The sequence below is a fragment of the Vulpes lagopus genome, chromosome 5 (assembly GCF_018345385.1).
Source record: "Vulpes lagopus strain Blue_001 chromosome 5, ASM1834538v1, whole genome shotgun sequence".
Classification (NCBI taxonomy): domain Eukaryota; kingdom Metazoa; phylum Chordata; class Mammalia; order Carnivora; family Canidae; genus Vulpes; species Vulpes lagopus.
In genome coordinates, this window is record NC_054828.1 from 3,791,684 (window position 1) to 3,861,291 (window position 69,608).

The 69,608-nt window shown below is 60.9% G+C and overlaps 1 protein-coding gene across 9 annotated transcripts; it reads right to left on the reverse strand.

Moving 5' to 3' along the window:
- Positions 1–17,486: 17,486 nt before the first annotated feature.
- LOC121490802 (translation initiation factor IF-2-like) lies at positions 17,487–49,021 on the reverse strand. Of its 9 annotated transcripts, none has more exons than XM_041754831.1 (6): positions 41,219–49,021; positions 37,399–37,511; positions 29,313–29,386; positions 28,877–29,009; positions 20,139–20,192; positions 17,487–19,635 (listed from the first exon to the last, which is right to left on the reverse strand). In XM_041754831.1, the coding sequence occupies exon 1, from the start codon at positions 49,019–49,021 to the stop codon at positions 47,936–47,938; it is 1,086 nt and encodes a 361-aa protein (XP_041610765.1). In that variant the 3' UTR covers positions 17,487–19,635; positions 20,139–20,192; positions 28,877–29,009; positions 29,313–29,386; positions 37,399–37,511; positions 41,219–47,935. The 9 variants fall into 9 exon arrangements, with proteins under 9 accessions (XP_041610765.1, XP_041610763.1, XP_041610761.1 ...); XM_041754829.1 differs by adding an exon at positions 23,043–27,818 and having other exon boundaries at positions 17,487–21,365; XM_041754827.1 differs by adding an exon at positions 23,043–28,549 and having other exon boundaries at positions 17,487–21,365.
- Positions 49,022–69,608: the final 20,587 nt, after the last annotated feature.

Consider the following 69,608-nt stretch of genomic DNA (forward strand, 5'->3'; position numbering starts at 1 on the left):
TCCCTTTTGTCACATAAGGTAACTTATTCACGTTCTGGGTATCGGGACGTGGACATCTTGCACCCACCCTGGACGTATCGGGACGTGGACATCTTGCACCCACCCTGGACGTATCGGGACGTGGACATCTTGCAGGGGCTGGGCGGTTGTTTTATGCCACCACAGTGGTCAAAAGCACGGCCACTGGAACAGACTGACTCTGCCATTTGTGGTGCGACAGGTGAATCACTTCGCCTCTCTGTGCCTCAGTCTCCCCATCTGTAAAGAGGGAATACTGATAGTCCTGCCTCATCAGGCGGTTGGAAGAATCAGTGAGGTGGGGCGGGGCTCGAGAAGTGGCGGGTGGAGTCTTCCATCTGTGTGGCCCTCGGGATGCCCAGGGGTCGTCAGGCTTTACTGCATGTGGGCCTGGGGACAGGGGCCTTGGTGTCCCCTTTGCAGCCCAGCAACCTGGTCTTGACATGTCTCCAGGCAGCCTCCCACCACCCTGCTCCTGGGTGGTGCTTATGCCGCCCTGGAGGGGAGGCCAGCCTGTGCCCATAGCCTACGTGCCCAGCCTCCGGAGGAGCTTCCCGGGCCCGGGGCCTCCTCGTGTGGGTGGCACTGCAACCACAAGCCCCAGGGACATGCCCTGGCTCAACACCCCTCTCCCCATTATGCAGGCGAGGAGATGGAGGCCCAGAGTGGGACCAGCCAGCTGGGGAAGCCTCCGCTGCGGCCGGGCCCCCACCGCCTGGCTCGCTGCTGTTTCCACCGTACCTTCTGGCAAACACCGCGTGATGTGGGTCATGGCAATGTTTCCGGAACCTCCAAGTAGCTGAGGGGGGCCTGAGCCCCTAGGACTGAGTACCTGTCTGTCACCCCTTCCTGAATACAGTGTTTGTTGTACACGCGGAGGGGGCTTGGGTTCAGCCTGGCGGTGGGGGCTGGGGGCTGGGAGCTGGGGCGCGCTCACCTCAGTACCACCAGGCCTTTCCTTGGATTTCACAGATTTACAGGAAAGAGACTTGAGTTTCCTGCAGTGTCGTGTCCTCCACATCCAGGGAGGTCGGAGGCTCTGAATGTGCGCTCATTGGATAATGAGTCATCCATTGGTCAACTGGTGGACTAGAGTTGGAAGCTGAATCTTTCTCCACTGCCTCTCTCAAAGCTTCCATTTGTCTCTGTTAAGGTATAAATGGAAGGGGTTTTTATTTCAAAACCATAACAAGAGCCTTGGCCTCTGCTGTGTGACCTGAGGGTACCTGCACCCCCAGGGTGGGCACAGCCAGCCCCCAGCTGTGGGTCGAGCTGCCCCTGGAAGCCAGGCGGTGCACCTGAGGGAGCTCATCCAGCCCCCCAATGTGTGTATATGCGTGTGTGCATGTGCATGCAGGTGGCCGTGCACACACGCATGTGCTACCTGGGGGACTGTGTGGCATATACCTGAGTGCAAACATGCACGTGAGTGTCTGCCTGTGTGTACGTGCATCCGTATGCACGCAAGCCCGTGTGCGTGAGCAGACACACACGTGTGCATGTGTGTGTTTGCCTCCTTGAAAGCTCCGGTCAGTGGGCCTGTGCACAGATTCATGTGAGATGTGCATTCACACCCATGTGTGTGAGCCCGTTTGTGCACGTTCACGTCTTTGTGTGTGCACACCAGGGGGTGCTCCATGCACTGGCAGGGGCGGTGCTGGGGGAGGTCGAGGCGGGGCGGAGGTGGGCGCCGTCCTGCCCTCCGCTCCCCTGGGCCGCTCACATCAGAAGCCCTCGTTCCTGCTCTGCAAAGCCAAGGTCGGCGCGGCAGGAAGCTTCTAGGCCCGGGCTGCCAGCACCTTTGACCGTCTCTGTTGCTCATTTCCCAGCTTCCCACTTGAGGGCACCTTGCCTGCGGCTCCCGGGTTTCTGGCCCATTCTAGGAGCGGCTGCCACGCCGTCCCAGGAGAGCTCCATCCTCCAGCTGCACAGGGCAGCGTCCCCAGCGGCGAGGGTGCCAGGTGCGGCCGCTCCTGGTCAGCCTCTGGGGGATGCCCTGCGCTGATGACGAGCCCCCCCACCCCGGGCACCGAGCTCACGCCTGGCCCTTCCCTCCCGCCACCCCCACCCGGCTCCGGGGGGCTGCTTTTGAAGGCCCCGCCGCAATGCGAACAGAACAGCCCTGAGTTTCTCTATCATTTGCTTCACCGGAAACAAAGCCAGAATTGTAAGCGCTTTGTGGGAAAGGGCAGCAGCTTGTGCGGCACAAAGAATTTATTTTTTCCCTCTTGCTCTGAGCCCTATCTGCAGACCCGTGGCTGCTGGGAATGGGGAAGCTCCTTCTGGGAGAAGGCTGGGGCAGGTGGTGGGGGTGGTGCCTTGGGGGCGTCTGTTCTGTCCTCGGAGACCAAGTGGGCACTCATGCGAACCCCAGCACCCCCGCCGGGGGGTTCAACATCCCCAAACCCCGCTGCCCCTGCACAGGCCCCGGCCCCAGCCGGGCTGCTTGGGAGTGCCTCTCATCACCTCCTCGTCTTGCTGAGCCACCGGCAGCTCCCCAACCCGCACCCCTCCTCTGAAAGCACCTCTGATCCATCTCTGCTGTCTAACCTGTTCTGGAATCTTCTGTGTTGCGCAGGAGACAGTCTGTTCTCACCCTGACGTGCCACCCCAGGGCGGGGTGGCATGCAGGGGATTGAGAGGGCAGGGGGCACCCGGGGAGGAGGACGGCTGGGAGGAGGGTGACCCCGAGGAGATGAGAGGAGAGCCGGGCAGGGAAGAGCCCACGAAGGCTTGGTCCCCACGTGAAGCTAGGAGCTGGGGTCAGGAAAGTTCACCCTGGGAGGAACTTTCCAGGTGGAGGAGACAGTGCTGTGAGGCCTGGGGCCTATGTGAGGCTGGCAGCCACCCGGCAGGGCAGGGGCAGGTTTGGGCTTTACAGAGCTCAGGTGAGGACCGTCAGGGAGCAGGGCACCTGACGCAGGGGACAAGAGGCAGGGAGGGCACTCTGGACAGAGCAGGCAGCAAAGGGCCAGGGGAGGAAGGCCCAGAGCAGACTGCAGGAGAGCCAGCCCCTTCAGTCCCCACGGGCCCTACGCATGGTGCCAGGGCCTCAGGCTGCAGGTAGGGACACAGGCAGAGGGGCCACAGCGCTGGGATTAGAGGGGGGCTCCCGGGCAGCCCCTCTGCCTCCCACCCACCCTGGAGAGCTGGGGGCGTCCTGGGCTCATGTGACCCCCTAGCCACCCCACACCTGGGGCCCCAGTCCGACAGCCAACACAGCCCAGGGCTGTCCCAGTCCTGAGAGCTGCGGCCTACCACGCAGGAGAGGGCTTGGCATGGGCGAGGAGCCCTGGCTGCTGGCCCTAGCCGGCCCTGACCTTGACCTGCCCTTTGGACTCATGTGGCCATGTCACACAGACACCGAGTGAGGCCCTGGGCCCGGTGGCTCCAGGGAAGGCTGTTCCCGTAACAGTCTGCCCGCATGACCTCCCCACCCCACTGCTCCCCTGACCCCGAGCATCTCCAGCCCCCCACCCAGGCCCTGGTCAGCAGCCAGCTGTTGGCCAAACGGCTCCACCACGAGGCCGGGTCAGTGGTGTGTGTGCCCCCAGGGCTGTGAGAGGCCCAGATCCTCCTGATGACCCCCCTCACCCCTCACCCCCAGCTTCCCCAGGTGCCCGGGACCCCCCAGCCACAGTCAGATAGAGGGCTACTGCTCACAGCACCACCCAGCACAGACCAATGTCAACCCAGCACAGAGAATGTCAACTACAAGTTGAAACCCCAGGTTGGACCTGGTTGGAGGTCAACAGACCGAGGTGTGGAGCCCCTCTGAGGGGGAACACTCAGTGCACCCCCTCCCCGTGTGCAGCCTCACGGGTGATTGGGATCCAGAGGTCAGGGCAGAGGGTGTGCAAATGTTGCTGTCCTGAGAGGGTGGCTGCAGACCACCAGGCCACCCACGGGTCTGGATCCTGCTGCCGGGCCAGAGGCCTTGGGTGCCAGACACACACAGGCCAGATGCTGACGGACGCCCCCAGCTCAGGCACCTTGGCCTAGCTTCCCAGCCTGCCTGGAGCTGGTCGTGGGTGTGAAAGCATGACCCAGAAGCCACACGAAGATGCTTCTGGCATGGGCCCTATCCTGGCCACCCTGGCCACTGGGGCCACTTCACACCCTCAGCTCCTGTCATGGGCCATGCCTCCTAGATTCGGGACCTGGTCCTGGACCCCAAAACCATAGTCATGCTGGACAGCAACTTCTAGAAGCATCTAAGCCCCAAATCACGTACCCCTGCAGTTCCAACGGGCCTGTCCTAGGACCTTTGCACTTTTACTCCCACTGTCCTCTCTGCCTGAAGCACCCTCTACCCCAATACCAGAGGCGCTCATCCTCCAAGAGGCTTCCCTGGACCCCAGCAGAGGGGAAGCCGTGCCCTGCACCCCCTGGTGAAAGGTTAGTCCCTGAAGCCAGCCCCCACGCCAGGCACCGGAAGCTGCTGGCTGGCCTGCTGTCTGGTGGTCTGGGCCGTGGGGTCGGGGCGCAGCCCCTTCAGAGCCAGGTCTGCAGGCCCGGGGAGCAGGAGCAGCGGGAAGGAGGATGAAGCCACAGGGCCCCACAGCACCTGGGGCCGGGGGAGGGGAGAGGAGGGACTGCTGCTGGACCCTGCCAAGCGCCATGGGCCGGGGCTCCCCCTAGCGGCCGGGCCCTGCCTGGAGCAGCCCCCCCAACCCCACCAGCTCCCATGGCCTCCCAGCAGCTGCAAGGCCACCAGCACTTCCAAAACACACACCTGATCTGTCATGAACCTGTAAAGCCTTCACTCGCTCCCCGTGGCACTCCAGGACCCCAGGGCCTTCACGGCCTCCTCACTCAGCTCTCACCTCCAGGTCCCAGGCCTCCCGGGCGCCCCCTCACCTGTGGACGCCACCTGCTTCTATCTCGGCTCTTTGTCCCTGAAGACTTGGGTCACATCACCTCCTCCAGGAAGCCTTCCAGACTCCCAAGCCGGTAAGGGCACGCCTCCCACGGCCCCTGTATGCTCTCCGCAGCTGCTCTCTCCCTGTGAGAGGTAGTGTCTCCCAGATAGAGCTGCACAGTCCCGGTTCGGGCTGGACAGACAGACATACCGTCTTGCTCGGGGGGTGGCGTGGAGTACGGAGGCCCACATCCATCCAGAGGCCGGAAGCGCTGGCTTTGAGTGCATGACCCAGCATGACCTCAGGGGCTGCTCCTCCCTGGGCTTCAGGCTCTTGACCTGTGACACGGGAGCCGTCTCTGCGTGTGGGGGTCGCAGGTGCTTCCAACCCCCGCCCCCCACTCACCACCATGTGACCTTGGGGTGACCTCGCCTCACCTCCTGGCTGTGAAAACACCCAGAGCCTGAGAACAAGGGGGCTGACTCGGGGCAGGAGCACCCAGCTCCCTGGGCCGAGTAGCTGGGACAAGGTGGGCCCCGGGGGAGTGGGGACGACCGGTCAGGAGCCAGCAGACCCGCTTCCGGCCATCGCCCGCCCATCTGCCCTGCAAAGCTCACCGGGCCCCGGAGCTGACTGCCCCTCAAGACCCTCCTGCGGGGCTGGGTCCTGCCCCTGTTGCCAGGCCTGGGTGTCCGCCTAGCAGCCCAGCTGGGCCTGGGAGCTGACCGCAGGGATAGCACAGGGGGGGCCTGCCCCAGGAGAGAGCGGGAGGGCGCAACCACGAGGAGTCCCGGGTGCTCTTCACAGCTGCAGGCGGGCTCAGAGCCCCTCTAGCTGGGGCAGGTTCTGGGCGACACTCGACCTTGTGGACAGGTGGCCATTGGGGATGAGCACACCTCATGGGGCCCAGGGTGCCCCCCATTCCCCGTGGCTTGGTTTTCCCCCCGTCCCTTTCCCTGCTCCACTGACTGAGGAATTTGTCCACCAAGCACCTCCTTGGCCCCGTCTAAGGGGCCCCATATGGTCCAGCCAATTCCAGGATGGGCCAGTCCCTGCCAGGGGGTCAGGGGGACAGGGAATATGGTGCAGGGGGCACGAGGGGAAGGGAAGGGAGCCACATGTGTGGTCTGGGGCCAGAGACCCTGGCGACTTAGCACCGAGGGACAAGGGACACGTGGGGCTTGTCCCCGGTAGCTGATGCACAGAAGCATCACTGGGCCACCTTGCGCTGGGCTGTGGCTGGTCACTGCAGCCGAGGCACCCCACCTGCTCCCATCACCCCCACCAGGCACGTGGGCTGGGGGCCTGGCTGAGAGTTCCCACTCACCCTGGGGCTGCCACTGGGGAGCCTGGGGGGCCTGGGAGGGCTGCTGCACGTGGCTCCCAGCCTTCTAGGGCTGTGGTCAGGGAGGTGGGACAGCATGGAGAGCCAGGGGTGGGCATGGGGGGGCCCTCCGCAGCTGGGTGCCCGGCCTCCTGACCCTTGCTTTGGGCCCGACCTAGACCTGTGCTCAGGGAGCTGCCCAGAGACAGCTGTGCCACCGCTGGAAGTGCTTGGGAGGGTGGGGGCATGGCACGGTGGCCACTAGCCCAGCCCGGTGGTGGGGAGAGCGCCCCAAAGGGCCTCAGGTCCCCACTGTATGGGGACAAGCAGGAGGGGCGGGCTGGCTGGGTGGGGCTCTCCCCGGGGGGGCTGCTGGGCTAACGGCAGGGGTCGGGGTGCTGGGGAGCTGGCGGTCGGGTGTGGCCCGAGGGCACAACATGGGATGGTGGCCCAGGCAGGGGACCGGTCACAGGGAAGCAGTGACCACTGTGCAGGAGGGCTGAGGGCCACGGGGGACACGGGAGCGGGGGAGCCGGCTTTCTCCTTGGAAAGTCTCCTGCAGGCCTAGCTAGGGGAGAGGCCGGAGCCTGGGAGTGGGGAGGGCTGTGGGACAGCCCAGCGGGGGTGCTCCTCAGGGGGCCTGCGGGCCGCAGTCTGGGGGACAGGATGAGGTGTGGGGCAGCACTGGGGCCACCCGCCTGCATCATTCACCAGGGTCCTCCAGGCTCAGGCCCCGCACAGGCCTGCAGGAGCTCTGTGTCATGTTCTCAGAGTCAGCCTCAAGTCTGTGGCCGGGGATCCCCCACATGATCCATCCCAGCTGGGGGTGTCACTTTGGGTCACCCCAGTGTCCTCATTTGTCCAGTGGGTGCTGTCCAGCCCATGGGGGGGGGTCACACGGGCTGTCCAGGGCCCAGTACAGGGGGCCGGAGTGGCAGGGTAGGCAGGGAGTGCCACCAGCCCGTGCCGGGGAGGCCCCCTGGAGGAGGCAGCTGGGGCTGGGAGATGGAGGGGAAGCAGGCCAAGGCCCAGGGGCACCATGAGGCCAGGGGCAGGGAGGAGTGGACATTGGCTCCTGGAGGACCAGGACCTCACCTCCTCCTCCTGGGGCCCTCCACCTCTTTCGCAGCAGCAGAATACACAGAGCTCCTGCCCACCTCTGGGCCTCTCTTCTTTCCTTCCCTCGATGAACTCCTACTCATCCTTCAAAGCCCAACAAAAATGTCCCCTCATGGGTCTGTCTATCTGACAGAAGCCCTGAGTGCCAACTTTGTGTGGGCCCAGGGCACAAGGGGAAAGGGCTCGAGCTCGGGGGCACCGCCTTCCTGCATGGACCTCACGTCGGGGCTGGGCTGATTAGCACCTGTCCTTGTGGGTCCCACCCTCTGGGACTCCCCAGGGTGGCGCTCAGGATGGCAGCACGGAGATGCCGAGTTTGAAGGTGAGGGAGTGGGGGAGGGGCAAAGGGAGGTGCTTCGGAGCAGGGAGGGGAGCCCCGGGCCAGGCTCTGGGCACCCCGTCCCCCAGCAGGCAGGTGTGTGGGCTGACGCCATGGGGCCTCTGCTGGCTCCTCCTGGGCTCGGCCTGCTTGCCGCCCCCCTGGGGATCAGAGAAGAATGAAGAGATTTCCCGAGGAGGGTCGGGGAGTGGGATGGGGGTGCGGCCTTCTCTGCCTTGTCAGGAGGAGCCTGCCCGAGAGGGGTGGTACGGGGAAGAAGGCAGGCGGCACAAAAGGGCAGCGTTCTCAAGACACCCTTTGACCCAACCATGCCTGACACTGGACCAGCTCCTGGACTTTTGGTTGCCTCAGCCTATAAACCCCCCTGGGCCTACACCGGTTTGGCTTGGGTTTCTTTTTCTTTTTTTAAAGATTTTATTTATTTATTCACAAGAGACGCAGAGGGAGAGGCAGGGACACAGGCAGAGGGAGAAGCAGGCTCCCTGCGGGGAACCCAATGCGGGACTCAATCCCAGGACCCCGGGGTCATGACCTGAGCCGAAGGCAGACGCTCCACCCCTAAGCCCCCCAGGTACCCCTTGGCTTGGGTTTCTATCATCTGAAACTACAGCTTCCTGATTCATTCTGAGACTGGTTCTAGGAACGACCTGCCCTTTCGGGCATGAGTGGTCCCCAGTGCCCGCAGAGTGTTCCTCAGCCTTCCTTCACATCAGCACACCACGTAGTGACTCCCCAGAGGCCCCCATAACCTACACATATGATCAGAGTATGAGGGTGGGGCCCCTCATCCCTTTCCTTGCTCTGTAGCTAGCAGACTCCTATGCATCCTACAAAACCCAACTCAGGACTTCCCTGCCCGGGGAAGCCACTGTGAACCCTTCTCCACCGAGCCCTGCTGTTTCTCCTGGGGCTGCTCCTCCCGGGGGGCTGCAAAGCTCCCGCAGCCCTTCCCCCAAGCCTACTGTGTGGCCGCTGCCCGACCCAGGTCTGTCTCCCCGCCGGAGAGAACTGCATGAAGGACAGTTTAGACAGTGGCACCAGCAAGGTGGTGAGCGTCCTGTTCAGGCACGTCTGCAGTCGAGGCTGCCCTGGACCGTGAACCGCTCCCGCCGCCCCCTCCCAGCCATCCGTAGTGCCCGGTGCAGGACCAGAGAATGTCTGGGTACAGGACTGCTGCCAGGAAGGCTCCCCAGAGGTGGAGAGGCCGGACCCTGGCCTCTGGGGCAGCTGGTTGAGGCAAAACCAGGCCTGCCCGTGTTTGTGCAAGTACACCCACGGCCCCAGGCACCATTTGTGTCTGCCAGGCTGTGGGACCTTGGGCAGACTTCTCATCATTAAGAAGTCTGTTGTGTGTTGGGGAGACGGACACCCACAAAAGGGTCGGATGACACGGCAGTGCCCGGCTTGTGGCAACAGAGGCTGGGGGTATAATGGAAGGCTCGGGGGATGGGGACGGGGAGAAGAAGCAGGAGGGGCGTGCTCGGCAGAGGGCCCCCCCATGAGCAGGGGCTGGGCACCATGCACTCCAGGGTGGCAGGGACCACTGTGGCTGCAGGTGGGGGGTCAGCCTTGCTGCAAGTGAGCTCCCAGGTGGGACATCACCAGGTGACATCTGGCCCCCCCTCTGGGAGGCAGGCCCCATGCTGGGCAGGACAGTGGTCTGGCCTCAGCCTCCCCCAGGACTGCCAGGCCCAGGCCCAGTGAGGTTGCACAGCCTGTGACCTCCCCCAGGACTACTGGGCCTGGACCCGTGAGGTCACACAACCTGTGGCCTCCGCCTTCCCCTAGGACCGCAGGGCCCGGGCCCAGTGAGGTCACACAGCCCACGGCCTCCCAGAGAAGGCTGCCCAGCTGAGCCCTGGCCTGGCCGTTAGGGTCTCTGGGAGCAGCTGAGCCCACCTGATATGGCCCGGCTCCCATTCTGCTACCCTCACAGCCACCAGGCTCCCCCAGGCTGGCAGCCGCCCCCGCCCCCGCCCACTGCCAATGGGGCAATCTCACCTGTCGGGCCACCTGGGCCTCACCGGGCCATGGGCCAGCTGGGCTGGAAGGGCCTCGGTCTCTCATGCGCACGTGTACCCAGCTCCTACCAGCTGCCAGGGGTGGCACTTGCCCAACTGTCCATGGCCATTCCCACACTCCCTGCCCACTATGCCACCGGTCTGTCCTGGTGAGTCTGCAACTTTGGGGGGCGAGCCTCTGTGAGGCTGAGGGATTACTCCGGGATTCCCTTGGGATGGGGCTCCCAGAAGCCCTAGGGGAGCGCTGACCGCCCAGGGGCACCAAGCAGTGACCATGTACATAACGGCAATCAGTGTTCACTGCTCAGTATGGCCATGCTGGGCTCAAGGGACACAGAGGGGAAAGGGGGACCCATGTCCCCAAGACACTGCACTGTGTGACCCCAGACGTGATGCTGGCATCTCTGGGTCTCAATGTCCCTGTCCCAGGCATGGAGATGGGAAATCTGATTCAGCCCCTGTTGTGGGATCAGATGAGACCAAGCCCCCCCTGCTCCCCCGCCCCCTGCCTTGTGCCACCTGGCAGGTGGTGGATAACGGGGGCTTCCCTCCTAGACCTTTCCTGCCATCTCAGACCCTGAGAGCTGTGACCTCAGGCCACAGGGCCTCCTGCGTGGAAGGGATGGCCAGCCTCACCCACCCAGGGCTAGCTTCTGGTCCATAGAGGGGGAAACTGAGGCTCAGAGAGACACAGGTGATGTGGCCCAATGCCACATGTGGGGGTGAGTCCAGACAGACACAGGGCTGGGCTTCAGCCCTGGAGTCAGACCCCCCCCCGCCCGCACAGTGCAGGGGAGGGGCAAAGGGTGGCGGTCCTTCTGGGGCTGGAAGGGGGGCCTCCCGTGTCCCTCCCTCCCCTGCCAGCCACCAGATCGCTGACCCCCCACCCTGGGGTGTTTGAAGGGAGAAGGGGCCCTGCCTCCCTTGGTGGTGGCCCGGCTGGTGCTGCCTCTGCCCCACGTCCATCCCAGCCCTAGTCCCACGTCGGTGATCCTACAGCCTGGTGGGCCTTGGGGCTTCAGGGACTGTGGCCTCCCCGATCCCCCCAACAGAGGCCAGGCCCCAGGGCCACCAGGCCAGCATGGCCCGTCTCTGGCTCACGTGGCACTGTTTACTGGGACCGGGTGCCACCTGGTGGTCACCCCAGACGGCAGGCCGGATAGTGCCATCCCACAGAATCAAGTTCAGGCCCTGGTGGTTGTGCAAGCAGGGAACCGAGGCTCTCGGAGCGCTCTGGGAGGGACAGAGGCCCAGGCTCCTGACAGCAGGTCATGCCCGAGCCCCTGGTGGGGGTGGCACTGGGTCACAGCGGCTGCAGGCCCGTGGGGACCCCAGCCTCGCCTGGCAGGGGCTCCAGGCGCAGGGGGTCTTGCACAGGCCCCAGCCGGTGGGTCTGGCCTGCGGCTCCAGCCAAGCCAAGGCCCTGCCTGCTGTCCTGGGCAGCCTCCCAGAGCCCGCTGCCCGCCACACCCTAGCAGGACACCCGCTCACCTGTGACCTCAAGTCCACAGGAGCGGGTCTGGACGGCACAGACCACCTCGCCTGGCCGCCCCCTGGTACTTCACAGTCTGCCTCAGCCAGAGACACGTGGCGGCTTCCCCTCCTCGGGGTGAAGGCCTCGCCTGAGCACAGAAGCACCTGGAACTGGGGGTCCCGGCCCCGAGCCTGCCCGGGGCCCCTCAGTACACTACGGCTCACTGTCCGGCTCTAAACCCCATCCCAGCCCCCTCCCACCCCCCAGCCTGGTTCCTGGGAGCCTGCTGCCGTTCACAGGCTGGGCCTGATGCCCATGGGAGCGCGTGGGAGCTCGGCTTCTGACCCCGAGGGCCCGGGGCGAGTGAGCGAGGAAGCCTGAGGGCCTCTTGGATGCCCCTTGGGCAGGACACTTAAGGAGCGGGGCAGGGGGGTGTATAGGCCTGGCCTCCAGCCCACGCGGGGTCCCCAAGTCCTCACACGTGGCATGTCCTCAACCTCACCTGCTCCGGGCCTGTTCCCAGCCTGGCCCCTCTCAGTGACTGCCCGCCTGTCAACAGCCGAGGCTGAGGCCACCCGGTCCCCCTCCAGGTCCATCGCATGGTGTCACCTCCCAGTGGTTCTCCCAAGGTGCCCCTTGGTTGCCATAATGGTCCAAGTGTATCTGCTCTGGCCTGAGCCTGGTGGCCGCCACCTCTTGGGGCCCTCTCTCCTCTCGGTGGCCACAGGGAGATGCAGAGTTGCCAGGCCAGGCTGGGCTACAGCTTGCTATGGTGGCCCCTGTTCTGGGGAACGGCCACTAGTGTGACTTGACCGGCTTGGTGGGTGTGGTCAGGCCTGAGAAACTGTGGGTTAAACTAAGTCTAAGAGCCTGTGTCCTCCAGGCAGGCCTTGTCAGAGCCTTCAGGAGCTCCCCAATTCCAAGAAAGGACATGGTTGGCAGCTGCTCTGGATGTATTTATGCAGGGAGCCCCCTGGGTCCATGTGCATCTCAAGGCCCTTTCAGGAGGCAGCCAGCTCCCTCCTCAGCCTGGGTCCCCCGGGTCCCCAGGTGCTGCTCCATGCCGCCCACCTGCCCTACTCTTCTCCCACCATTCTCCCTTGTGGTGCTGGGCTCCACCCCAACAGACCATATGCTCACTCCAATTTGTTTCTTCACTTGGTGGGTCTTTATGGGGCACCAGCAGTGTGCCAGGCAGTGGGCTAGGTGCTGGGGATCCTGCAGGGGTGAGAAACCATGAGTCCCTGGAGCCTCCGCCTGGGGGGTGGGGGTGGGGGTGGGGGCAGGAAGCCATAGAACATGGCGGTGGGGGCTGCTGAGAAAGCGGGAGCAGCCTGAGCTGGGAGCACACTGGACATCCCCCGGGCCTGGGTGTCCTTCCAGGAGCCCCAATGGTTTCCCCGAACAGCAGCGCTGGACAAGGCCGCAGTGGGGCCCCGATGGGTCAGGACATCACGGAACAGGCACGATGGCACGGGCATCATTCAGGCGACAGCATGGCCCTGTCCGCTCCGGGCCCATCTCAGCCCTCCTGCTGCCCAGGATCCTACATGGCAACGGGGCTGCTCCCCACCCAGCCACCCTTCTAGAGAGAGAGAGGCCCAGCCCGGCACCTCCCCTGGCTCCATGGGGACTCCCCAGACCCCCAGGGCCCAGGACGCTCTGACCCTTCAGACCCTGCCCACTCCAGGAGGCAGCAACACCAGGGAGACCCAACTGGGCTAAGTGACACTGGGTGGCATTAGGGCCCCTCTCCCTTCCTGCGGGGAGCCTGGCCCAGTGCCTGGGGACAGCAATGGCCCAAACTCCGCAGCTGCCTCGGAGCCCCGCACTTGGAGAGCGCCCGTGCCCCTCACGGGTCTGCTCCGGCTGTGGCTGTGCCAGCGCCGGGTGGGGGTGGTGATGCTGAGGGCTCAAGTGCCGGGGAACGGGACCAGCTATGTCACCTGGGGCTCGGTGACCTCGGCAAGCAGGCTGTGGGGGGGTAGCGCCCGGAGCCGGAGGGGCTGGCGGGGGCCAGAGGAGCAGGAGCGTCCCGGCTCCCCCACCCCTCCCCTGTTGACCTTAAACCTGCCTCTGCCGCTGCAGCTGCTGCACAGGGCCCTGGAGGGCAGGGGGGGGCAGCCCCTTCCCGGCAGCCGCCATGCTCTCCTGCTGCCACACGGTGTCGCTGCGGGGAAGCGCCGCGGTCCGAGGGGGAAGGAGGGCAGCAGCTGGCCGCGGCTCGGCTGCCTGGAAGGGAAGGGGGACCCTGCGGGGGCTGGCGGCAGGCCGAGAGAGAGGGGGGCCTCCCCTCCGCGGTGGGGCAGTGCGGCCACCGTGCTCGAAGGAGGGAGACCCAGTGCCGGAGGGGGGATCAGGGCATGTTCCCTTTCTGGGTCCTTCCTTCAAGACAGATGGGGGGGGGACACGCAGAGGGGGTAATTACCCGAATGTCACCCAGGTCGGGTTGGGGCTCACAGAGGTCACCTGAACACCGTGCATCAGCACACGCTCGCTGTCCGTGCGGGATACATGCGCTGTGCTCAAAGGCTCCCGTTAGGCCGTTTGGCTTTTACAAAGACCTGTGTTAGGACCTGTTTTCGCTAACTGAAAAAAATCTGACCAGAACTTCTGTTTTTAGGGAAAAATAAAGGGGGGGGGGGAGAAAGAGCATTTGCACTGGTTTTACAGTGAGCTGGTGCAGACGCCGCGAGTGCCCTGAGCAGCAGGACAACGAGCACCCCCCCGCCCCGGCCGAGCGCCCCCCCCCCCCCCCCCCCGGCCCAGGACCCCCTTGGCACCCAGCCACTGCCCCGGGACCCACCGCCCTGGCACCCCCTCGGCACCAGCCACCACTGCTCCGAACCATGTCCGGGAGCATCTGTGCTCTGTCTTGAGTTATTTTGTGCATCCGAGTCTAGGAGGGCTGATTTATTAGGTCTGGGAACAAACTTTTTTTTTCATGTAAATGAATGGCACCGGGGCTTCTTTGCTTTCTGCCACTGGGGCTTCGGGAAGTTTTCCTGGGGAACGCTCTACTTTGTGATGGGGGTGGGGGACTGGTGTTTATTTTTCCTTAGGATTTTAAAGGAAACTGAAATGGAGCCTCTTTTGGGCTCCTGGTGGCGTGTGACAGGCCAGCCCTGCCCCATGACCCTGAGAGGGAGGCCCCCCGCGAGGCTGGGCCTCGGCCACCTTACCTGGTCCTGGCCCCAGGTGACCACCCCACCTCGCAGAGCCAGGCCTGCGGGGGTGGGGGGGCAGTCCTTTGTCCCCCTCACCTGCAGGCCACCCCAGGCCATAGTCAGTGGGAGCCACAGCCCAGGACAGGCAGCAGGTGGCGCCAGATGTCCAGCCACAGGGGGGACTCGGGCCCTCCCACCTCGCCATGCCCCCCCTGCTCACCCCCTCCGCACCCCCGCGGCACTTTGGCTCACGTGCACACATTTAGGAGCATCCTGACCCCCGTCTCCAGGGATAACCAGGTGGCAAGTGAGACCCTGGAAGGTGGCTGGCTGGAATGTGGGGAGGGACACTGGGTGATCCAGGTAAATCAGGAAGCGACCCCGACGACAGGTCTGGGTCCAGGGCTCCCTGGGGGCCTCCCAGCCCCCCATCTGTCCACCAGGAATGGCTGCTGCATGTTCCTGGCTGCTCCCCGCTGGGCTGTGGACTCCGACCCCAAGGCTGGGCGCAGTGGAGCTGCCGGGAGGAAAGGGCGAACGAGGGGCTTAGACACAGACCACTGTGGTCAGACGTGGTGCCTGAGCTGCCACATGCGGCGGAGGGGGCTATGCCTTCAGAGCAGGAGGGGTCCAGGTGAGAACACGCACAGGCGAGAGCACGGGGCTGGATAAAGGGATTAGGATCCCCAAGAAGCTCTGGGGGCGGAAGGAATGAGGTGCCGAGAGGGCAGGGGCAGAAAGGACACTCATGGGACCCAGTGGCCAGTCCCTGCCAGACTGACCATGGGTGAGGAGGGAAGTGGACAGTGCCTAGGCTTGTCAGCCACCCTGGTGCCAGAGGGTGACAGGGGAAGGGAAGATGCCCCCCCCACCCCCCGCGGAAAGCCTTCTCTGCCTCCAGTTGCACCAGCTCAGACGGCCCCTGGCGTCAGACGCCTTCTGCCCGGGCGCCTGCTGTCCCTGAGACGGCAAAGTGGAAGCTCCTCGGGCACGCAAGCCGCACGTGGGCTCAAGCTGCAGAACCCCGGCCAAGATGGCAGCTAGGGGACAGTGGAGGTGGGAGGGCCCAGGGCACCCAGAGGAGGGTCCTGCCGAGCCCTGGCTGCTGCACGCATGACCAGGGAGGGCCCCCCTTAGCCAGCCCCGCTGGGCCCCTGGCTGGGTCTGGAGCCTCCCCTGGTCCCTGGCCCAGGGTCCCGACCCTGGATCAGGGAGGACCGTCCGAGTCTTCACTGTCCTCCTGTCGGGCTGGCGCATTTGAGGACCGCCTTGGTGTCCAGTCCCGTGTGCCCTGTGTGGCCGGCAAGAGCCAGCGGGGGGTAGCCTCTCACAGGGGGCGGTGGGCAGACTCGGGGGGCTGGGAAGGTGGTGCCTCATCGGGTCAGGGCCAGGCATCACGGGCAAGGGGCAGGGTGTGGACTCCCCAAGGGGTGCACTCGTGCTCTGTCAGGCGCAGACGGGCCTCTGCTAACCCCCAGACTTTGGACCTGGGGGGACAGGGCTGCAGCAGCCGTCGGCATGAGGCTCGAGGCCTCCGGGAGAAACAGGGTGAACACTGGGAAGGCAGTTGGCCCAAGGACGGACACCTGAATAAGGGCTGCCCCAGAAGCCGAGCACAGGATGGGGAGCTCCCGGGCTGAGACGGAGCAGCAGGTGTTGAAGTGGCCATGGAGGCTGGGCCCTGGCCTGTGCCTGCAGCTGCTGATCGGCGTCCATGCCCCTGGCAAGGAGTTCTCGGGGGTCTCTTCGCAGGAGGGGGGCTGAGTGACATGTCTTGGGCCTGGGGTCCAGGACGGAACCCTCTGGAAGGGCCCACAGGCTGCTGGATGGCAGGCCGGGAGTACCGCCTGGCCACGGCTCCAGGGCCACGTCATGCACACCCCTTCCCGGCCAATGCACCCCACGACAGCGCCCACAGGTGCACGCCCTCCATCACCTAGTCCCGGGGCTTTGGGAATGAACAGGGCACGACTCCAGATTCTCATCAGAACAGCTTTTATTGAAGCCGAGGTGTGCGTGCTGCAGCCTCCCGCCCACCTGGCCCATGGCCCGGGACCCCCAGAGTCACCTGCTGGGCATGGGGGCGGCCCTCCCGTGGGGACGTGTCGCTGGGCTCCTCGGGGAAGGCAGTAGGTTGTATAGTTATCTTCCGAGGGGGCAACATCACTGCCCTGAAACCACACAACCTACTACCTCACCCCGCCGGTGCCCGGGGTGCGGGAGGGTCCGCTGTCCCGCCCCTGCCCCATGCCCAGCCCCAGTCCCTGCCTGGTGGTTGGTGGCCACCAGAGCTGAGCCAGAAGGCTGGGCAGGCGCAGGGCAGGAGGGATAGTGCAGATGGCACATGCGGCGCAGCCCACTCCATCCCCCTACAAGCTGTGGGGGGACAGCGTGTAGGAGCCCGTGTCCCCAGGGCCACGGTGCTCACAGAGCCTCCCCTCACATCCTGCCTGCAGTGCTGAGCGGCAAGGACTGGGCAGCCTCGGCCCCCCTCCGTGGAGGTGCCATCGCTGACCAGAGGCCTGACGCTGAGCTGGGCAGGCTGGAGAAGGCGCTGGGGGGCATGCTGACGTTCCCCCTGGGGGTCTGCCCTGCCACCCCAGCCTCATCCTAAGTCCACGGCTGCTCCTCCCAATGCCCACTGCCGGCCATGGGGATGGAGCCGAGGCCACAGTCCATACACAGGGGGTGGGAAGGTGGGGAGCGGAGGCAGGCAGGGCAAAAACTGCTCCCTCAGTCCCCTCCGGCTCTCAGGACAGTGTAGGGGGGATGGAAGGGTCGACTCTGAGCCCTCCCCTGCCCTGCACGCCTCACACAGTACCATCTGCAATCCTCTTTCGTCCCCATTTCACAGAGGAGGAAAGTGAAGCCCAGGGAGGTCAAAGGACCTGCCCAAGGTCACACAGCGAGTGGAACCTCGGCCTGCCAGACCTAGTGCGCAGCAGCCACTGCCTCCACCCCCGCGGCTGCTGTCCCTCCCCAACTGCACCCACATCCCTCCCCAGCCAGGGTCCTAGGTGCTGTCCATCGGCGATATTACAGCCACTTCAGGAAAGACAGTAGATTGTATAGTTACCCAGAGCAGGGCAGAGCCCCAAACTATACAACCTACTACCTCACCCCAAAGGGCCGTCGGTCATGGCACACGGACGGACGTCGTGGCTTCCAGAGGCGCCTCCTGGAGTGGGGGGGGGGGGGCTGCAGGGAGCGGCGGGTGCGGGGCTGGCTGGCTGGGGCCAAAGGGCACGGGGAGCCCGGCAGGCAGGTGGGCAGGGGCCCTGAGCTGTAACCCCCGGAGCAGCCACGAAGGCGGGAGAAAACCACAAACCCAAACCGGAGGGGAAAAAAAGAGAGAGATGTAGGGAGGGAGGGGCCAGGCCTTGCGGGAACTGTTGCAATGGCTGGATCACCCCCGTTGGGACAGGAGGGGCCGTTATGTTCCCACGGGGCGTCTCCTGCCTTGGCGACACCGGGAGGAAGGTCACCGTTTGCTGGAAGCCAACGTGTGTCTAAAAAGGCGCTGTAAGTGTCCCCCTGGCCACCCAGCCCCTCTCTGGCTGCCCCAGGACCCACTGGGGGCCTTAGGGCCTGCTCCCTCCACCCGCTGGACAGGCGGTGATGCCCTACACATGCGCTCTGCTCAGCCTGCTGCCGCCCAGAGTGACCTGAGCGTACCCACCTCGGCAGAGGCCACAGGACGCTCTTCTTTCAGAAAAGGGACCTGACTCCTCTGGGGAAGGCACCTGGGGCAGAACTGGAGACCCTGGCAGGCTCTGCACTCAGGGCCCGAGGGCACAGCCAGCCTGGATCAGTGTCCACCACGGCCACCACCTTCCTGGGGGGACCCTGAGGCAGAGCTGGTGATGTAGATGCCACTCTCAACCCATCTGATAGGTGAGCACACCAGGGCCCAGAGACATAGCATCACCTTCACACCGTCACAGCTGGCAGGTGGCAGAGCCAAGATGAGGACAGTTTGCTTTCCACCTAGTGAAGTAGTCCGAGTGCTCTGAGCTCCCCAGCCCCCAGCCCTCCTTCCATACCCCCCACGACACCCCCAGCAGGCTGCCTCCTCTGGGCAGGCCCCAGGCTGGGCGGTGCCGCAAGGTCCTTGCAGGCCCGGTGAGGCTGGGATTGCTGATCCTGTCTTGCAGTGATGATGGGCCGGGGGGTAGGGTCCTGGGCCCCCTTTCGGGGTCGGGGAGGGGGTCTGCTCTTGGGCCGTGCTGGGCGGGGCCTTGCCCACTGCTGCAGAGGGAGGTCTCATGCCCAGGCCTGTAGGCAGGGGCAGCTGCCGCTCCCTGAATGGCCCCGGGCATCCTGGAGCCCACCCAGCAGCTCTATGAGGTGAGTGACTGTTGTTAGACTCATTACTGGGGGAAAAAATGGGCCAAGGACCTGGCTCCCGGCCCAGGGCTCCCCCATGAACGCCCAGGGGACTCTGGGGGAGGGACCCTATGCCTGACCCAACCTCTGGGCTTCAGACTTAGCTGCTGAGACCCTTATGCCTGCACACTGCAGGGCCCTCCTGGCTCTGACCTCTGGTGCCAGCAGGGGGAGGGTGGCACGAGGCAGGGGTGGAGCCCTGCAGGTGGAGCTGGCTGCAAAGCCAGGCTGGCCCCCTCGCTGTGCTTCTCTGGGCACATCTCATGCCCTCGAGGGCTTAGATTTCCTCACCGAGACATGGGGTCAGTGCAGGAGCTAGCCCTCGGGGAATCTGGGTAGCACCAGGCCACCCTTAACCAGGGCTGGAATCCATGTGTGTGCCACTGCGCAGACTCCGACACCCCTTGCCTTGCAATCTGCACCCACCTGTCCTCCCTAGGCCTGGGCTTTTGCTTCGAAGCCTTCTGTGCTAACCCCTTCCAGCCCCAGCTGGAGACACAGACTGTACATCAGGCCAGCCCATGTGCTGGTCCCCCCACGGTGGGGAGAGACAGGGAGAGAAGGGGAGGCTAGAAGGAGACACACACCGTACTCTGCACTGGCTGTCACCACAAGCACCCCCTCCTGCGGCCTCCAGCTCAGCCTGGGACAGGCCCAGGTGCCCTGGTTTTCTTCACTGGGCCTTTGTTCTTGTTCTAGGCTAGACTCACCGTGCGGCATCTCATGTCGAGGACCGGTCCTAGGTGCGTTAGGACTGCACACAAGCGCTGGTTCATGGCTGGGCAGAGAAGGGGCTACCTCGAGCACTGCTGGCCCCAAAGGGCCCTGAAGGCAAGCAGGGCACCTGGACGGTGGGCCCCAGGGACAGAAGAGTCCTCACGTGCAGAGCAGGTCGGGGCTGAGCACTCCTCTTTCATCCAGACTCTGCAACAGAGCACATCACATCTCCTTTGGGCCACGGCCAGTCGTGGCGGAGGCCAGAGGGAACCGTCAAAGGGGATGGTGTCACGAGTGCAGCACATGCACATTGTGGGCATCACTGGGGGAACCTGCTGAAGGGTGGCAGGAGGAGGAGAGACACAGCTGCGGGCAGAGGGCACAGCCTGGGCAGAGGTTTGGCGGTGGGACCATTAGATCCCTGCCTAGGGACCTCCACGTCTGGTGGCAGGACCTGGAGACGAACAGGAGAGACACAGCTCTGACCACGTCCCTCCTTGCTCTGAAGTCTCCGGAGCAAGGACGGTCGGAGAGGCGTGCGGTGGCGCCAGGGGCCATCCTGGCCATCCTGCGAGCCCCCCTGGGGTGCACCCACACTGAGGCTGGGGCTGCAGACCCACGCACCCGTCTCCCGCAGGATGGCAGGGCAATGACCCTGTGGGCTCAGGCCGGGCGGGAAAGAGCAGGCCAGACTGTGAGGGTGCACTCACTGCGAGGAAGGCCAACTGTGGACAGGAGCCCCCAGATCAGCACCACTTCTTGACCTGTTCGGGATTTATAAAAAAAGTAACCAGCGTCAGGATTGAGAGAGGCCTCAGCCATGCCAGAAGCCATGCCAGAGCTCTGTGTCTCCTCCCCAGACATGCCCCACCAGCCCGCGAATCCCATGCTCCCTGCAGGGGCCTGGAGAGGAGCCTCCGTGGCCACCTTGGGCTGCACAGCTCTGGCTCAGAGACGACGGAGACCTGGGCCTTGTCTTTGGATGGTCAGGGCCGCCGATGTCCCAGTGCTGGGTGGCTCATGCCACACCAAGCTGCACGGACGCTCTGGGGCCTGGAGTTAGGAGGACCCAGGAGTGGGGAGCCGAGCTCCCCGCTTTACAGAGGAGGCTCTGGCCAGGCTGAGGCTCTTGCCCTGTGGCAAGCAAGGCCTGGGATCCTCCAGAGGGCAGAAATCCCAAGGAAGGGGCTCCCAAGACCTGCCCGGAGGCCTCAGCCAGGGCTTGCTTGATCGATCGTGACCCCACCTGGCTCTGGCCCATTCCAGCCAGATGCCCACCCAGGACTTGCAGGACGGAGGGGAAATGGCAACACAGGTCCTCAAACGAAAGGACACGGGTGTAAGACACGCACATGGCGGAGCACTGACCATCTGCAGGGCACGGAAGCTGAACTTGGGATGCTGCACGTGGGGCCCGACCCACGGGACCTGTGCCTCTGCTTCTTCCCACCGATACCCTGCTGGGTGCCGGCCCCCCAACCCTCCTTGGCCCGTCTCTGTCCTCTGCCGAGGGCGACCACCCCAGCTCTTCCAGCTTCCTGCCCACGAGGGCCCTGTCTCCTGTCTGGACACTGGGGAGGCCCCCAAGGGGCGTCCCAGCTCTGCCCCAGCTCAGGGACCAGCCATATTCTCTGGGGCCCCAGGCCTCCTGCCCGGAAGACCCAGCACCGCGGCAGGTGGTGTGGCAGGTGGGAGAGGTGCCCGTGGTCGACGGCGGCGTTCCTCTCTCCTGGGGGCCTGGGCGGGTTCCCTGCACACCTGCTGCATTATTTCTCTCCGTGACCAGGAAGCAGAGATCACGACCCCCAGCAGGGTCCCCACTCTGGCTTTGCCCACACGATGAAGGGGTTCACGCAAAACGTGGTTTTCTTTAGCCAACAACACGGGGTTTTTGGGAGGTGAGAGTGAGGACTTCCATTTCTGGGTCTCTGGCCCATCTGCAGAGATATTTCTGAGTGAGTAGGGTACAGCCCCAACTTGGGGTGTCCAAGGTGGAGGGGCAAATTTGCTGGGCCTTACCTGCCCCACATTCCCAGGGACCAGCAGGGGCCTAGGCCTGGGGAGGACCCTCTTTTTCTTGGGGGAGATGGCAGGAATCCTGAGACAGAGCCAAGGGGACCCTTCCCAGTCAGCCCAGATGACGGCTGGCAGGGGTGGCAGTAATGCCCCACGGAATGGGCTCCCCGAGCAGGGCCGCCGGGGCGTGAGAACTCGGCAGTCGCCCTGCCAGCCACCAGCCCTGGTCCTGCAGTGTCCGCCTGCGGGCAGGGCACTGGGCAGCCCCGGGTGGGAGGAGCCAGGCCAGCCGGGGACAGGTGTGTGGGAGGCCTTAGTGGGCAGGTGGCCCTTTCAGGGCCGGGTGGATGTCTGGAGTGAGAGAGGAAGACAGACGGTGTCACCCCGCAGTCACCTTGGGCTTGGCTCGGGGCCACCGAGAGCCGGGAACCCCCCCTCCAGGGCCGCCCCCCACTGCCGCCCCGATTGGGTTTCTCCCCATAAAGCGGCCAGTGTTTCTGCTCGGCAAGCCGTGCCAACAATGGAGTCTGGGAAAAAAACGTGGGGGTGGCATCCGGGGGCCCCGGGCGGGGGGCGGGTCTCCCTGAAAACACGGCCCATAAAGCTAAGGAGGTAGCAGCCTGATCGACTCAGGCCGGGGCCGTGTGCCCACCGTGGGCCTGGCACGGCCAGGAGGCGGGGAGACTCCCACCCCAGGGCGCATGATCTACGCAGCGCCCAAACTCAGCAACTGAGACAAATACCGTCAAGTTCTTAAAAACCAACACAAAAACATCCATGGTGTAAAAACCTCAAACCTGAAGACAGAACGGAGCCCAGGGCCCCGCTGCCCCTAGCAGCACACCTTGGGGTTGGAGTAGCCAAACCAGATCGGGAATCCAAATTTCTCTGGCACGAGGCTCCTCCCAGAGCCCCACGTACCCCCGCGTGCTTCAAGCCATGTGGGTGGGGAACTGGTACCTCTAGACCAGAGCCCCCGCACCAGCCCCCCACGGGTCTGGACAGACCCCAGCGCTCCGTGTTTTGGGGCCCTTGTGCACCCTCCCTGTGCAGCTGCCCACCCCCCACCACGATAGGCACCTCCACAGCCTGTGTCCGACCCTCCAGCTCCCCGCTTTCCTGTGCCCAGGGACCTCCGGGTTGGCCTAGTGAACGCCGCTCCCCAGGGTCAGGGCCAGGCCCGCAGGGGTGCCTGGAGCCCAGAGAAAGGCCAGGCACACAGGTGGCAGTCCTTGGGGAGCCAGGGCACAGGCTCTGGCCGGGGAGGCTGACACACCTGCATCCATGGGGGCCACGGGCCTGGGGGAGGAAGGGACACCTGGCTCCGAGGTCCCCTGGGTCAGGGTTCCAACCTCTGCTCTGGCTCCAAGCAGTGATGAGCATTGGGCGAGCCAGCACCTCTGGCCTCAGCTGCCCTTGCAAGTGGGACAAGGATGCCGGGGCCATCAGGAGGATGCTGGGGGTGCCTCCGTGCCTGGGACAGGGTGTCCGCGGGGGTGGGGGGAGCTGGGACTCCCGAGGGAGAGGCAAGCATGCAGAGCCCTCTGTGATCCCGTGGGCATCTCCACATGGTGTTCACCGTTGGCAGCAGCACTAACCTCAAGGGCGAGCGTGCATCTGAAATGTTCTCCATTTAGGCTGCAGCCTGGGTTGCGAGACGAGCGGCGGCGGGCACGGGAGGGCACCAGATGCACACCTGTCATTAACAACGTCCGGCAGGGACCTCGCCCCAGCTGCAGCAGTCCCCCCAGACGGTCATTCTGCCGAGGGGCTCCACGTTCCCCTAGGACCTGGTGCGTCTGGCCTGGCACGTGGCCACCACCTGGTCCCACGGGCTTTCCTGGGGGGAGCCAGGGTATGAGTAAATCTCACTTCATGGTGACAGAACGTTCTCTCTGGGAACCGCAAGGAGAGCGCGTCTGGGAAGGGCCTAGGGCAGCGTCCAGCAAGCCTCCCCACCTCAAGGGCCGGGCTGGGCCACAGGTGTCTGGGGAGGCCCCAGCCGGCTCCACGCGTGCTCTACTGGGTGTCCCCTGACGGGGTGGAGGTGACCCTCAGCCATGGCCAGGGCTGCCCCCGCTCAGCCTGACACGACTCCCTGGGAAACGGCTTCAGCCCCTTTAAAAGGCACATGCTGTCCTCGAACGTCACTCCCGGCCACTCCTGGGGCCAGACAAGGAAATTTCTACGATCCCCCTCTAGGAGGCAGGCGGCCCCTCGGCCCCTCCAGGACCTCGTCGCCCTAGGGTCCGCAAGCCCTGCCCGCTGCTCCCGCCACCTGCCAGGCGTCTGGGGCCCCACTGCCCGGGGCTGGCTCCAGAGACGGCGGCGTGTCCTCTGGGCCGCTCCGCGGGTCCCTGCGGCCGAGACTCCCGGGATGCTGCGCGGCCTCCGCTTGTGGCGCTGTGGGGGCTACTACCCCGCTCCCTGGGCGCCGCGCAGAGCAGGAGCCGAGCCGGAGGCTGGAGGCAGGGGCTGCTCCCAGCCCTGGGAGGTGCTCCAGGAAGTGGGGCCTGCGGGACACAGGACGGCGCAGGGCACGGCGGGGCCAGCCACGGGGATGAGGAGGCTCCACTGGCTCCACCCCGTGAAGCCGGCTGCGAGCGGCCCTCGGCCAGGGGCTCCCGTCCAGGAGGCCCCGTCCCGCGCCCTGAGGACAGGCCCGAGCCGCGTCCAGCCCGGAGCGCAGGCCTGAGCCGGCTCCTCTCCCCGCGGGGCCGGAAGGGAGCGGGTCCTGCTGCCGGGGTCCCGGAGCCCCCCCCCCCCGCCCCCGGGGCCGCGTCATTTCCAGAACTGTCCGAGCAGCTCGGTGGCTGCCAAGGACTCCCTCCAGGAGCATGGCTTTAATTACAGCTCCTCTGGGCTCTGCTCGCAGCATCTCCGTCTGCTCGGCAGGGAAGCCCGGGGGGCGGCGAGGGGGCCGGGCCGGGTGAAGGGCCGGGGTTCCCGGCTGCCTTGCCAAGACGCGCCGGTGCCAAGCCCAGGGCGGCCGCGGCCAAGGCCGGGCTGGGGTGGGGGCCGCTGCTGGGCTCCGTCCAGGCCACTCGGGGCAGCCGGGCGGGCAGTGGTCTCCCTCCTCCCGCCGCCGCCAGCCTCACACAAAATGGCGGAGGGCTGCCGCGGCCATTTTGTGCAGCCCGGGAAGACAAAGGCCGCGGCGGCGGGGCGGGAAGGAGGACCGTCCACTCCTGAAGCGCGGCCTCCCGCGGGCGCGGAGGTCCGGGAGGGCCTGGCCAGAGGCGGGCGGCAGTGCCCTCTCCGGAGCCTGCCTCCTGCCCCCGCCCCCCGAGCTCCCTCACCCCTTGGGGGACCCCGGGGGGTCCTGGGGACGACCTCCCGCCCAGGGCGGTGGCCGCACTCGAGGGGACGCAGAGACGCAGGGCTTAACGGAGGCGCCTGCAGGATGAAAATCCTCCTGTGCCCCAGACCCTCAAAGGGCGGTCTTCACCGGCGCCGGCGGGGTGGCCCCTGAGCAGATGGCCCGAGGGCTGCCCTGCATTCCAGGGACATCCCAGCACATCCAGCCTGCAGGCCGGGCTGGCAGCCTGTCCCCACCCGCCGCCGGCAGGCGCACGGACAGCTGGCAGGACCGGCCATGCCAGGGCAGTGCCAGGGGACACCGGGCAGGCCGGCTCCAGGGACGCCGGGCCACACCCCATCCCGAGCTCCTGTGGCACCAGAGGCCCTGCCTGATGGGGGCCCCGAGCCGGCCACGTTTCAAGCCTCAAGAGCCCTGTTCTGCATCTGCCGGGTGACAGCCCACCCCTGGTCTGTGTCCCTTTGGAGACACAAGAAACTGCCCCAGCAAACACCCGCTGGACCAGAAGCCTCCCTGGAGCACAGCGTGCTCAGCAACCAGAAGGCACCAAGAGCCCGTGTCTCTCTGACTCTGCCCTGCCCGTGGTCTCCACGTCTTTGGTCTCACTCAGAACCCCAGACGTGAGGCAGTGACCAGCAGGACTGCTCTGGGGGCCTCGGGTCCAGCCACAGGCCGCCCCTCCCCACCTGCGCCCAGTGAAAACCCAAGGTTGAACCAATCCCACTTTACAGACCAGCAGACTGAGACCAGGGGGTCGTCAGGGCCTGGCTCTGGACGAGGCCGGTGCGCGGCTCCCGAAGGGCACTGGGTCCAGGGAGAGTCCAGGCCCACATCAAGTTACAGGAGAGAGTGGGATCCGGAGGGAACCCCACCCCTTCCTGCAGGGTGGGTGCTGCCGTGGGGACACACGTGGTCTGGAGGGCAGGTGCCACGGTCCCCCTTGCTTGTGTGACCACAGCTGTCCTGACAACCGACTGAGCATGACAAGGTGCTGTCCTCACTGAGGACCACTCCCCGGGGCAGCTTCTCCTCGGGAGCCACCCCAAGGGGATGAGAAGGCCTCACTGCCCTGGTTCAAGTCCCCACTTGACCGAGATGGCTGCAAACGTGAGTACCACTGCCAGGGCATATGCTTCCTATTGGAAACGGGGCAAATGCAAACAGCCTGCACCGGCCACGTGCCGGGCACCAGCCCGAGCCCACCGTGCTGAGCGCCAGCCAGTCCCCATTATGGCCAGACCTGCAGAGCATGAACAACCACAGAGAGGCTAAGTTACTCTCCCCCACACGCAGCCAAGACAGCCGTCATCCTGTCCTGTGCTCCAGGCACAAGGGAACAGAAACCCACAGACGTCTCCATTTACTGAGCCAGGTCACTCAGCTGCTAAGGGCCGGACCCCTCTGTGCTAGGTGACCCAGGCAAGCCCCACATCAGAGACCTTCCCTCTCTCTTCCTCGAGGTGACAGCAAGGCCGTTCTGGGTCCCCCGGGTCTCCAAGGCCAGCCACGCGAGGTGGACTCGTGTTCTCAGACAAGAGCAGCTCGGATCCAGGCGTGCTGGAGCCGACGGGAGCCCGCGCTTCCCCACCCAGAGCTGGCCTGCTGACCCTCCAGCTCCATGGTCAGCGGGGAACAAGGCCTCCAACCGGGGAGATGCCCGAGGCCAAGTGTCCAGCAGAGCGCAGACAGGGAAGGGAACCCAGGGCAGCACAGATGGCAGCCCCAAGCACTGCTAGCCCCACCGGTCTGGGAGCCTCTTGGTTTCATTCCAGCAAGAAGACTCCTCACAAACCCTCTGGCCCACCCCGGGCACCATTCCATGGAGGCCCTGAGCTGGAGGCCCCGTCCCCAGCCTCCTGCCCCCCCTCCCCCCGGAGGCTGCCTTTCAGTACCCAGCAGCCCAACATGGCAGAAAGGCCACCCGCTCCTGGATCCGAGACGCATTTCTGCTCCTGAGCTGGCTGGGGCCAGGTCCCGGCCCCGCCGCCCCTTGACCTCCCGGAGCATATGCCCCCCTGGGGCACCCACCCAGCAGGGCCATCAGCACAGCGATGGCTCTTAGAGGAGGGGCGTCCGGCTCAGGGCCTGGCACACTCACAGGCACCAAATCGAAGGTGGCCGTGTCGGGGGGCAGCTGGCAGGGCAGGCCCTCCTTGCCACCGGCCCGAGAGGGTTCGCCCAGCACCTCTCCCCGCACGTTTCAGCATTAACCATCCCCAGCCAGAGCGCTGCTCAGACTCGGCGAGCAAGCACTGAGCGATGCCCATCATTCCGCATCTTGTCAACATTCTCACTGGGACAAAAAGACCGAGTGCAAAGTGTTCTTAAGGCCCTAATTTCTATCTGGTAAATAAAGGCTGTGCTATCTGGCCACCGGGCATTAGAATGAACTGCTGCCCTCCTCAGCCGTGGGCACCACACACGGGTCAGCCTCGGAGCAGTGGCTCTGCCGTGGGGCGTCAGGCCCGTCCACACCAACCTCTGAGGAACAGGGCAGCCTGTCTGTCCACACCGTCTGTCCACAGGAACCTGGGGTGCTGGGGACGGCGGGGCCACATCCCTTCAGAGAACCAGCTGCCACTGGGCGCTGAGCAGAGGCGCGCGACTCCTGTCCTACCGGGCGTGGGGGAGTCAGCAGGGGCTTAGCACGGCCAAGGCCCCAGAGATGGAGGGAGCCTCCCCTGCGCAGACCTCTCCCCACCCCGGGCCACATCCGGGCCGACTTCAAGGACAACGATACTGAGTCAGTTCAGACACAGATCCCACCAACCGAGTCACTGCTCCCCATAAACCTCTGGCATCTCCCAGCTCAGCATCCCGAAGGGGCTCCATCATCCCGATGACTCTCCGGGACCACAGATGAGGCCAGAGCCAAGCTCTTCACGGCCCCTGGCCTCCGTTTCTGGCTGCACAGAATGGAGACGCTTGGCTGCACCTTGCTGGTCGCGCTGGGCTGCGGGAGGGCATGTGTGCACGCAGGAGGGGTGGTCCTCCCCTCTGGCCCTGAGCATGTTCTCACCCCTGTGGCGACTGGGCTGTATGGTCATCCTGCTGCCTGAGGACAGAGTAAGCGCCTACTGCATGCACTGGCCTTGTCTTCTGTCCACCGCACGGTATGGGGAATACGGGTCCTGCCCTGGGAGAGTCGCCCCACCCCCAGGCCTGTCCTCCACCCAGGCAATTCCCCACCTGTCCTGGGCCTCGGCGGCTGTGCACAGACCCCGTTCCTCTGGCCCCAGAACCCTTCTAGCACCTCAGGTGGGTTGGCCCTGCCTCCTTGGACCCCCACGCGTTCCTGAGGACGCACCTCTGTGGCCTCCGCTCAGGGCTTGGAGGCAGGACCCAGCTGCACATACTGGTGCCTGCCCTGCAGGAGGGCATACCTCCGGGGGCGTTGGGGGATTTCACAGTGGACCCCCAGGAAAGCACCTAGACTAGATGGCTTTGGGAAGAGCCCCGCGGGCCCTGGGGACATCTGGGACCAGCTGCACCCTCAGGTCCATTTCCCCAGCCACAGCACCCCCAAGCTCCTTGGCCCTCTGCTCAATGTCATCTCTTACCCGTGCCGTGCTCTGCCCTGCTTTCTCTCTGCCTCCACTCTGTTCTTCCCCTTCCTCTGTTACCCGCCCTGGGTCCCCTTTTCCCTCTGTCCCATGGCCTCTGTGGGCCTCCCCCTCTCCCCACCCAAGTTCCACCCCCACCCTGGGCACCGGCTGGCGCAGGCTCTGCGTGCAGACACAAAAGCCCTGGAGGCAGCATCTGCAGAGTCTTGCGGGCAAGCTGGACCTGTAAACACATGAGGCCCAGATGGCAGAGGGCTCCTGAGCCCAGACGCAACAGCCTGGGGTCCTCTCCACATGGACCTGGGGGGCAGGTCTGCCCTGGCCATGGCAGCAGCGGGGGAGGGGAGGGGAGGGGATGCCTGTCTGGCCCACATGGCCCCACCGACTCCCCAGGAGCCTAGCATCAGCCAAGTGGGCCCTGCCGCCTGCATGGGGCGCCGGGCTCTCAGGGGAGGAGCAGGGTGTGTGCAGGGGTCTCCGAGCACAACAGGCCGCCATTAGGGCCATGGGGCTGCCGGGAGAGGGAGTGGCAGGCCAAGGGCCTTCTCACCTGCTGAGCCTGAGCCCCTGAGCTCTGTGCACTCCGAAGACACTCCCGAGCAGTCCCCAGCAGCTGGCCCGAGCTCTCCCACCGTGGACTCCCGAGACAGATGGCTCCTTGCAAAAGGAGCTTCATGCAACTTCTGTGCAGAAGGGAGCCACAAACACGGGCCTGAGTCCAGCTTCCTGGGGTAAGAGACCTGGGCAAGCCCCTGACTTCTGGCAGAACTTGGTCCCTCAGCTACAGAAAGAGGCTGGAGGCAGGTCAGGGCCGAGACTGGAGCAGACCCAGCGGAGCCTGTGCAAATGTGCGGGCAGTGCCCAGCTGGCTCCTTGGTGCTCTGCAAGCCCCATGGGTGTGTGCATGTGCGTGTCCCATCCCCATGGCGGTACCTGGGGAGGGAGCGGGGAGCCCTGACTTGCCAGATTAGAAATGCTGCACTGACCTGAGAGGGAGGCACGGTCGTCTGAGCTTCAGGGCTCCGCTGCAGAACAGGGTGGCTGGAAGGAGGTATGAGTCCTGGAAGGAGAGACAGAGAGAGAGACACCTGGTCTCAGGAAGGAGACCCCAACTGCGCGGGCATGCAGCACCCGCCCACCCTGCCCTGAGACCCTGGGAGGCCACTGCAAGGACCCCAAGGGCCATGAAGCTGCTGCATCAGTGTGACTTCACACCCAAAACACTGGCAAGGACACACCCCAGTTTTCTGGGGCATCCATCTCTAGGGGGCCGCAGCTGGCGGCAGGTGTAGCGGCAGGACCCGGAGCCAGAGAGACGCAGGTTCAAAATCAGACTCGGCAAGGCCTGATGGCTTGGCCGGGGCCCCTCGCTGCCTCTCTCCCAACCAAGGCATTTAGGGTTGGGGAGAATCAGATGAGGCAGTGTGGGAGGCGTTCAGGAGGATGAGAGAAACACAGCTGTGCTGAGTGTGAGCGCGCACCCTCCCCGCCCCCTGCCCTCACCCAGGGCCTCAGGGTGTCAGGGAGCGTAGGCACCAGGCAGCTCTCTCGGCATCCCCGGCATGACCGTTGCAGATGGTGCTCCCTGAACACTACTTCCTGCAAAGGACAGTCTTTTCCTCTTTGCTTGGGCTGCTAGGACGCTCAGTGCTGAATTCACAGGTCTTCACCAGCAACCCGAGACTTCTATGTGACATGGCTTCTTTTAGGGCTACCTTCAATTTTCTCTTTGCCCTAATTTCCTGTTTATTTTTATTTTCTGCATTGTCTATATTGCTCTAAACTCTAACAGAGATATACATATTTTCATATTTGTGTGTGTTTGTTTGTTTATTTGTTTATTTATTTATTTATTTATTTATTTATTTATGTGACAGAACAGGAACATTATATCTAACATCTCGGTGCCCTGTCCACCCATATGATCAGTGGGGGCTATGTGTGTATGCTTCATCTTGCAAGTAGTGGGTTAGGACTGATCCTAAGCCAGAACCCCCACTTCCTGGCCAGAAGAGGCTCCCTCTTCTGCTCCTACTGGTACCTGGCGGGGGCAGGGCACACAGGAAGAGGTCTTTTGCAAATGCGAAAACAGAATCCCAAGGAGAGGCCATGGTTTCCCCAAGACCACACAGCAGTGAAGGCCAGGTAGGTCTGCGACTGAGGAGGTCTGACCTGGAAACCGCAGCTTCGTCCCCCGCCCTGATGTGGGCATTCCCGTGAGCCCTCAGGGTTGGCGAGGCTGCCCCCAGGCTGACCCCGGCGATGGAGGTGCTGTCAAGAGGCACGGACAGAGAGCCTCGGGCTCTGCTGCCCCACACGGCACCTGCTATGGGCAGGAGGCTCCCCACCCTGTTGTTGTGCAAATGGACCATGACCCCCACACAGAGCTGCACAGATCTTCAGATCAGGGTGCAGACCTCCCCGACTTGGGTGTCTCCCCAAGGTCGTGAAACTAACCTGTGGCGTAGCAGGCCTGGGTTCCTGGGATACGGAGCCTCTCCTCGCTGCCTCAGAGATGCAGTCAACTAGGCCCCTGGCCACACAAGCCCCCACTCTGCCTCGACCCACCATCTCATCTCACTTATTAGCACCAGCACACGTAAACCCGAAATAACGAATGTAGGGAACTGGACCGTGCTGAGCTCGGCAGAGGGAGGGGCCAGAAAAGCACCACAGTGGCCAGACACCGGGAGGGTCTCCTGCCTTTCAGTGAAGCATAAACCACTGTGCTTCCTGGGTGCCCACCGTGTGCAAGACTTGTGTACCGTCCCCTGGACCTCTCAGTGAAGCCACAAATGCTCTGGGATTTATTGTGTGTCCCCAACACTCCCCCAGGAGGAACTGCCACCCCAGCCTTACGGACGAGCAGACCGAGGCTCTGTAGGAGCCTGTCCAAGAGGACGGCTCACAGCTGGGGGGCTGGGCGTGCCCACCCCTTGGCACCACCGCAGGTGGCAATGGCCCACAGCTCGCTCAGGAGAGTCTCTGTGCCAAACTCGGCCCTCCCTGATTCCATCTGCTTGGAGGGGGCGAATCAGAGCACTCAGGCCGCAGGGCAGACAGAGGACGCACTGAGAGGCAATGGCACACAGCAGGCCAGGGAATCCTTGGCTCTGCTCCTCACTCCTGGTCCTGGAGCAGGGTCTCATTCACCTGCCCAGGGCCAGGCTAATCCCTCAGGAACTCTGGGCAGGGTGGGCCTGGCTGCAGACTGGGGTCTGCAGGGCTGGTGCTGGGCTCTTTTGAAAGATGGGCTTGTGTTCCCTTCCTGGCCAGGCCGCCCACCTCCCGGGCTGCCTCCCTGCCCTGGCCCAGGGCAAAGACCATCTACCTGGGCTAGGCGGTCCTGGAGTGTCGCCCGAAGTCCACGATGGCTTCTGGCTCCTTGGGAGTGGTCTGGGAGGGCTCACGTTTTGGAAGACACAAGGTGACCAAGGAGTCAGCGGCACAGGCCTGCTGGCACATGGCCTTGGGAGGGAAGGGGCCTCGCTGTGACCCTCCCCTGCCTCTCATTCACCCTGCACAACCACCTGCAGATGGGCCCAGCCCACCACTCACTGCAGGCAAGGCACCCAGGTGCCCAGAGGTTACAGAACCAAGGAAAGCCTCGTGTGACCACCCTCCTCCCAGCCCTGACCTGGACTCCCACCCGAAACCAAACCCCAACCACTCGCTTCCTTGCAGCCCAACCATGCACATCTCCAGTGTCTGCAGGGGAAGGGAGCTGACGGCGTGTGGCACCTGGTGCCACACCACGGGGTGGCCCTTTGCAGTGCCTCAACCCCCTAGCTCCAGACCCACATTGGCTCCTACCCTTCCCTGGGCCCCGAATTCCTCCTGCTGTCAAAGGCCTCGTTCCTACCCATCCTTTAGGTCCCTCTTCCAGGGATGCCGCCTGGGTCAGAGACCTCCCCCGCTCTGGTGGTAGCCAGGCTGGGGTCCCCTGAAATTAGCTCATGGATTCTTATGCTGCCTGTCCCCACCAAGGCTGGCAGCTTGGCAGCAGCAGTGACCAGCTCCTACGCAGCTGCGTGCACCATGGCCTAGCACAGTTCCCGGCACCCAGGAGGCACCCAGGATGACGGGGAAGCGCCCCCCTACTATTGGAACAATGTCTCTAGACAGGACTCCGGGTCTTTTCCCAATGAGCCAGCAAGAGAACAGCCCGGGACCGATGGAGCGGGAACACCAGGCTCTGAGGTCCTGACGGTGTCTGCCCGGTGACTCCCAGGCGGGGCTCTTGCTCCTGCCCTGCCTCCGGCTCAGGCTTGCATCTGGGGTCCAGGCTTCCCCAAAGCAGGACTGGCTCCCTGCGCGTGAGGACAGAATGGCAGACCCGGACCCAGGCCCGACTCACCGCAGAGAGGAACCAGGCTGGGCTGCAGCGGGACCCACTCTGCCTCTGGCCCAGGCCGGGAACGGGTGGCTGGGAGGAAGGCACTGAGGCTCCCCTTCCGCATCGTCTGTGAGCGCCCCCGGGGTCCTGACCACGCCCATGCAAGGTGGAAGGCTCCCGCAGATCCCCAGGGGCAAGCAGGCTCAGTCAGGAAAGCAACCTTCCCCGGACCCATCACCTGAGCAGGTTCCACCCGGAGCAGGAGTCCCCAGCGCTGAGTCACCCAGTTGTCACCGGCTGGCTCCCAGCCCTCCCTGTCAGGCCTCTGCCTGGGGCTCATAAGGGCCCGGAGGCAGGAGACCTACTGGTAGGTCCCCGGATGTGCTTGGACTCCCAGCCCCCAAATGCTGGGTGGAACCCCAACAACACCCCCGAAGATGGGGGCCTACAGGAATGTGAGCCCAACATGCTGTCTGTACACAGTGTGGACTCAGGGCCTCGAGTCACACAGTGCTGGGTTCTAATCCTGCTTCCCCTCTCACTGCCTAGAGCCTCTCTCACCCTTAGACTCCCTAGCTGCAGGACGGGGCTTCTGGGCTGGAGCACCTCACCACCTCATTTTATAGGAGGGAAGCACCCCTGAGAAGGGACTGCCCTGAGGCAGCACAGCCCTGGCCTGGCCGGCTAGGACGCCCCTGCCCCTAACCCCCGCCTCTCCTCCCAGCACGACGGAGCCCTGGCGTGCACGGGTGTTTAATGACCCCAGGCCCATCTGCCTGAGCCCGTAGGATGGGCAGGTCAGGAAGTCCCCTGAGCGAGGGCGTCTCCGATGCCCTCACCTGGAGTTGATGGGACAGCACACTGGGGCCTGCCCAGGAAAGGAGCACCCCAAAGAAGCATGCACCCACTCCTCTGGACTGCGAACTCGGCCCGGTTGGGGCTCACCAAGGGCGGCTACCATGGGCTTCACACAGTGGTGCCCACAGGCCCAGCAGCCAAGGGAGCCCTCCTTTTTGCCAACAGCTCAATGCAATGTTAACTAGCTGGTGTTAGGAGCAGAAGGCAGGCTTCCGGGGGGCTGGGGGAGATGAAGACAAGACGTGGCCACCCCACACCTGTTCTGGACACACGAGGGGTGTGGAAAAATTCTGTCCTGACATCCTGATGGGTGAGCAGAGCTCCAGCTTCGGGAGCAGGTTTGGCTCTGGGATCTGTGCCCAATCCCCATAGGACACGGGAGCCACACGTGGCCACGGATGGAAACCTCCCAAGGACAGCTGCCCTGGGTGGGTGATGAGAAGGCTAGGTGCCCCTTCCAACTTCAGAGCAGCGCTGAGAATGCTCTCCCCCGGGGCCTTCTGCTACCCCCATATCCTTGCACCCACTCTCCCAATGACAGAACAGCCAGGCTATGTGTCCACCTGTCCTCCCTCAACAGACCAGCCCACATGGTGTGCGGTGGGGAGGGAGGCCAGGGGCCCCCGCCTGTCTCAGGGCCAGTAATGAACTTGGGCCCCCAAGTCCCAGAAGTCACGAGGCAGGTTGGGGGAAGTGCAGGGATGGTGCAGACCCACTGGCTCTGCATGCTGGGCAGCTCTGGGCACAAGATTGCCCTCTCCTGCAGTTTCTACCCGCGCTGTGCAAGAGCCCACCCACCTCCTAGAGCTGTGGCACCGCCGCTGACAGAAGTAGAGGCCCCATGCCCAGGCCTAGCTCACAAGGATGCCTACCATCACTGCCCGCCGGGGGGGCCTAGAGCCACCCAGGGGCCCGGCACGGGGGTCCGTCCCCTCTCAGAGCCTGTGCCCCGTGGGATGGTCACTTGGATGACGGGGTCGGCAGCTTTTTCCCACACAGTTCTGGCCTCTGGAAGGACTGTGGCACAATGAGGCTGGTGCCTGACTGGTCAGAACCAACACCGGGCCCCAACAGGATGTCTCAGAGGTCCATCCCCGCCCACCCTGGTCCCCTCCTTGCCCATGCCCATGTCCCGGTCTCCAGAACATTCCTGAGTATCTGCAGGGTAGCCCAGGGACCCCTTCCAGCTCTGGACAAACCCCTTCACCTCTCTGGGCCTCAGGCTTCCCACCTGCTAGGGACAACGGCACATACCTCTTCGACCTCAAGCAAGATTAGGGATAATACCTGCTCCATGCCCAGGCCCAACGGGGCTCACTGGACTGCATGCCCACTGCTACTGTCCCCCAGGGTGCTTCGAGGACATGTGCGAACTTGCTCTGGGCCTTTATCTTGGAGAAACTCCTTCTTGATCTCTTATCTTACCAGGGACCAAGTTGCCTGGGGCGTGGGTCCTGAGTGGACACCGTGGGGCAGGAGCTCTGAGCCCCCAGCAGGAACCTTGATGTGGGCCACACTGCAGGGCCCAGAGCCACAGGAGCACGGACCCCCAGGGGGCTCAGCCTGCCTCGTCCATACTTCTCTTTGAGATTAAATTGGGCCCCTCCGAGGTCACGTGTAGGAGAAACATCCTCCCTGCAAGGGCTAGTTGCTAATGAGTCATGCACTGAGCACACCCTCGATTTATGTGCAGAAACGCCCTGCGGAGGACTGAGGCCTGGCCCTGGGGTCATGCCACGTCGGATTCCCAACGCCTCAGATACTCAAGGCAGGTTGGGAGGCGTCAGAAATAGGCTGCAAGGGACGCCTGGGTGGCTCAGGGGTTTAGTGTCTGCCTTCGGCTCAGGGCGTGATCCCAGGATCAAGTCTTGTATTGGGCTCCGCACAGGGCGCCTGCTTCTCCCTCTGCCTATGTCTCATGAATGAATAAATAAAAACTTAAAAAAAAGAAATAGGCTGTAAGCTTGTGGGCATCCGTACTCTTCTGCCAGAGTCGGCCAGATGCACAAGAGAGGGGTGCAGCTCTGTGGCTTCATTTGGGTCAACGTGGCTCCAGCAGGGACTTGGGGAGCCAACGGCTACCACGGCAGGTGAGGTCACAGGCAGGCTCACATCCCCGGGGACGCAGCATCTAGTGGCAGAGCTGCTGGCGCCTAGGGCGGAGCCTGGGCTGCAGGGCCCACCAGGCCACGGAGGATCCCCCAGGCTGCGTGGCCTGCAGGAGCCTGGCCTCTCGGAGCCCCGGGTTTTGCATCTTAAAAGCCGCCATTTACGGCTACTGGACAAAGCTGACATCGGAGAACAAACAAACGTGAAAGCCCCAACAGCTCGGCCTGGGCTCCCACCAGGCAGTGGCCCACGCCACACAGGTGACCGACCTGGGTCTAGAAAAGCGAGTCCCCGCCAGATGCATGGCCGTTCACACTCCCACCTTGAGCTCCACCAAGTCGGGGGGCATCGCACGGGATGTGGATGCCTCTAACGGGAAAGGAACAGGCCCCAGCACCCACGTGACAAGAGTCCCGCTCTCCACAGGCGTCCGTTCCAGATGTCAGACTGCAAACACTCAGGGTGCGAAGGGAGAGGTCAGGGCGGGCCCTGTCCCACCGCGGCACTGCAACCACCATCGGCTTTGAGGGGCCTCTCCATGCTCCCCATTCTCAGTGCTCCCCCTCCACCCCCCAAATTGCCTCTGCTCCTTTTCAAGGGGCCAGACATACCCTAGTGATGGTGCCGCCCTCATCGCAACCTCCTGCTCTTTCCCTAAACATGTCTCTTTTGGGGGGAGAACGTGCAGCGAGAATTTGGGTGGGTCAGGGTCACTCCGGTCGGGCAGCTTAGTTTTGTGATTTTTTTTTTTCCTTTTTTTCTTCTTTTCCTTTTTTCAGTTTTGTGATTTAAATGAGTTTTTTTCCTCACTCAGTAAGATCTGGACAACTGAGAAAAGGAGAAAGAGGCGGCCAACAGGCCTCCTCTGCTGAGCACAGGCTGCGCGGACTCCCCTCCCCAGAGGGGCCCCCACATGCGCCAAGGTGTTCCCACCTGGCAGTGGCTCCCACTGGCGCATCTGCTGAGCGGCCACATGACATCCCCACATGCTACCTGACCCAGACTCCCCACCCCGGGCAGCGACCGGCCGCTCCGTTTGTCACAGCGAGGCTTCATGCATAGATCTCTCCCCTTCCCCAGGGGAGGTCCCCCAGAAGTGGGGTCCCGGCTCAGAGCCCAGGAGCACTTTCACACACCCAAGGCAGCAGCTCCAACCTGGCCCCTCGGAACCTTCTGGAGAGCCCCCCAAATGTCCGAGGTGGTGGGGGAATGGAGGCTGAGAGTGGGGGACAGTAGCCTGAGGTCACACAGCAGGCCAACCGTCCAGCTGGGGGGGACCGAGGCCCCTGCCCACCAGTCAGCGTGATCTCCCCGACACACACTTCATAAAAGGCCTTAACGGACGCTGCCTCAGACCTGCCCTGGCTGGACAAAGACACCAGGGCCCTGGGAAGGGTCTGGGCACCAATGCCCTCGTGCACCACAGACCTGTGACAATGAATGGCAGGAAAGAAGAGGGGTGCGGTGAGTGCTACAGAGGGTCTGGGCAGCTGACAGCCAAGGGAGAGGAGGCAAGAGGACTTCCTGGAGGAGGAGGACCCCCATAAGCCACAGCAGGCAACAGGGCCGTGCCAGAAATTCATGAACTGGAAATGTCCGACCTAGATTAACAGAGCCGGCTGCCACTCACCAAGGACCTGAGGGGCTGACAGTCCACCTTTCACAGCCACTGAGTGCCTTCCAGGGCACCTCTCACAGCTGATCTTCCCGAATGAACCCCTGCCCCCCAACAAAGCAGCAGCTGTGGGTTTCCCATAGCCTGGAGTTACCTAGAGTCCTCCCTCCGTGGGCTGCAGGTGCTCAGGGCTCCGGCCCATCCAGTCAATCCGGCGCTGCCACACTGTCCCCGATGAGGTGGGCTCATGAGCCCCTCATGTTAGTCCTGAAAGGAAACACAACGATGGAGGTTAAGAAAGGAAGCTCTGCCCCCTTGTTTCTCTGAGCGCCTCGGCCCCCGTGGCCAGCCTAGTGGCTCATGGCACCGTACTGACTGTGGGTTCCCAGCCTTCCCTTCTTCCATTTCAGCCTCTGGATCCCGTTTCGTTCATTCATGAAACGTTTCCCAAGAGCCCAGCCTGGGCCAGGCTGGTGGTTCTGGCCCCTCCTTCTGGGGACGCTCCATCTCCCAGGGCAGACACAAGCCATGAAGTGGTTGCCCAAGCTCGGAACTATGGGACTACAGGGCGGTGGGCAGGTGGGGAGCTAGGAGGGCTCCCAGGAGGAGGCGATGCCATGCTGCAGTCCACCGAGGCGGGAGGATGGCAAGGTGCAGGGGCCAGAGCAGGCTGTTGGGAGCCTCTCCAGTCCCAGGAAGGGGAGACTGGGCTCCAGCCTGGAGCTGGATGGGAGCCCCACAGGGTGGAAGTCAGGGCAGAGGCCTGCACGGCCTCTGGTCACACGTCCCTGCACAAGACAGGGACACGCCAGGCAGCGGCAGGACCTGGGTATGGACTGTGTGGCAGGGAGGGGAGCCAACGACGACCCTGCAGGGCAGTGGCGAGGGGACATCCCCTGGGAACTACAGAGGGGAGCAGGGGACAGCTGAGGTCACAGCAGAGGGACTCCCCCAGTGGGGGCTGCCCAGTCAGGCCTCAAAGGGCGCACTGTCCAGGCAGCCTGCCTGGGCCGGCCCCGGCCTCCCTCGCACCCGGGCCAGGGTGGCGAGCTATATCCTCATTTGGTTTTAGAGCCACGTGGCTCCGGAGCCAGAGAAATGCACCTCCTTGCTTCTGCCCAACTCCGTGGCCCCGGCCCCCACGCCCCAAGGCACCAGGACGGAGAGGGCACGACCTCCATCCTGACCCATCACCCTTCTCATGGGCCGGCCGGTCTGGCTTGGGCTCCTCCGTGTGGGGGGCTCGGCCTCCCGGCTGGCAGCTTCACTGCTCTGTGAGGTCGCCCCAGATAGCAGACATCAGGGCTCGGCACACAGAGGGGCTCTGTCCCCAGGACACAAAGCAGAGCTTGGGTGCTGGGCGGCGCCCGCTGGCCTCACCACCTCCCCCACCAGCGGGTCTCTGGGGGCACCAGGGATGGAGACGGGAGGGGAGGTGGAGACCAGAGGAGCCGGCCTGCCTGCCATAAATCACCACGCCAGGCTTTATAATTATCTGGGCACTTAAGCTCCTCTTTCTTCTCTTCCCCCTTTCCCTGGGGAAATTTCCTTCATTTCCTACATTATCCCGGTCTCCCCGCATGTCTAAATCACCCTCAGCCAACGCCACAGCCTGCTCCTGTGAGCTGGTTCCCCAGCCTACTTCCACCAGGGAGGGCAGGCTGGATGGCTCCCAGCATGCCATCGTCCAAACCCACATCCCCTTCCTGCCCAGGACAGAAAGCTGGAAATGCCACCATGCCCATCCTTCGAACTGTGCTGTGTCCCTGCTGTCCATCAGCTGCCGCTCCCGCCCTCGAGATCTGTTGGCAAAGCCAGGCGGCCATGGGCTTCCTCGGTGGGCTTCCCCACCGGCTGAAGAAGGTGCGATGCCACTGCACCGGCTCCCCTGGCCTTTCCAGCACCCAGTTCCTGATGACCATGACAACAGCTTTCCCCGGGGCCAGGCTGGGCGAGCGTCACCCCGCCGGGGTCTGTGGCAATCTGGCAGGTGCGGTCCACTTCGTTCTCGGTGACAATGCCGCAGGGGAGCAGTTCTGATGCCACCACCACTACCGTTGGTCCAGCCCGACCCCAAATCTCACCGAACCCCCACGTGCCCACAACAGGACTGTGTTCCTCTCCCCATGTCACAGGTGAGAATACTGAGGCCCAAGGAGGAGCGAAGTCTGCCCGAATCCTTCCCTGCTGCTGTGAAGGCCTGCCGCTTCCGAGGCTCTGCTCCATGCACATAAGCTGGAAAGTGGCCCCGCAGGACAGCAGCAGGGCCCAGGAGAAGGCAGGTGGGGCAGGGGTCCTCAGAGGGTCCCCCATCATCTCCGGGACAACTCCCACCTCAGGAGAGGCAGAGGGGAGGGCAGCACCTCCTCCAGGGCGTCAGGCTGGGGCCGGGGGCCGCCGTGGACCAGCCCTGGGCAAGCATTTCAAAGTCAACAAGCGGCAATGTTCTCCTAGGCCTCCCTCCCGGGGGGATGAGCCAGACGGGTTTTTTTTTAAATCTGGATCTCATTTTCTGCCCACATTTCTGACCTCCGGAAGCCTCCCGGGTACTTTTCCAGAGCTCTCTGGACTCTGTCACGGGCACGTTTCATGCCTCTGCTCACCGCATTCACAGCCAGGTCACTGGGCACCCCACAGATGCCAGGTGGAGCCTGCGGGCACAGCTGCCTGGGCCTTCCCAAGCCCTGGGGCCCACAGGCCCCAACTGGTGCTCCAACAGCCATCTCTGCTCAAATTCCATGACTCCTTCCCTTGAAAAAAAAAAAAAATTCCTCTTCGAAAACAAACAAAAGCCCCAGAATGGTGACCCCAGGAGAGCTGGCTGTGCCTCCACTTCATTTTCGGTTTTGTTCCGGCCTCCTGTTTGGCACAGCCAAGCACCTGGAGAAACCGTTGAACCCTCTAGTTTTTACAGATGGGTAAACTGAGGCCCAGACGGAGGAAGGGGCTTCCTGAGAGCTGCACACACGGTGATTCTATGGCTCAGCCAGGATGGAGCCGTTGGGGGGCTCTGGGCAAGGAAGCACAGGGTGTGAGCCCACAGCCAGCCAAGGTAAGAGCAGCCACGGCCCTGCGTGGGGCGGGGGACGCGGGGCATCGTCACAGGCCCCGTGGGCCCTCTCTCCGCCCAGTGGTCCCGTGGCCCAGGGCACTGAAGGCTGGCGCTCAGTATGTGCGAAAGCAAGCTCGGGGAGAAGCCGTGAAGCTCAAGGAAAGCAGGCTGGCTCTAATGGAAACCAGTCAGCGGGCCAAATGCAGCAGGAACCCCCCCCCCCCCGTGGTTTCCATGGGGACGGAGCCCGGGAGGTGGAGCTCTGGCTCAGCGGCCGCAGCAGATGTGGCCTGTGCAGGGCTGATGGGAGGGGCGGCGCTCGCCTGGCAGCAGGGCCCTGGGACGTGGCAGGCCGGGGCTGGAGGCAATGACGAGCCCAGGGCTGAGTCCGCCACCTCCAGGAGGCCTCCTGGATTCCTTGGGCGGGCACTGGGTGCTCCTGGCAAACTTTCTGCTCCCCGTGCGGCTGGGCCCAGCACCCCCCACCAGCACCAACAGGCCCGGGCCTCCTGGAGGGCGCCCGTGTTTGCTAAGTGAGGTCCCCGAGCCTGTGAGCAGGGGATGGACAGGACGCTGTGTCCTGGCTCTCGCCCTCTAGCAGAGGACCCAGGACTTGACAAGAGCGGCCTGATCCAGTCACTGGATGGTGCTGACTCTTGCTGGACCCCGAGCCTGGGCCTGCCCAGAGCAGGCTCCCTAGCCTCTCTGAGAGGGGCCCTCGAGAATTGGACGAGCTCTGAGCAACACTGGGGCACAACTCACGGGATCGGGGACACGAGTGCCACAGAGGGAGCCACATGGACAGACAGGGCAGGGTTCCTCCAACAACGTGACCCCATCCCGTTTGCCTGCAGAGAGCTGCTTTCATGGGAGCTTATCCCGGCCTGTACGTGGTACTTCAGCACTTCTGCCCAGCACTGACCTGAGGGATCCCCACTCCAGCTGAGACCCCTGCCGCGGAGCAGGCCTCACAGGTGCCGATGGCCCACCTTGTCTGCCTCAGCACAAGGTATGAGTATCTCCATGAGAAAGGGGTCCAGGCCCGTCAGGTGCACGGCATTGTCTACAGCCAGCCCCCACGTGAAGAACCTGCAAAAAACCCCCGGCTGGTCACCTACACCGCAGGCTCCCAGCCCAGTGCAAGGCTGTGAATTCGGCACAGGGCAGAAAGGGCCATTTTAAGAACATGAAAGGCTCCAAAACGGTCTTGCCTGTTTCAGGTTCTCACAGTATCTCTCAAAGGCTTTTATCCCCAGTGTTTGAGGTGGAAAGCCGAAGGCCACCTGGGCCCGCTACCTGGTACGACTCTCTGCTGCAGGAGCACTGAGAGCAAGGATGACATCCTGGCTCACCTGTTCCTAGTGCCTGCTGCTGTGCCACACACCGTCCAGGGCCGGCCAGCACCCAGAGCCACAGACGCCTGAAGCCTTCGCCCCAGCAGGGCATGGGGGCTTTGCAGGCCCCACCCAGCAGGCCTCAGATGCTGGGGTACCGGCAACCCAGCCAGAGACGGGTCCTTGGGAGCCACCTCAGAACCAGCACGACATGGCCCCTGGGAGGGAAGCAATGGAGGCAATCTTGGCTCTCTCCTCGGGCAGAAGAACTCCATCCTGGCCCTGCGTGTCTGGGAACCCACCAAGGTCAGCATCCATGACCCCATACATAACAGAAAGGGGTCTTCCATCCAGCTGTTCCCACTAGCATGGGGACAGCATGGGGAGAGCGTAGGGCCTGCACCCAGAGACCTGCTTCAGCTCCAGGCTGTTACTCCCAAGCTGTGTGGCTCTGGCGATGCTCCCTAGCCTCTCTGAGCCTTGGTTTTCTCACACAGCAAACCGCTAACACCTTCCACATGGGCAGGGCCCGCAGCCATCCTGTCTGCACCACGTTCCAGCCCCAAAGCAGCGCGGGCACATGCTGGCTCTGACGGGACATTAGATGAAGTACAATGAGGCCGACTACATCATAAAATGGATGTTTAAAAAAGCGGGGGGGAAGGGTAAATCAAAGTATGCAGCCCTGAGCATGGCGCTTAGTAGGTCAACAAAAGATTGGTCCCCCAAACCCCAAGGAACCAGGTCGTGCGTGTGGCCTCGGACATGCATTGACCCTCCCTTGGGGCAGCCGATCCTTTCCCCTGTGGTATCCCGAAGGCCGTGCTGGCCTGCCACGCTGCCTGGGCCAAGAGGGCCTCCCCAAGGAGCTGCTTCCCAGAGCCACCGCCGGCACTGCCACGCGGGGTGGGCAACCCCGGGGCTCGGCCATTTGAGCACGACTGCATCCTGGGGCGCGGGGCTCACCTCTGGTGCTGGAGCGCCCAGGACTGAGGCCCACCCATCAGGTGCCGAGCGCCTCCAAAGGTCTTGGCAACAGGCGACTTAATATTCGGGTGACCGTAACCACAGAAGCTCAGGCTGGAGGGCACCTTCTCTGCGCCGCGTCAGGCCCCACGGCGCTGCGGCTACAGGCAGCCACCTCCATGTCGTGTGTGCCTGTGCATGGCCAGCGGGTGGGGGGGCCTCCTGCCTGATGCCACATGCCACGCTCAGGTGAAGGTCTTCGTCCCATCGAGCTGAGAGAAGCTGCACAACCGGGAGGCTCTGGCGGTGAGAACGGCGGGAACTCCTCTTGCCTCCAGGACCCCTCCGCCCACGCCTGGGCCGGAAGTGCGGGCACACCCAGTGCAGGAATCCTGGGGCAGGGCCGGGCTCCCAGGAAACTGGGCCAGAGGTTCCCCAGCACGTGCTCCCCCGGCGGCTCCCCTCTCAGGGTTTGCGGGCCTGGCCTCTACCTCCCTACTGGCCGCTCGAGAAACCCAGGAGCCAGAGTCCTCAGGACCAGAGGCTGGGGACCCTTTCCCAGGGCCCACCCGCTGCTCCCCATCAAGGAGGGATGAATGGTGAGTGACATTACCACAGATGCCACGAGAAACCTGTGGCGGGATTGATCTCCTTGCTTTATGGACAGGGAAACTGAGGCTGGGATGGGTAGGCAGCTCACCTGAGAGGCCAGGCCTCTGGTCTCCACCTAAGAGGCGGCCCCACTGAGGGGACACACGAACCACCCGGGCCTCCCAGACAGGCTCTCATCTGACCTGACAGTTTCCCGAGTCTGATGTGGCCACGTTGACTTTAAAGACAGAGAACCGAGGCCCGTGGTAAATACCACTCATCAAGGCTTTTTGGGATCAAAGGTGTGCTGGGCATTCACCGGCCTCATCAAATGCCCCCGATCCCCACCAGGTCCCACGAGGTAGCTGGGCTGCTAAGGCTTCTGGGTGGCCACTCAGCGGCCCGAGCCCCCCACGCAGGTGCACACGTGCACACACGCAGCCCTGCCCGGGAAGACTAGCCCTGCTGGCCGCTTCTTGCAGGAGGGCCACCCGCGCACCAACCGGCCCACCCGGGCCTTCCGGCCGCTCCCCTGCCTCGGCCGCCTTCCCGGATCCTGTTCTGGGCCTGCCCGCGCCGCCATTTCCTCTCCCAGGCCCACAGGCTCACTTCCACTCCTCAGAGTTTGCAAATGGCCGGTGCCTGGAACAGCCCGCCCCTCCAAGGAGAGCGCACCGTGCCTGGCCAGGTCCCAGCGCGTAGGCAGCCTGGCCAAAGGGCCTTCCTTCACCTCCCAGGAACCTGGCAGCTGGGTGCCCTGTCCGACCAGCTCTGGCCGGCCCTGGGCTGCGGAAGATGACCCCTGGGGCGGGGGGGCGGGGGTGCCTGGCAGGCGTCCCCGGGGTGGCCCTCGGGCTCCGCGGCTCACTGCCCCAAGCAGGCACGGTGCCTCCAAATGCCCGTGCACCTCTGCAAACCACCGACATACCAGGCAAAGCACAGGACACTACGCGTGTGTGCACACGTCACATGCACATGCCGTGGCACACAGGCCCCGGCCGAGGCACACCGTCCACACCTGACCACCGCGTGGACACGCAGCACGAACACGGGCTCTGGAGGCCCGGGTCTGAATCCCACCCCGATCATCATCAGCTGGTTCAATCTGGGGACCCAGCTTCAGGCTCAGTGCCTCCCCAGGGCCGAATGGAGCCCGTGTTAGCCCCCGCCTGGCAGGCATTTCTGAGACTCAGTGATGAACCAAGGCTTCCCAGCAGGAGCGGGGCACTCTGTGCGGGCCGGGGGGCCACGCTAAGTGCATTCCATGTGTTTCTACGAGGCCGGGACACTTACTGCCCTCATTTTACAGATGGGGAAACCGGGGGCCCAGAGCGCGAAAATGACTTGCCTTCCATCAACACGGCCAGGAAATAAAACCGACCCAATGTGAAGCCCGGCCTCAGTGCCGGAGCTCCTGCTGGTCTGCGCTCTGCTTTGCCGCCTGAGCGGGGTGGCTGGCTCTGGCTCCCAGGGCGGCGACTGCTCTGCTCTGCCTACTCTTTGAGAGCGCCCAGCCCAGCGCCGTGTTCTCGGGGCTGCTAGTAAATACAGGTCTGATGCCAAGACTGGGGTCAATAGGCTGAAAGACTAAACGGGAAAGGAGGGAGTGGTTAAAAAAAAAAAAAAACAAAGAATCCAAGAGCAGAACCGCTAGGGAAAGCGGCTCCCATGAGCCCTGGCAAATTTCATCAACTTTTCGGTCTTCCTGTTTTCCCAAACATCTCCACCAATAGGTACGTGCTTTAAAATACACAGGCCGCAATAAAGCACTTGCATCCACACACGGAAGGGGCCTCGAGAGCTTGCAGGAGTTGGCAGAGGGAGGCGCCCGGGTCTGGTTCAGGTGCAGCCACAAGCCCCGAGTGCAGGCTACCGGCCCGGGTACAGGAAGGTGGCCCCAGAGGCTGAGCAGGGCACAGAAAGTAGGCATCCGGGATTCAGGACAAGCAGAAGCAATCACTTCAAAATGAGGGGAGGGGTGGCATGCGGTGGGGAATCACTCTCCGAAAGGATTACATCATACATAACGTGAGCAAATTCACAAAATAAACAGTTGCCGTGTGCAAATTATTGTGGCTGTAAAACTTCTCTGTCCTCACGCGTGATGATAGCCAATAAATTCTGCACCTTGTTATCTCGGTGAGATAATTTTTTTTTTTAAGTTTACAGCTACTTTTTGTCATTTACCTGTTGAATGTTTTTTTTTTTTTTTTTGGAGGCAGGAGGAGAAGGGGTATATTTACACGCACCTTTAAACCACGCAAAATATTTGTCATCTGATTTTTCATAAACCTCTCAAAACGATTTTACGTAAGCCGACACAGAACAGCGAGAGATTTAATGAAGATCTCAAAGATTTCAAATCCCAAACCCCGCAATTTTGGATTTAAATCTAGGGTTAACACTGTCCAAGCTGCCAAACAGCATAAAAATTGGTAATTAATTAAAACATTTCAGGTCCTCTAACGTAGAGCATTCGGAGCCTTCAAAGGCAAAGATGAAAACCGACATTTAAATTCTAATCTGATGAAAGTGATGGTTGCTCCTCTACCGAGTTGTTCAGGGGACGGACTAGAGGATCCCAGGACTGTTTTCTACACAAATGCAACTTGTTTATTTTGACCTCAGGTCTTTGAAATTGTCAACTCCACAATTGAAATATGCTGTGTGTTCCAACAAGGACCCAGCAGTCGTAATGACAGACCAGCCCATCTGTGCTGTGAGAATGTATAATTTCAGTCTATAGTGGAATTTATATAGAAGCAATGATGTGAAAACTGCTATGCGTGGTACTTTCTTTAAAAAAAAAAAAACCTGCCGAGAAGTACCGAGTGCCATGGAGAACGCTGATATTTTGTCTGAATCACAACACAAAAGATTCCACGGCATTTTCCTGATTTGGGGGGGGAAGCAGAATGTCACAGCCCAAGTTAAAAAACAAATATGGTAACTGGTCACATATAAGCATCCCAGCTCTATAAGGTGTGTGCTGGAAAATGTGTTATCCGTAGACATTACACCCATTAGGTGAACATGATCTCGGTGGAAATTACTAATTTAGAATGAAAATGCTCATTTATGGAAATTAATTGATTTTATGCTACTTGCCCTTACCTCCAAAAAGACGACGACGAAGTCGTGTTCGGGAAATGTGACCATCATTTCGGGATTTAGGATTAAAGGACTGTGCACCTACACGAATTCGACCAAAAAATAAAATTTTTGGAGATGAGGCACAGGCAGCTATTAAAGCATAAATTCTTTAAACATGAGGGCCCCTCCTTTCCCCTACCCACCTCTACACACTCTGGACTCTTTCACTTTAGAATTTATGACACTCTGGTTTTTTCCTATTACTTGTATTTTGTCACCAATGTTTTATTTGGTGCTTGCTAAATATTTGGGTACAACGATCTTCCAGCTTGCAGCAGCAGAATGTGGCTGTCACAATCATGAAAATGTTTTAATTATCTCTGCTCTATACGCCTGTCTCTGCAGCCCCAAACCTCCAGTATCGACTGCTGTCTAATCTACGAACAAAAGCAGCCGTGATAGTCCTTGTGTGAGCTGAGCTCACTTTCATGTTTGGTGGTATCTGCCCCGGCCGGTTGCTCAGACCCACACAGACAGGGCCTGACGCCTCCGAATTAGGAAAACAAAGATGTATTTACGGGAGAATTTTCTTCTCGGTTGCAATTTAGAACTTTCTGGGCCCGATTTTCCATATTCCATAAATCAAGACCCTTGCTACCCTCAGACATGGGGGGAAAACCAGGCTGCATCTGTGGGCGCTTTTGTCAGCCTGCCAGAGGATGGAGGTAAGTCAGAGCTGAACTCTGTAAAATCCACCTTTTAAATGAAAAGGTTCAGCCTTTCTGAAGGGTCAGGGACCAGCCTGAGAAACTCGGGCAATCATGGAGCTCAGCTTTGGGACCCCAGGGGCAGCGTGGTCTGGGGGCGCAAAGGTCTTCGAGGGACTCCCACCTCCCTGCCACCGCTGGCCCCGGTTCAGGCCCTGAACAGCCCAGTGTCTCGGCCCACAGTCCTGCAGATGGGAACCCGGGACGGCATCTGGCACAGGCCGGCCCCGGACCACTCGGGGCCCCCGAGGGTCTGTGGGCTGCACGTGCCCACGTGCACCCCACGCACCGCCTGTGGGCAGGGTGGTTATGAGCTGGACATGGCACCGTTAGGCGGAATCCCCGGGCTTAAATAAGTGTTTAAAAAAACAAAGCACAAAACAACCTAAAAGATTTTCCCCATACTGAGCCGGGAGCCGAAAAGAGCCTTCTTTTTTCTCCTGGCCACCCGCCCCCCCCCCGCCGTCACCCGAAATAAAATAAAACGAAAGGGAGAAAAGAACTGCATCCCTAAACTGTGGACATGGCAGCATTAAAGATGCCGGATAAAATAAAAGGGCCTCTGTTTCTCAATGCAGAACCCACCCTCCCGTGTGCCAGCCCAGCCTTGCCTGCCGAGGAGTTTGCTGGGAGGAGCATGGGCGCCTTGGTGTTTTTCCCTCTGCCACTCCTGGCACCACCAAAAATTAAAATAATAATATTAACAACAACAGTAATAATAATAACGAGGCGCCCCACGACAAACCAATCCGAGTGAGCGGGAACGAGCAGGCCGTGCCTATTAATACCTCCTGAAACACTCGTTCCAATGATAATTGAACACACAGCTACTGTGAAATAACAAACATTCATTTTTATTGTGATTCCCAAAGCCTAGAGCTTTGGATCTTAAAAATAAATGGGCTTGGCTTCTGCATTTTTCCTGCAGTTTTTGGAAAGGCTTATTACTTCACTGAAGATTGGGTGTGGGGGGGGGTCGGAAATAGAATTTTGAATTTCGGATAACCAATTAGAGGCAAGGAAACGTAACAGGCACCCAGCACAAGATGGCAGAGCCATCGGCTTGTCTCCAGCCGGGGAGAAGGGAAGAAGGTGACTTACCCAAGGTGCAGGAGGCTGAGGAGCTTTCTCCAACGCAAGGACGTGCCCATGGTGCCCCCTGGCCAGGCCAGGCACCGCGGGGGGTGAGGGGTCCCGCCGGCCAGCAGGCCGACCCCAGGTGCCAGCCCCATGCCGCCGGGCCCGCAGGCGTCCTGCTCTCCCCGGCCACCCTCGGCCATCGGTGCCCCAGTCTCGGCCGCCGCGGCCTGGGCCTCGGCCACCCCGGCCCCCGGAGGCAGGGCTGCCAGGAGCCAAGTGGTGCTGGGGGAGGCTCTGCTGCCAGCCCAGGAGGACGAGGAAAATGCTACTTTTGTCTCCTGCTCTCATCTGGCACTGGCTGCCCGGGGAGGGGGGGCCAGAGGCGGCCGCTGCGGCTCGGCCCCGCCCACCGGGAATTTTTGAAAGATGCTCCTGGGTGCCGGGAGGATGGCAGACGTGGCAGAGGCGGGTGGGCCGGACCCCCGAACCCACCACCGGGCAGGGGGAGGCGGGAGAGGGCGGAGGCGGCAGGCGCGGCTGGCCACTCAGCGGCCGGCCCGAGGAGGCCGGGGAGCCGGCCCGGCCCAGGCCCGGCCCAGGCGCCAGCCCTCCCTGGGGCCAGGCGGCGCGGCCTGGGCGCCATGTTGCTCCGCAGTCCGGGCGGCCCGGGCCCGCTCCGGGCATAGAGGCCGCATTGTTCCCGCGCTGGCCCAAGGAGGAGCAGGGTGGCGGTGGCCAGCGCCCGGCGGGCTCCCCGGCGGGGAGCCCCCCCCAACAGCTCCCTGGGCCCCCGGCCTCCCCGCGAGCCCGTTCCAGCGGATGCCCCCCCGGGGGGGCCGTGCCATTCGGGCCCGGAGTCTGCGCCAGGGCTCGGGGTCGGCCTTGTGTCCGCATGGCTGCCCGACCCTGTGCCACACCAGCTCCCGGGCCTCAGTTTCCCCATCCACAGAAGGAATGGGGGATAGAACAGCTCCTACCGCCGGGGGCTACCAGATGATAGAGTGAAAGATGCACACAAAGGGGCGGGCACCCGGGAGCTGCTGGCCTTGCCCGCGAGGGGGGCACGGGCATCCAGAGTCCAGGCCGGCCCCACACTTTCTCAGCCGCCACCAAAGCCAATCCTGGCCACCCCCTCGGCCCCAAGGTGGAGCGAGCCCGGCCCTGGCCCTTGCCCCGTCAGCGGCCTGAGGGGTTCACGTGGTGCTTTTATTTGGAGACTGATCACATTTGGCTGTCCCCTGCTGGAGGCATCCGGGCCACATCCGTGTGGCCACACCGTCTGCCTGCGTCTGTCCCTCAGCCCTTTATGTGGCCAGGCCCCGTGCCCCTGCGGCGGCTGAGCCCCAGGGCTGTGTGTGTGACACAGGGGCTCCCCAGGCCAGCGGCCCCGGCCGGCAGGGCCGGCCCTACAGGGAGTGGCCGGGCTGGGCCTGCAGTCCCGCTCGCAGGCCTTCCTGTCGGTGATGACTGGGGTCAGGGGCCGTCTGGACGCCTGAGCAGCGGGGGACGGGAGCCCAGGTTCCGATGCGGTCGTGCCCGCGGAGGAGGGGGGCCGGCACGGCGACTGAGCGACAAGGAGGCCGCCCAGGAGGGGCCCTCCGGTCCTCGGGCTCTGGTCTCACGCACACCACCACGTGACCAGCCCGCCAGCTGATGCCAGAGACAAAGCAGGTAGGATTCCGATGCCACGCGCCTGACCAGGAACGCCGGGAATTCCATTCCAGGAACGGCTTGGCACAGCTGCCAACAGCCGGGCCCCCGGGAGGAGAGGGTCCCCCCACGCTCCACGGGGAAGGCTGCTGGAAACCAGGTGGCCATTTTGGGGCTGGCCCCTGACAGAGGACACCAGGCGGTAGCTGGGTCACGGCCGGGAGGCGGCAGGTGGCACGACCCCGACACACACCGCACCCTCGCACACGCGATCACGCAGCAGAAGCGGCCTCTGCTGTGCCAGCCGGCCGCCCGGGAGGTAAGGGCCTCCAGCCCAGCGTGGGGCTCAGGACACAGCACCTCTGGCAGGTGGCAGGGCCCAATCAGGCCCTTCTGGGCTGGAACCCTCCGGCGTGAGGTTAGGCAGCATCGCCGCTGTGTCAGCCAGGACCAGCATCCCCAGACACAAGTCCTCCTCCTGGCAGGGCGGGGAGGGCTCCACAGGTGACACGCGCTGCCCGTGACATGCTCAGGACACATGCAAGTCCCCGTGGGCCAGAAGCCCAGGCGGCTCCGGGTGACGTGATGTGCACCCGCACGCCAACAGCACCCGCACGCCACTCGTGCCAGCGTCTCTCTGCTAAAAAACGTAAGGGAGACTGAAGCCCGGCACCATCATTTTATTATAATTTAAAATGTAATTATAAAAGGCTGATTTGAATGTAAATATCGCCGTTAAACACATGAAAGGCGAATTGAGATTTAAGAGCCCCAAATCAGCAGGTAAATATTTCAGCTAAATGCTCTTCCTGCCATCTGAGATCCCAGAATCAAGAAAGGGCGTTTCACCGAAAAAACCCAGCCCCAGCATTAGGAGCCAAAGGCATCAGGCACAGCGTTCCTTTTTTACTCTTAAGGGAAAATTCTATCACTGCTTAAAAAAAAAAAAAAAAGAAGAAGAAGAAGAAGAGGAAGGCTGTTTCACTTTGTAAATGCCATGCACACATTTCCAACCACAATAATAATCATTGCCTCTGCTGCTCACATGTCTACTCAGAGAACCAACCTCTCAGCCGCCGCCGACGGAGAAGCAGGCCCGGCTGGCGGCTCAAGGGGCTGGATTACTGGAGCCACGCGGGTTTCTGACCCGTCCAGAATCCGGCGCAAACAAGCCTGCCATCCAGAATCTCAGAGACCCTAGGGCGTTTACTTCTGAAACTGCCCCCACTGCGTGAATAAAAGCCTGTGTCAGAGGGTTTTTTCTGCCTCATGACACACCGTTCCAGTCTTTTCCACCTCGATTTTACCAAATCCACCCATGGCCTTAGATGCTGTTTCGGTCACCCCCAAAAGAGTGCTCTCTTCATTGCATTTTGGGGGGGAGGGGGGTGGGGGTGGGCAGGTTAAACAGGCCACAGCTAAGCGGCTCCAGGATAAAAAAAAAAAAAAAAAAAAAAAGGCAAAAAACAAAACAAAAAAACCCAAACAACCAAAAACAGAAACCGCATAAAAGCAGCTTTAAAAAACGAAACCTCATTTTTGAAAGCCAAACATCATCATCTGCCAACAAAGACTTCTGGGTGAAGGAGAAGCTTGGCGGGGAGGGGACTCTCATCCCTCACCCCGAATGGGGCCACTCCCTCCCCTGTCCTCACCCACTTCGCAGGGGTGTCCAGACTGAGGACCCCCTTAGCTGGCAGGGATCCCAGGCCGATTATCCACCGCAGCCTTCCCAACGTCCCCCCAGCGCCAGGAGGACACTGAACTCACTTCGGGCCCCAGCTGGATCAGCTCCTCTGAGTTCCTGACGTGAGCCTGGGAGCCGGGCCCTGCTTCTCAGGGTGCCTTCCTGGCCGCACCGAAGCCAGGCCGTGGATTTAGCAGGAATCGGGGTTGAACGCTATCTACCACAGCAGAGCGGGCAAGAGGGAGATGGCTGGTGGATAATAAGCCTCAGAGTGGAATTCTGTTCATTTTGGTAATTCAGAAAACATCCATCCGGTGCTAGCTCTGCGCCCGTTTGTCAGGAGTTAGAAACACACCCTCTCTCCAGCCGGGGAGAGTATTTGAGGGTTGGTGTGTGGCTTAACCACGGCAGGCCAGGCTCTCTGATAACCTGCACACGGCACCCAAATGCATCGGACAATGGGCTCTGGGAGGAGCCAAGGGCCCCAGAGAGTCACAAATACCGTCCAAAATCGCCCTCGATGGTGCGGTCACCTCTTATGGTCTGGGTTTTCCTCACTTCCATTCTAGGAGGGACCACCTGCCCTCCCCCTCACCCCCCAGCAGACAAAAGCCCATCGGGCCTGGCCCATCCAGGTCACCAACTCAAACCTGGAAACCTGGCTACCTTTCTGGTGCCTGCAAACGCGCCCCCGCAGTCTTGCGAAAGAGATCACAGAAGGAAAAAATTAAACTTGAGAAAGTTTAGCCTCCACTCAACAAAGAAAGCCAGACGTTCCCACTGAATTTCCCAAGAACCACGGGTCAGGGGACTTTCTTTTCTCCCTTTCTATAAATCTCCATCCCTGACTGGGTTCTCAGGGCCTATGATACCCAGAAACTCGAGCTCCACCATCTCAGCCAACGGGACACTGGTCAGCCCTGGAAATAAGTATTTCATATAAAAGATCCATTGTCTTTGCTCAGAGACAGTTGTTGCATTTTCTCTTTCCTCTGCTCCATAACATCAGCAAGCCAGGCCGATGCCCAGGCTCCTTTCTTGTCCCAATAGCATGTTTTCAGAAAGGGCAGTCTTGCTGGGTCTTCTTGAATCATCAGCTAAGAGGTAAGAGTCTCCTCGACGAAGCGTTCTGGTCAACGTACGCTTGTATTCGGCCAAAGAGCAATTAGCTCGCCAGTGGTGAAACGCTCCTACCACATTGCCACCCGAGTTGCCAGCTGGTGTGGCCACTCTAGACGCCCAAGTGGTGATGTCCTGCCCTCAATTTTAACCCCCACCCCACCCCTGGACCCTGAAGAGGTGAGAGGCACAGGTCAGACCCCGTGGTCAGCACCCGAGTGGGCTCCTCAAGTGCCATTCTGGGGGTGGGGGGAGTCTACTCCTTCCTCGGTGACCACGTCCCAGGACCTCACGAGGCCTTGCTCCCATCTAGTATACCCAGTGCATCCCAGCCAAGTCCCTGTGACAAGGGAAGCCCTGGCCTTGCAAGCTCCTGGCATTCCACCTGATAGAAAATATCAAAGTTCACCTTGCACCATTGCCTGCAGGGCAGGGGGGCCGCAGGCGTGGGGGGTAAACTCATAGGCATCCTTTGCAGTGAAACCAAAACCGGACTGTTTCTTAGAAACTCAAAAATATAATAATCTCTAGCAATAAACATGGCGATTACCATTTACAACAGCAGCACGCTTTATGGCGTCCCTGCCACGCGCCAGGAACTGTGCTTCGCAGGAAGAACGCAGGCTGGACACTCCAAATGACCCTCCGAGGTTGGTGCCAGGGCTCAGAGTACAGGCCCAAGGCGGTGAGGGGCCTTGTCCCTGGTCACACAGGGAGCCAGGGGCAGGAGCCGGGTTGGGAGCTGCCCGACGTGAGCCAGGACACCCCTGGTCCGTGGGGTTCCTACGACAATATTCTCCATTCCCCCCAAACATGCAAGTCCACCCTCTAAGCCCAACGAAAATCCAGCATGATGGTTATAAGACGTTTTCCTGGCTGGCCTGCAAGGGCCTCCCTCCCTCCCCAAACACGGTCCCTCACTAGGGGCACACGTGGGTTTCCCTGGACACCAGGGAGGACTCGCTCAGGAACAGTGCCTGTCGGGGTAGGCAAAGCCCTGGGGACCCTCCCTGAGCCCCAGGGACGGCCTTCCAGGCAGGCCTCATCCACACCAGGGCAGAGAAGGCCCCAGAATCCTCCCGAGGATAGGTGCAAGCGAGCCCGGTTCATCGACTGCCCCATCAAGGGGCAAATCACACAGACCCAGAAAGTGATCCTGCCGCGGCTCCCTGCTGTTCCTGCTGAGCAAAGCAAACTGCCACCTGCACCTGCTCAGGTGGTGAGAGGAACCTGGCCACAGTGAGGGCCCCTTCGCCACACTGCCTGTGCTGAGCTGCCGGGCCCCATCAGCACCCTGAAGACCCCTCACCCAGGATCTGGGGCTTCAAGTGGCCAAAGGCTGGGCATGACTCGGCCCCAAGCACAGGCGAGGAAAGACCCGGGGGCTGACCCTGGTTTAAAACAAAAGCAGACACTCCAGGGTCATTTCCCACTAGCCCACCCCAGTCCATAAGACCCTGTCCCCCTGCTTCACACATTCTTCCTATTAAATCCAGAAGTGACAAACCCAAGACAAGGCACCAGTTCCTTCTCAGAAGCTCGACTCTGCTGTGCATGTCCTCAAAAATAAATGTTGCCTGGATGGGATATCCCGACACGATAAGAAGCCCCAGGGGGCCCAAGTCTCCACTAGGACTGGGCTGGCTCCAAGTACGAAGGACAAAGGCAGGACAGGACAGCGTTGGTGCCGAGGCAGTGCTTCCATCCAGGGGGTGGGGGTGGGGTGGGGGCGGCACTGTTTACTAGGGACTCCCCACCCGATCACACTCCAGGTGCCAGGGGCACACTCTGGCCGGGGAGATGGGCCTCCGGAGCCGGGAACTCCCCACTAAGGGACCCTGGGGGTGCTTCCCTGGATTCTCAGGCCCTCAGGCCTTTCCCTGCTCCCATCGGCCTAGGGAGAAGAAGCCAGGGCTGCCCCTCGTTGGGGATCAGCAGAATGCCACACCTTCCTGCCTGTCACGAGGTATGTCAGAGGTCATCCCTGCACCCAGGGAAAACATCTCCCGCGTTCTGCAGGCGACGGTCAGCTGGAACTTGAGCTTCTTCCGATTTCTAACCGGGTCACTGCCAATGCCAAGCGACAGCTCCCGGCTCGAGTGGCAACAACTTCAGCAGCTGCACCCCCGTTCCCGAGATGCCTCCTGAATGTCCCACCCGGGTTTCAGGTCTGCTAACTGCCTCTGATACAGGAGTCATAAATAAAAATTGAAAATGGGGGAGGTGGGGAGGTGGCAGTGGGTAGGGGGGGGCAGCGGGTAGCGGCCGGGTGTGCTCTGTAGCACCGAAGCAAACTTTCGGTCTCTGCGCCTGGGTTGGCCAGGTCTTACTGAAATGGTCTCCTCGTTCCTCTGGGTTCCTCCCTGGGCTCTAGGGAACCAGGCAGCCTGGGGAGAGGTTGTCATGAGGCAGGCCTGGGCCACTCAGGCCCCTGTCCACGTTCCCGGAAATACGGCCTTTAGGTGCCAGCTCACAACTCTGGGGCGTTATGGAAACAGCACCCCCACCCCCAGCCCATTATTTTGTGGTCAAAGCACCCATTAAGGCTCTCCAAACCACATCAATAAGATGGGGAGAGCAAAGGGGAAATCGCACCTGTGATACGATGGTATTAAAAAGTGGGCTTAATCCCGCCGCCGGCCTCCTCTCCCCGCCCGCCCCCACCCCGGGATGGGTTTCACTTTAACAGGATAGGTACACACGAGTACAAACATGCATTTTAAAATCCCAAATGGCCAGAACCAACGAACTAAAATAAAACGAAGATGGTGCTGGCCTGCAGAGACCGCCCTGGCTTCTGAAACCCAACTTTGAAGAAATTAATTTCGGCGTTACCTTACAACCCTGTAATTACGGCAAACGCGCATTCCTTCACCCATTTCTTGCTTCCCACAAACTCCCCCAGGGCCGCCGGCTGGGCCTGTGTGTGAGCCACCTATAAAGGGGGATTTATTACGAAAAGTTATGAGTTGTTTTTCGTTTTATGCCACCATAAACAAAAGCCTCCACACAAGGGCCTTTCACTCAACCGGCCCAGGGGCGGCCAACGCTTGACTGCGGGCCCTGAAATCGGCTCTCCATAAATGCTTGACCAGCAGAAAAATAAAATAAGAATAAGACAAATAAAATAAAACAAATAAAAGAAGCAGCGCTTTTGCTGGTTTAGAAAGGGAATAGGAAAGAGGTCTATTTTTTCAAAAAGGGATTGTAGCTCCCAGATAATCCTTCCAAACACATCAAACCTACACACAGACGCTTTCTTTTTTTCCCCCCCATTCAGTCGAAGGTGCCTGCTAACGCTGTTTTCCGTGTTCAGCCAGATTCTCTCCCGCAAATGGGGCGCACACACCTGAGATCTGAAACTGTATTTCACAAATAACAAGTTCCTGCATTTTAATGACGGCCGGCCGTGGAGGTGTCGCCGAGCTGGCCAGGCTTCGGGCTCCAGGGCGACCTCCCCGGTCGGGGTCGGTCGGTCGGTCGGTCGGTCGGTCGGTGGGGTCGGTGGAAGGCCTGCCCGACAGGCTCTTCTTAGAAATCCCTGCATTAATATTTAAATAGTCACTAAGTAGCGAAAGTGAGAGATGCACTTACCATCCTCGGGAGTCGCCGGGAACGCAACGCGGCCGGGACCGGGACACGCAGGTCGACCGCCCTGCCCTTGGCGGAGGGACGCGCCTGGACGCGGCGGGCGCTGCGCTGTCCTGCCCGCTCGGCCCAGGCCCCGGGCGTGCGCCCCGGTCCCCGCGCCGGCCTCCTGCGCGCGCGGTGCCACCTCCCGCAACTCCGGGCAGGGCGGGACGGCTGGGGGGCGCGGACGGCCGGGAGAGGCGCACGCCAGGCCCCGCCGCCCGTCCCCTCCCGCGCGGGCCGGCCCGAGAGGAGCCAGCGGACCTGGCCGGGGAGCCGCGGGCAGCACCGGGTCCCCGCGGCCGCGCCTCGCGCCCCGGGGGACCTTTGTCCGGGGCGAAACCGAAAGCGCGCCGGGCCGGGGGCGCCCACGCCCTGCGGGGGGTTCCGGGCCGCAGCGCCCCGCGACTTTCTCCAAGTTCCCGAGCTGCGGGCGGGCGGGCGGCGCGGGCCCCAACTTGCGGAGCCGGCCGTCGGGCGCGCTGCGGGCTGCGGGCGGGCGCGGGGCGGCGCGGGGCGGCGGGCGGCGGGCGGCGGGCGGCGCGGCCCGGGCACAATGGGCGCCGCCGGGCGGGCGGGCGGGCGGGCGCGGGGACGGCGCGGGCCCGGCTGCCGCGCGGCCGCTCGTCTGGCGCGGCCCGGGCGCCGAATGCGGCGGCGGCGGCGGCTTGGCACAGACGCGCCGCGCGCCCGGTGCATGCTAATGGCCGGCGGCCGCGCCATGAATTATTCAGCAGCGGCGCGGAGAGGGCGAGCGCGGCGCGGAGGGCGGCCCGGCCCGCGCGTCCCCCGCCGCTGCGAAGCGGCCGCGGCGACTTCCCAAACTTTCCCCGGTCGGCACCGAGGATGCGGCCCCCGCGGCGCCTCCGTCCCCGCCCGAGCGCGCCGGCCGCGCTTCCCACGTTGCCGCCTATTTTATGTCTTTTGTCTCGGAGTTGGCACCTGTCCCAGAGAGCGCGTTTCCCTGCCCACCCCTTCGCCGCCGGATCGGGGCGGGGGAGGGGGCACGGGGGACCCGGAGAGGAGGGGACGGGGAGGTGGGGGGGAAGCAAGGCGCCTACGGGCCCCGCAGCCGGGAGAGACCTCCCGGGGACGGCGGCCGTGCCCGCGCGCCCGGGCGCCTCTGTTCCGCGGGGAGGTCAGGGCTTCGGCTGTGCCCGGAATACCAACGAGGCCTCCGGGGGCCCCCCGGCCGTGCCCGCTGCGGGCGAGGACGGGCCGCGGCCCCTCCCCGGTCGCCACCCCCGCCCCCGCTCCCGCTCCCGCTCCCGCTCCCGCTCCGCCGCGCACCCTCCTCCCGGGCCCGGCGCGCGCGGGCGGGGCGGGCGGCGCGAGCAGCGGATTCGCCGCCCGAGCCCCGCGCCTCGCCCCGCAGCCCCGCGTGCGCGCCCCCGCGGGCACGCCGACCCGGGCGCTCCCCGCCGCGCGCCCCCGGCCCGCGGCCCCGCCCGCCAGCCGGCGCGGCCGGGGGGCACCGCGCCGCGAGGACCCCGCCGGCCTCCGGCTCCGCGCCCCGGGGCTGCGCGGCTGCGGGGGCTGCGGGGGGCGGGCGGGCGGGCGGGCGCGAGCCCCGGCCCCTGCTCGCCGGGCCGCCCTGGCACCGGGGCGGCGGCCGGAGCGCGCTGGGCCGCTGCGTCCCGAGGCGCCGGCTGCCATGATTGCGGGCAGCGGGGCGCGCGCGCAGGCTCGGGCCGGGCTCGGGGACCCCGGGCGGACCGACGGCCTCCGGCCTGCGCGCGGACCCTGTGCGAGGGTGGCCGGCTCGGCTCCGCAGGGGCCGGCGTGTGCCCCGGAGCTCTAGACGAGGTCCCCGGTCGGGGCTCGGGGCTCGCGGCGGCGGCGGGCTTCCCGCAGGGCAGGGTGCGCGCCAGGGCGACCCCGCGGTGGCTCTGCGGACCGCGCGGGTCCGGCGGAGGGAGGGGCGCGATGCCAGGGGCGGTGGGGGCGGGGGCGCACCGAGCCCGGAGACGGAGGGGCGCGCAAGGTGCCTGGCGGAGGGGGGGTGCCCTCTGGGTGCCGGGAAGGCGTGGGATGGCGGGGCACGGTGCCCAGGGCCGCTGCCCAGCTCCGAGCTCGCGCTCTTCCTTCCCCGCAGAAGCAACTTCCTGCTCCCCTGGCCCGGGGCGGAGGAGCTGCGGGGAGAAGTTCTAGGCCGCAGCTTCGCGCTCTCCGCGCCCGCCCGCACTGCCAACAGCCCGGGGGCCGCGCGGCTCCGGCCCGCGCCCCGCCCGGGGGTCGCGACACCGCTTGTAACGCCAAGGAGGCCGCAGCGGCTTCTCCTGCCGGCTCTGCGGGGGCGCCTGAGTGGTTTCCCCGCAGACAGGCCGTCCTGGGCCCCTGGCGCTCCGGGACGACACCGGGTAACCATGCCCGGACCCCTCGCCCTGTGCCCCTGTGCGGCCATGCCCTCTCCCAGAGCCAGATGGACCTGGCTGTCCCCGGACGCCCGCGACGGGGGCCCAAGAGGAACAAGGCCTCCTGGGCCCCATCCCAATGTCTCTCTGTGCCTGTCTCCCTCCCCCCCCCGCCCCCCCCCAGCCGGCCTTGGCATTCTAACCAGTGTCCCTTGACGTCACATCTCGCCATTTCTGTCAACCAATTGAAACTTGCTCGTTGTCATAAAAATATATATACTTTTTATGCCATTGGTACATTCAAAAGTTCCTCGTGTGCCCTGCTTCCCAGGAAACTCCATTCTATATTGGATTGGACTGCCCAGAAAGGGGGAATTGGCTGCCCGAGGCAGGGCTGGGCTTGGGCAGCTGGGGCAGCCTTGCCAGGGCCTGGGCTGCCCACCGACCCACCTCGGAAGTTCCCTAGATCCCTGTGACCTTGGCCTTGAATTGTGACTGGACCCCCCCACACGCACTCACACACACACCACAAACATGGTTTTGTGGAGGGGGGGCAAAAGTCTGAGATATATTAATATTAAGGAATCTTCCGAAATTGCTTCCCTGGGTGCTAAGCTCTTACGGTGGCCTCTTTCTAGGGACCACTTTTCTCACTTTTGTGAGAAAATTCGAGTTTTATAAAATGGAGTAGAAATGTTTTCCGGTTCATCTTTTCATTGAAATGCTGACCAACTTTCACTTTTCACAGCTGCTGACAACCAGCCTAGTAGCAGCAGCCCAAGCAGGGGTGACTTCACAACGGGGTGGGTTTCACCCTTTCCTTGAGGAAGTTCCAGGGTGGTCAAGGACTGGGGTGCCCAGAGCTGGAAGCCCAGGAATTCTGTGCTCCTCCTTCCTCAGAAAAGGATGCCCTTGTAGTGGCTTGAGACTCGGGTATGCCGTGCCCGTGTTCTAGCAATACAGCAGAGCAAGCTCTCCTGTCTAGCACAGTCCTTTGTAATTTTCTTCCTTATTACAATTTCCAGCCCCAGACCAGGGCTGTGGGATAAGAGAACACGTTCCTGCGGGCTGGGGATGCGTAGGGCAGTCCCAAAAAGCTGCCCAGAGCCCATCACCTTCCTCTTCCTCGGGCCACACCGAGCAATATCCCAAGCACCAACTGGCATTATACACCCTGCCTGTCCCCCCATCTCTACTATATGGTTCAACTGCTTTAAAAAACATATTAGACATTCTGTGGCTTAACAACTTTGTGGACTCCAGAACAACAAAATGCTTTTAGAGACCGGCTGAATGCAGAGATCTAAACACACTATGTCTCGGGCCCTTTTAATACCAAACCTTGTTTTTCCAAAATAATGAGCAAGCTCCGTAATGATCGAACGGGGATTTCGAAAATAAATATATGGTTACTATTTTCACATAAAACCGATCCCAAGTGCAAACCCTAGAGATGTGCATACCTTTGTGATAACGTTCACATGCACGCACGCACACAAATACTACATCCAACAACTACACTCTAATCTATTTATAATCACTTCCCTAAACACTATAAATATTATAACTAATGTGATATATGTTTTGTGATTAAATTGGTGGATTAAAACACTGAATTTAAAAAGCCACAAAGAAAAAGAGATTATCTTACATTATGCCACTTACAACTTTTGTTCCTTTGGCACAAATACAAATTTGACAACTGTATCATTATTGAAGGCAAGGAGCAAATGCTAGCATATTAGCTTTGTAATTTTCACCTGAAATCATTGTATAATCATGCCGACTTGCTAACCTTTTTATTAGCTGATTTTTTTTTCTCGCTCTCACACACAGTAATAAGTTAATTTAATGCCACTTTCCTCCTCCCAATTTTTATTTGGTAAAACAAGGAACTGGGTGAGTCAGAACAATATTTGAGAACACACACCTTTTTTTTTTTTTTTATCCCCCCCGCTACACTTGGCAAGCATTTACATATAATTTGGTTGCAAATTCAGAAATCAAATTCTCCTTTATTCAAGGAAAATAATAGCACTCAGGTAATTCCATTGGGCATTATGCAGGTTGGTTTTACGAAGTCTTTTTCCAACTTGCTATCAAACTACGTTATTCAGAGTAAATAATATTAAAAAGCGTGTTCAAATTATCGAAAAGGAAACCTGGAAGATTTACTTTGTTGGTGAGTGCTACGGCGGACAGTTTTCCTGGAAGAACTCGGGCTTGTGCCTGCGGACCACACCACGCCTGAGGTCAGATCTCGAAAAAATACGTCCTAGGAAGGCTCTTGATAGACCCGGATGTTTACAGTATCAGACTTATACAGTTATTTTTTCCTGATTTATCCCAAGATCTGCCTAATGGGAATGCAGTTGGCGACTTCCTGCTCTGCCCCTGAGCCCCCGTGTCCCCGGCTCAGCCTCCGGCCTCAGACCAGCCTAGGAAGGCCGCAGACACTCCAGTTTACTATCTCTATTTCTCAGCTCAGCGACTTGTAACAGTTAAAAAATGTCAGTATCCAAGGCATTCCAAGGACTTAGTAAACAGATGCATTTAATCTAATTAAAGCAAGCAGGATGCGTGTGAGTGAAAACTTACATTTTCACTTGGGTTTTGAACGTTCGACTTGCACACTCATTCAGCTTGCACACTCAAGAATAATGATGTTTGCAGAGCTGGCCCAATGAGCTTGAGATTGTCAGAGCGTGGCGGCTCCTGGGTAAGATGCCCCTTCCTCAGTCATCCCACACAATGTGCTTTTGAGGAGCTGCTAGAAGGCTCTGGGTGCTGCGTGTAAAGGCAAACCAGGCTTATGATTTTTTTTTCTTTTTTTTCTTTTCTTCTTCTTCTTCTTCTTCTTCTTCTTCTTCTTCTTCTTCCTCCTCCTCCTCCTCCTCTTCGTCTTCTTCTTTTTGTTGTTGTTGTTCTTGTTGCTTTCGTCTCAAAGTAGTTTGCCGGTGTGGGATTCCATTTCGATCTGCCTATTTTGTCATAACTTGTACCCCTACTTTATGAAGGCTTCGTTTGTACTCTCAGTGATTTGCGCACAAACCCATTGGCATCAATTTCCCTTGGGTAAGCTTTTTTTTTTTTTTTTCCTCTTGCGGAGCTAAGTTGAGGAAGGGACAAGGGGGGAAAGAAGCCTGCTAGTGTCACTACAGGTAAACCAAGGGAAAGATCGAGTTAGGGTCTCGGGCTGGGTAAGTAAATGCAAGCAAGCACCCCAGAAAGGGTTCCTTCTTGCCAACATAATGAAGCATTTTCAAAAATCTTTTGCTTTAGTTCACCCCATTTCATGTCTAACCTTGACATTAGTTCACTAGCAACTGAAATAAAACTTTGGCCATAGGACAAGCATGTTTGAGGAAGAAAGCAGAGGCCAGAACTCTATGATAGCAGCCACCTCCCCCACCAAAACAAAACAAAAAAAACCCCAGCATACCGGCAGACCATTTCTGTATCTTTCCTTTAAAAAATGTGTGTGTGCGCGCACGCGCGTGTGTGTGTGTGTGTGTGTAGAGAGAGACAGAGAGGGAACAGACTTAGCGTGCCTGCCCTGAGGATGATCAGTAGCATGCCCCATGCTCCCTCCTGACCGATGGGTAGTAACTCCCTATCCATGTATTCACAGGTCTGTTTAGGAATCTGTGAGCAGCTATTTTGTCATTTTAGAAGTCCACACATCCACCTTTCATGATGTGTTACCTGTCTATGTATATTAAAAAAAAAAGTCTAACAACCCTGAAAGCACTCGTAAGAGGTTAATTTTTCTCAAATAAAAGGAGAGTGTAAAACAACCAGAAGTTTGCAATAAATATTAGTGTTCGATCACATATACATATATATATGACTATGCCTTATATAATATTGACATGCTGGTATCAAAAATTTCCTCTTACAGATGAGGAATTGCACTGAATCTTTTTCATTCTGAAGTAGTAACAACACAAATCAGAAGAAATGAATTAAGGATGACAGGCCAATACCTCTAGTTATACATGCATATACCAAATGCCAAAGTGAGGTTCTCAGCATTCTACAAGGAATGACAAAAAGCACAGAACAAAATAAGGTTTTTAAAAATCAAAATTAACTCTCAAAGAGAAGTGGGCACTGAATTTATTTCAGTTGTTCAATTCTGCAATCTCTAAAATGGAATCATCATTAATTAGGAAATGGACATTTTCCTAAAGAATTTAGTGGCCACGTATAGCAAATTTATATTAGCAATTAAAAACAGATTGGAATTTAGAATTTAAGTTTCCAGTAAAAGAGTTACCTATTTCTGCAAAAATGAAAAGACAGAAAATCTGAAAATAATTTCTCCCCCCCATATCCAAGGAATGCCTTCATTTCACAGTTGAAAAGCCTTGATTTATTTGAAATGTTTGGTTTTTTTTCCGAAATATTTTTGCATCTTATCAATCCTTTGTATGGAGCCTGAAATCGTTATTATTTCAATAACTACGTAGTCTTTTTGAATCACATCTAAGCAGACTTTAGCTATTTAACATTTAAAGCAATTTTAAACTTTAAAAACTGTCAAATGTTTATTTTTAAATTTTTTAAAATACTGCTGAAAGTCAGTTCAATTTTTTTTTCTCCCCCACAAATGAAGTGAGAACTTTAGTATCATTTCTTACCCATACAGTTCCTCAGGGAGCTAAGTAAATTATAAGCCCTTAGAATGAAGAAGAAGAAAAGAAAAGAAATAAATCCTGATTTAGAACTCAAAAGGTTCATTGTTAAATTGCAAAGGACAGCAGGAACGCTTTTTAAAATCAAGATTTCACAGATCTGCTCTTTAAAATGATTGCAAAGAACCCAAGCTGCCTGCAAAGTGATCACATGCAGAATGAAGGATTTTTGAGGAGACAGTTTCAAGTTCAGTTTGAAATCTGACCGTGGTGTGGTGGTCTTACTGAAATACTCTCGTTTTATTTTCTTAAAATCTAATATGATTTCACCCACATAGTCAAGTGATTTGCTTCATACATAACAGCAGTTTCATTTTTTTCTGAATGTGTCTACATATCGTAGCTTTTAGATCTGATTACCACAAAGACAAGGTTAAGGCTGGATTTTTCATATGTGCCCTTTCCACCAAAAGTAAAGAAATGTTTTAGCTAAATTTATCACTTCAAGACAAGATAATATTTAATGGCTGTGAAGAAAAATACTCAACAAGAAAGCTGATGCTTTTGTTCTGTTTTGTTTCTTGCTATTTATAGAGCAACTTTTGGTGTAATTCCTAATATTAAAAGGAAACAAAGTTCATTCCTCTTAACCAAAAGAAAGTGATAATGTAAGCAATCAGGTAAGAGGTGGCATTGATCTTGAAAATAAGAGTTGATGTAATTTTCAGACAAGGAACATATATTTTAAGAATCTATTTCAAAATAAGGGGAGATGTGCACAGGCTCGGTTCTCCACGAGGCTCCCAGGAAGCGATTTTTCACCACAACCAAGGGCTCATGCCTTTGCTAATATCTTTGCATTAACCAGGTTCTCAACTCCGTGTTTTAAATTTGCTATGCGATCCTGCTCCCAGTGTGGCCCCTTCTGCATCTCCTTATCTAGGAGGAGTCACTGCCGCCTCCTTGCTGCACACCGACAGCCCCCAAATTGACAGTCTCTCACACGTAGGACGCCGGAAACTTCTAGGAGGACTCCGAGGCTCACTGGGAAACCTCTCTCGCTGGGGGAAGAAAAAAAAAAAAACAAAACTTCTCAACGCACACCTGGATCTACAGATTCGGAAAAACTAACCAGCTGTGGCCAAAAACCAAAACACTCAACCACCCGAACACAGTCTGCAAGAAACACAGAGCCCTTTGACGCCACGCAAAGACTTGTAAATAAAATAGCTCCAAGGCAGACAGGCTGAATGAGCCTCTTAAGACAGCCAGTTGGTGCCTCAAAATTTAAAATTAGAACGTTAAATGTTAACAACACGAGGATATCCTGGGATGTGTGTGTGTGCGCATGTGCACGCACTTGCCTGTGTGTGTGTGTACATGCGTGTGTATGTGTATACAGGAATACAAGTTTTTGCCACCCTACGGCTTAGAGCTGATTCGAGGTCCTCCTGGAGAGCCCCTAACCAGGCAATGGGGTGGCCCCACCCGCATTCTCTTTGAGCCACTTCCCTTTTCATCCCACACGTGCAAACACCCAAAGCCAGTGAAAACATAACCTTGCCGTAGATAACAAGGGCCGATCTCAGATACAGAAAGGCTTTGCCTGGAATAAAAAATTGTGATCTGTGGGTGGCAAAGCAAGCTGACCTCATTCTTTGTCATTAGGACAAAAGTGGCAAGGCCAGTGTTCGGGAATGAGGCAAAGGGCCGGGCTTGAGGTGGACTCTCTGCACCGGCAGGTCTGGGAGCCACGTGGCCTGGATTCTTCTGAGAGAAGGTCACCTTCTGTGGGCTGGGCTGGGGTTCGGGCCCCCCCCAGACCCTTACCCTAGCCAGGCTGGGCACGGCTGCAGACAGAGCCTGGGCTTGGACTCTGGGATTAACATTCACAGCTCTCAGGTGTCTGTGCCAGAAGTAGGAGGGTCTCCAAGCCGTCATAGTGGATCCCCCAAACTGGGGGCCATCTTGGTGTCATGTCCAGAGGGCTCGAGAGGATGCGGATGTTCTTTACTTTGCCCAATTCTCACCATGCTTGGCCCACACGTCCTTCTTATAGCTAATGCAGAGGGTTTCAATATGGTTCAGGTCAACAGAAACACCCAGAGCATGTAGTCTGTGCCAGGCACCACATGAGTCACTAGGAATTTCAATCATAAAACAGCAGCCTTATAGCAAAGGGCTTTTCCTACACTTGATATTTCAAGTGCATACAGCAGGCGCCTCATAATTTATACAGTCTTCTCCCCTGTCTCTGTCTCATGGGATCCTCACAACCCAAGAGGAAGACAAAACAAGAATCATCATACCTCCCTGTAGGCCAGGGAAACTGAGTCTCCAGCGGGTGGAACAGTGACTTGGCTGATATTGCACAGATTCTTTCTTTCTTTCTTTTCCAACATCACCACCCACCTCTTCCTACTCGTACACACATAGGCTTATTTTATAGGTAAGAACCGTTCCCAGGAAAAACAGAGCCCCATTGAAATCTGGGTCCCAGAACTGCCTTAAGCTGGCCGGGTTTGGCGATCCCCCACCCCTGCAGCCAGATTCGGTCATCCGAGGCGTGCACCCCTCCCAGCCAGGTGCATCCTGATCTCCCCCTCAAAACTGGCTGGGATGAGTCTACCTCCAGTGTAAAATCGCAGACACAAGCTTGCCGCTGGGCCTGCCAGAGTCCTTGTAACAAAGCAGCCTCGTCTGAGCTCAGGGGTTGTGATGCTTTCTACCATCCTTTCTGCTGGGGACAGGGATGGGGTGGGGGGGGCAACACCCCGAGAGCAGGATCTCCCCAGCCAAGCAACCAGGATGGCTCCAAGCCCCACCTGAGCCTTCCTCTCTGCTTTCTGCCCTCTGTGAACCTGGTAGGCCCATGCCAGGCATTTCAATATAAAAGGCCAAGCAGGTGACCAGGATGGCTTCGGGAAAATCTCCAGGTCTCACATCAGCAAAGACCCCTGACGACTGGCTGCCTGCGGAGAGGCTCACCGCGGCAGTTCTCTCCTGGAGGGGTGGCCAGGGGCCTGGGCCTAGACATCAGCATTCTGCAGGTGCAAACGAAGGGTGATCAGATGAGACCCTATTGCTTCTCAGAACAGAGGAAGGACAGGTAGGTGCTGTGGTGGTGGAGGACCAGCAGCGAGGAAGGGGATAAAGAAAGAGGAAATGGGGTTCTTTAGGGAATGGTACTAGGGAAGGGGAGACTAGCAGGGCATGTCTCCAGGGGGCTTCCCTTTCTGGCAGAGATCTGCACCACATATAGAAATTTACCACAACACCTGCCTGGCGGCCAGCTCACATGCACTCTCAGCTCCTCACATGCACCCTCTCCACCTCAGCTTGGTCCCCACCACAGGCATGGCCTGCAACTCCAGAACACCAAATCTTCTCGAATGTTCCACAAACAAATGTAGGACTTAAAAGAGTCTCCCTAGCAAAGCCAAACGAATACAACTACGAAATTGATGAGGAGTAGGCCTGAGGGCTCTGCAGACCGAGCAAGAACCAGAAGCCACTCTGCTCCCTGATGGCAAACCCTTCCATGACTCCTTTCTGCACCTAAGTACAAGAGAAAGTACTTTTTAAAAAACAGACAAAAATCTTTAATAAAGAAAAAAGTTATAAGGAGCTAAGTCTCAAAAGCTTTTTGGGATAAAAATTATAACCTTGGGGACAGCTGGGTGGCTTGGGAGTTGAGCATCTACCTTTGGCTCAGGGCGTGATCCTGGGGTCCTGGGATCGAGTCCCACATCTGGCTCCCCACAGGAGCCTGCTTCTCCCTCTGCCTATATCTCTGCCTCTCTCTGTGTGTCTCTCATGAATAAATAAATAAAATCTTTTAAAAAAATTATAACCTTGTCTGGAACTTGAGGGAAAGAGAAAGAACACAGGGACACAGAATGGCCAAGGCCTGACTTTAGGGTCAACTGCCTTAATAACAGGTCAGCATCTCCAGCCGAAGCTACCCATGGACCCGGCAGGTGCTGAGGCCCACTGGGGGACAGAGCTCACAAGCCGAGCAGGGGAAGGGTCGGAAGGCTCCTATTTTCCCTCATAGGGGACTCAGAATTCCAGCTTCCTGGATCTCTGATTGTTTCCCATCTGCCGCATTCCCAGCAGAAATAAAGAGCAAGAAAGAAAAACAAGGCACAGTAAACCTCTCTGTGCTTAGCCTAAAGGGCCCTGCCTCGAGGTGCCTCCTGCTGGGGTGCTGGGGCCCTTCCCCAGGGGGACAGGTACCCACATGGCCGTGGTGGCGGCCTGGGGTCTGTCCGCGGACCAGGCTCATCGGCCCCGGGGGCGTCTGGTGCAGCCCCCGGGGGCCAGAGTCCGGGCTGCGCGGGGTCCAGGACCACGTCCCGGCTCCGAGGCAGGGAGGCCCGCGCGCGCCTCCACCAGGCAGCCCCCGGGCTCGCAGCGCAGGACGGCGGGCGGGGTCCGCGGGCCGGGGCGGGGCGGGGCGGGGCGGCGGAGGGCCTGGGGCCTGGGGCCTGGGGCCTGGGGTCCGCCTCCGGCGCTCTAGAGCTGCGCCTGCAGTCTGAGCCTGCGGCCGGGTCCACTAGGGCCGGGGATCGGGTCCGCTAGGGCAGGGCGGGGCCCGGGGTCCGAACCGGGGTCTGCAGCCTGAGTCGGAGGCGGCGGCCGGGTCTGCGGAGGGCAGAGGTCGGGGTCCAAGCCGGGGGCGAGGGTCCTAGTCCGAGTCCTGAGCCGAGCTGGGGACCAGGATCCGGGTGGGAGTCCGCGTCGGGGATCCGGGGTCTGGGTCCGCCTCCGGGTCGGAGCAGGGGCGGGGTCCGGGGTCCGCCTCGGGGTGCGGGGCCGGGTCGGAGCAGGAGCCGGGTCCAGGGTGCGGGGTGCGGGGTCCGCCTCGGGGTGCGCCTCGGGGTGCGGGGCCGGGTCGGAGCAGGAGCCGGGTCCGGGGCCCGGGGTGCGGGGTCCGCCTCGGGGTGCGGGGCCGGGTCGGAGCAGGAGCCGGGTCCGGGGTCCGGGGCCCGGGGTGCGGGGTGCGGGGTCCGCCTCGGGGTGCGGGGCCGGGTCGGAGCAGGAGCCGGGTCCAGGGTGCGGGGTGCGGGGTGCGGGGTCCGGGGTCCGCCTCGGGGCGGCACCGGCTGGGGGCAGGGCCCGGGGTCCGCGGCGGCCGCGGCACGCGCCCCAATTAGCCGCGGCGGGCGGCGGGGCGGCCCCACTGAGGGCGAACAAAGGGCGCGACCCCGGGGTCAGGGAGTCGCGGGCCGGCGGCCGCCGCTTTGTTCGCCCGCCCTGTTTACTTTGCCCAAGTAAAGCGCACAGTATATTGACTAAAGCGGATTAGAGGGTCGCGCCCCGGAGGCCGGCGGGACCTCCCAGCGGGCGCCTCCCGGGCCGGCCGGGCCTACCGCGCGCAGACCCCTGCCCGCCGCCGGCCCCCCCGCAGGGGCAGCCGGGGAAACTGAGGCTGCGCCCGTCAGGCCGGGCGGGGGGGCAGGAGCGCGGGCTGGGCCTGGAGCGGGGACCCCGCGCGCCGCCGGCGGGTCCCGGGGCTCACCTGCGCCGCAGGGCTGGGCACTGGCGCGGGCTCTGAGCGCGCCCCAGGCCCTCCAGGGCCGCCGGGGCGGGGCGGGGCGGGGCGGGGTGCACTGCGTTACTTCCCAGACCGCTGCGCCGCGAAGATCCTATCTACCCTTCCCAACGCTGCTGGTCCTGGAAATGCATTTTACGGGGAAGAAAATGACACTTGCTTGAAGGCTAAGCGTATTTTAGATGGAAGCGTGGACAGATTTTTCCGCATCACAAAATCCCGTAGCATCGTGGTTAAAAAAGAAAATGCTCGCCTCGTGTCTTGACACAAGAGAGGCTCCCATGCATCTCCAGCTGTGAATCAGCAGGTGACTTAAGACTGCAGGATAATATTTTGAGATATGGAAGTCCTGCAAAGTACAGCTGGGGGAGAAAAAGTATTTTCTTTCTTTTTTTTCAAAGGCAAATAATGAGTATAAATAAACCAAGATTTCCACCCGAAGACCGCAGTTTATCATCTGGCATGATGAATCCAAAATCTATAGACTTCTCCAGATAGGAACTTGAAGAACCTTTTAAATTGCCAAGCAGTAGAAGCAGAAAGCACAAACCCCCAATCAAGCACCGAGTCTAACCATAGGTGGTTAGACCAAATATCAGACCAAGTATCCGAGAAGACCAAGGATGCCTTTTTTTTTTTTTCCTTCCTGATGCTATTGCTAAAGAGACAAAAATACTTCTTAAATCCACACAAAGCCTTAGTTGAGATTTTTATGCACTGGCCGTGCAAGTATACATGTTTGGTTAGCAAACCCATGTAGTGTTTGATTAATAAGCTATCAAGGTATAAATCTTTTATAAGAAACGAATAATATTTACTCACTATGCATATTTGTTGGTCTAACGAA

Excerpts from the sequence above, each read along its gene's own strand:
- LOC121490802 (XM_041754824.1), bottom strand. The coding sequence starts at position 49,021 with ATGCGGACACAAGGCCGACCCCGAGCCCTGGCGCAGACTCCGGGCCCG.